Source organism: Emydura macquarii, unplaced genomic scaffold (assembly GCF_026122565.2).
Source record: "Emydura macquarii macquarii isolate MOO-44397 ecotype Brisbane River unplaced genomic scaffold, CSIRO-AGI_Emac_v2 contig_2365, whole genome shotgun sequence".
Lineage (NCBI taxonomy): Eukaryota > Metazoa > Chordata > Testudines > Chelidae > Emydura > Emydura macquarii.
Window position 1 is genome coordinate 3,319,853 of NW_027132502.1, and position 70,235 is coordinate 3,390,087.

At 51.0% G+C, this 70,235-nt stretch overlaps 2 protein-coding genes and 3 non-coding genes across 6 annotated transcripts; 1 reads left to right on the forward strand and 4 right to left on the reverse strand.

Annotated features, from left to right (window-relative positions):
- The first annotated feature begins 5,061 nt into the window (after window positions 1-5,061).
- Window positions 5,062-18,875, forward strand: B3GNT7 (UDP-GlcNAc:betaGal beta-1,3-N-acetylglucosaminyltransferase 7). Its single transcript, XM_067561120.1, has 2 exons — window positions 5,062-5,228; window positions 16,201-18,875. Exons 1-2 carry the CDS (start codon window positions 5,098-5,100, stop codon window positions 17,393-17,395), a joined length of 1,326 nt encoding a protein of 441 aa, XP_067417221.1. The 5' UTR covers window positions 5,062-5,097; the 3' UTR covers window positions 17,396-18,875.
- A 13,415-nt stretch (window positions 18,876-32,290) lies between these two features.
- Window positions 32,291-42,616, reverse strand: NCL (nucleolin). 2 transcript variants are annotated; one of them, XM_067561121.1, is made up of 15 exons: window positions 42,461-42,616; window positions 41,099-41,206; window positions 40,234-40,474; window positions 39,694-39,846; window positions 38,897-39,064; window positions 38,528-38,614; window positions 38,067-38,202; window positions 36,990-37,126; window positions 36,144-36,270; window positions 35,787-35,920; window positions 34,711-34,837; window positions 34,390-34,541; window positions 33,763-33,889; window positions 32,984-33,210; window positions 32,291-32,757 (listed from the first exon to the last, which is right to left on the reverse strand). In XM_067561121.1, exons 1-15 carry the CDS (start codon window positions 42,476-42,478, stop codon window positions 32,675-32,677), a joined length of 2,025 nt encoding a protein of 674 aa, XP_067417222.1. In that variant the 5' UTR covers window positions 42,479-42,616; the 3' UTR covers window positions 32,291-32,674. The 2 variants fall into 2 exon arrangements, with proteins under 2 accessions (XP_067417222.1, XP_067417223.1); XM_067561122.1 differs by lacking the exon at window positions 39,694-39,846.
- Window positions 33,445-33,583, reverse strand: LOC137161701 (small nucleolar RNA SNORA75). Its single transcript, XR_010922154.1, has one exon. It is a non-coding gene; the product is annotated as a small nucleolar RNA SNORA75 (small nucleolar RNA).
- LOC137161702 (small nucleolar RNA SNORD82) lies at window positions 38,282-38,349 on the reverse strand. The gene has a single exon (XR_010922155.1). It is a non-coding gene; the product is annotated as a small nucleolar RNA SNORD82 (small nucleolar RNA).
- Window positions 38,702-38,778, reverse strand: LOC137161703 (small nucleolar RNA SNORD20). The gene has a single exon (XR_010922156.1). It is a non-coding gene; the product is annotated as a small nucleolar RNA SNORD20 (small nucleolar RNA).
- Window positions 42,617-70,235: the final 27,619 nt, after the last annotated feature.

Here is a 70,235-nt window from a genome sequence, read left to right on the forward strand (position 1 = left end):
TGTGTGTGTGTGTGTGTCTGTCTGTCTGTCTGTCTCTCGAGGTGTGATCCTGAGAGCTGCTGGGTGCTGAGCACTTGCTAATCTGGCCTCTTTTGAAGAAGCTAGCCCAGATGCCATGAGAGCAGGGATTGTGTCTGGGGGGGAAGGGATGGGGGATATTGCCCCTGGCCAGCAAAGGAAATATCCCAGTTCCTGAAGGATTTCCTGTGGATTTGCCAGCCTGGTTTCATGTGAGGCAGCCAGGCCGTGGGGCTGGGGTGATGGGAATAGGGGGGCTTTCTGCCCATTTCTGGCTGTAGCCGTATGGGTCCCAGGCTATGAGAGAGACGAGGTGGGTGAGGGAACCGCGTTTATTGGGCCAGTTTCTGTGGGTGAGAGAGACGGGCTCCTGCTCACCGCAGAGCACTTCTTTCGGTGACTGAAAACCATCGCCCATTTCAAACTCCATGCCAGAGCCGGCCTTCCCAACGGTACCAAAGCAACCCCCGCTCCAGCTGCATTTTGGCTTGTTTTGTGGCCCACCATTATATACACGCGCCCTTCGCCCTGGCCACAGGACGGGTTTGGGGGGGGAGGGTGGCCAGGCCAAACCTGAGTGGTGCTGTGACCCCATGCACCAGGTCGCAATGCCTGGAGTGGGGAGCCAGGCCCACGGCAAAGGAGCTGCTGCTGCAGGAGGAGTGTGGGGTGGGCTCTCTCTGCCCCAGTGTGTGTGTGCCCCGTGACCCATTTAGACCCTCCCCATGACTAGGGTGACCATACGTCCCGTTTTGGCTGGGACAGTCCCTTTTGAAAGCCCAGTCCCAGCTGTCCTGGTTTTTTTTGGCAAAAGTTCCTCTGCACCCCACTTTGTCAAAAAAGTGGGGTGCAGAGGAACATGCGGGGAGGCGAGCAGCTTGAGCCAGCCCCACGCGGGGACTGAGGCTCGGCCCAGCCCTGTGTGGGGGGAGGGCCTCGGGCAAGCCCCAGGTGATGTCCCATTTTCCCTTTGGGAACTATGGTTACCCTACCCACGACCCACACGTTCTCAAGGGACAGGGCTTTAAAACCAGCCTTAAACGGACTCGGCAGCAGCGAGCTGCCTCCTGCTGGGAGAGACGCAGGGAGCGTCTGGGAACGGCTGAGCCGTGTGGAGGTTCTGAACCAAGAGGTCGCTCCAAAGGGGACCTTTGGGTAACGTCCCCTCTGCGGTCTTTCTCCTGGAAACAAAACAAAGGCACGGAATGAAAAGCCCCTGCCTTCGAATAGCGTGAAAAGTTCTGACACAGAACCACACGTGCAAGGACCAAATCCCCAAACAAGATACTCCATTGCACACGCGTCCGTCCCTGGGGAGAGGAGGAGCATGCACCTGGGACAGATGTTAGTCACGATGCTTAAAGCGTGACTGGACAGCTCTCAGGCCCAGCTCCTCGAAGGTATTTAGCCACCTAATTTCGATTGATTTCAGGTAAGAACCTGTCTAGAATTGAGCAATGAGTCCCAACCTTTTTGGCTGGGCCACAAATATCATTTTTACAAGCCTGGTGGGCCACCAGTCTATCAACTCAGAAAAAATGTGTTGACATACACACGACAGAGGACGACAAATCACTGCGTATTTAAAGTAAACATTTAGTGCAAAGAAAACTAAAATAAAGCTGTTCAAACCAGTTACAAGGTAAGTCCAGTTCACACAACCCTCATCTAATGCAAGGTCTGTGGCTGAAGACCAGAAGCTAACATGTGAATGTCGGGCGTCAGGTTAGGGGTTGCCAGTATCATCAGACCCCTCCAATTTGTGTCTGTGTGGCTGCCTCCTCGCTGATCTCCCGTCCCCCTGGCTGCAGCAGGGGAACCGCGCACATCCTGTAGCCCCATGTGCTTCACCTCGGTCCCGAGGCAGCGGCTCCCTTCTGCAGCCAGCGGAAGGTGGGCCACTTTGAAAGAGGCCACAGGTTGGGAACCACTGGAATAGGGGATGTTATTAGACACCCTTTCTATTAAACCACCTCTCTGGTCCCTTCTCGCCCGCATCTCCCTCACAAATACACAAACTCACATGAATTCAGTGAGACTTTCTTTTCTTTGCACGGCAAGCTTGAATGCAAATTGTGGAAGTGTAGAGAAGAAAAACAAGCCAGATCCTTTCTGTGTCTATTGGAGGTCGCTAACATCTGCGCTCTCAGGGCTTATCTACATTTACAGCTCCCCTCAGCGTTCGTTGGGATTCCACCTGCCTGAGAAGAAGTAGCTTCAACATAGAGTTGGCTGCACCAGGAGTTAGGTTGGGTTTGCCGGGCGGGGGCGAGGGGGTGGATTTTCCACACCCTTGCATAACATAGTTCTACCTACGTACATTTGCAGTGTAACCCGGGACTCAGTCGCTGAACGTGCACGCAGAGTTAAGGTCAAATGATCGTTCAGCACTATTTCCGTGTGTGTTATGTAGAGAGAAAACGGATTAGTTATACAAACAGAGAGAGAGAGCGGCGGTACACAGTAGCTATGGCACTGCTAGTGTAAAGTTAGTCTCACCTAGGAACGGTAGAGACGCTGGCACAGCTAAGGCAGCTGTGTAGATGACACAGTGGTTGAGCCCACGCTGCATCGGAGCCGCTGAGCATCCTGGGAAGAAAATGCCATAGAGCTTTTCCCGTACAGATAATAATATAAGAACATAAGAGCTGCCATACTGGGTCAGACTATGGTCCATCTAGCCCACTATCCTGTCTCTGACAGTGGCCAGAGCCCCCACATGGGGGTGGGGGGAAGGGTACACTTTACCAGGGCCCAGAGGCCCTGGGGGGCCCGGCCCAGACTGCAACCTCCATTGCCATGAGGAAAAAAATGTTCATGACTCATGAGATTGTATGTGTGGGACGAGGGATTGTGGGATGTGTGTGGGAGGGGGCCCGTGTTACAAGTTTGTACTGGGCCCGAAAACATTATGCTTGGCCCTGACAGTGGCCCATACCAGAGTTCAGGGGGAATGTACAGAACAGGGCAGTTTTGGTGCGATCCATCTTTGTCTTCCACTTCTGGCAGCCGGAGGTTTAGGTTTGCTCCAAGCATGGGGTTACATCACTGACCATCTTGGCTAACAGCTGTTGATGGACCTACCCTCCATTAACTCCCAGTTATTCTTTTGACCATCACTACATCCCATGGCAATGAGTTCCACAGGTTAGTTGTGCATTGTGTGAAAAAATTGTTTGTATTTAAGCCTCATTTCATCAGGTGACCCCTGTGGTTTGTATTGTGTAAAAGGATAAATAACACTTTCCTGGTCACATTTTTCACACCGTTCATGCTTTTATAGATCTCTATTGTATCTCTGCTCAGCCGTCTCTTTTCTAAGCTGAATGGCCCAGTCTTTCTAATCTTTCCTCACATGGAAACTGTTCCAGACCCCTCGTCAATTTTCTTGCCCTTTTCTGTACCTTTTCCAGTTCCGATATATCTTTGTATGAGATGGGGCGACCAGAACCACATGCACCATTCAAGGCGTGGGTGTACCATGGATTTCTAGAATGGCATTATGATATTTTCTGTCTTATTTTCTATCCCTTTCCCAACAGTTCCTACCATAACCTTTTTGACAGCTGCAGCACACTGAGTGGAAATTTCCAGAGAACTGTCCACGGTGACTCCAAAATCTCTTTCTTGGGAGGTACCAGCTAATTTAGAGCCCCTCGCTGTATGTTGAGTTGGGATTATTTTTTCCAGTGTGCATTACTTTGCATTGATCAGCATTGAATTTCACCTGCCGTTTTGTTGCCAGGTCGCCTTAGGCGTGCGCACGGGGGGGTGCAGGCACGCCCTAGTGCCAGGGCATCAAACATACGGCCCACGGCCACGAACCCTTTTCATCCTGCCCGCGTAACTTTTTCATCTCGCTGGGCCGCCGAAACAGTCGAGAGCGCGCGTTTTCTCAGCGGACACAGCGAGCTGCCGCCGAAAGAGTGGAGAGCGTGCGAGATTTTGCGGCGGAGAGCAGGACACGGCGAGAATTCTGCCGGCGGGTAATTCAAATGTGGCCCGCCGGAGGAATTATAGATGAAATGAAGATGAAAATTCCCTGGGGGCACACCCTAATGAAATGTGCTGTGCACGCCTATACCCAGTCCCTCCCGTTTTGTGAGGTTCCTCTGTAATTCAGGTTATGCTCTAGCTAGAGATAGGCTCAAGCCACAAAATTTGGCTCCTGATCTCAGCTGGGATTTCAAACATCTCCCGCAACTTCATGTGTGTTTGGCAGTAGGGTTTGGGTTGAGGGCCCGCTCTAGCTACAGGATTGTGACTATATTTAAGTACAGCGCTATGCTGCCTGTGGGAAAGTTATTGAAGAAGCCACCGAATTAGACCATGTGCACAATGGTGAAACTATATGGTGGCTGGACAGCATTTTAATGCTGCATCTATTTCTGATACAGTCTCCATGTCAGGATGTGTGTCTTTTCCCTCCCATGGAAACTGGTCACAGCGCTTCAGTGTAGACACTACCTGCACCAATGGGAGAGGTTCTCTTGTCCCCACGGGTAATCCACCTCCTCGAGGGCAGAAACTAGGGTCGACGGAAGAATTCCTGTGACGCTGTCTGCCCCAGGGGCTAGGCTGGTATAGCTACGTCTCTCGGGGGGTGGATTTCTCTCGCCCCTGAGAGAGGTAGCTATGTCAATATAAGTTCCCAGTGTAGAGCAGCCTGTAGATTGTAAGCTGTTTGGGGCAGGGGCCATCTTTGTGTTCTGTGTTTGTACAGCCCCTTGCACAGTGGGGTCTTGGTCCAAGAGGAGGGTCCCTAGGCGCTGCAGTGATACAGATAATTAATAATAATATGCAAATGTCCTGGGAAAAACCGCTTCCTCTCCCCATAACAGACAAAACGGTGCAGCGGGGGGAGTTCGTTCCCGGCCACTGAGCGATAGCCCTCCGTGGCCCGTCGCCCTTTGAGGTGGCCCTGCTGAGTGGTTGGCTACCACAGGTGGGTGGCAAAGCCAGTTGGGGGGGGAGGAGTCCTGCCGGCCCAGGAGCTGAAGAGTTAAATACCTGCAGCCCAGGCTCCACCTCGGTGGCCGGGGAGGAGAAAGGCGGCCCGGGCGGGGAGCCGGGGGCAGGATGAGCACAGAGGCGCTCAGTCCGTGCGTGCAGCCGGCTCGGAGCGCGGTCTGGCTCCAGGACCAGCAGGGGAAGCTCCGGGCACCGCCTCGCCGGAGACCCGCCGCCCAGATCCCCAGCATGTCCCCGTGGTGAGTGTTGGGGGGGGACGGGACAGACCAGCCGCCCCCCGCTTCTCCCCGCGGCCGGTGCTTTTCTGCTCCGCGGGGCAGAGCTGCCCTCGGCCGGGGCGGGGGGCAGCGGGAGGAAGACTGGCCCCGGGGGATCGCGCGGGTTTCTGCTGCCCCCCATCCGTGGCTGCAAAAGGGGGGGCGGGGGGGGGGGGTGACTTGCCAGGGGAGAAAATCCCCCCAGGTGGCTCGGACGCTGCGGCTGGGGCGTGTGCTGCTCCCCGGCCCAGCCTGTCCCGTCCAGCCGACCCGGCTCCTCTGCGCCTTGATCCGACCACTGAGCCACACTGCCCCTGCGCCCCGAGCCAGATCCTCCTGGAGCCGCCGGTTCTTCTCCCTTGGGGGAGCGGACCTTGGGCTGGGGGGGGAGGGGGGAGGTTTGCACCCATCGGTGCCCCCCTGGGTCACCCCCGCACCTCAGCCGCCGCTGGAAGTTTCCTTTCGCCGCAGGCGGACCCCGGCTGCTGGGTTTTTGTGGGGGTCGTGGGGGGGGGGGGGAACCAGTGTCCGGATCCAGCCGGCCCCCACCTGGCTTCCAGCGGCTCTTGTCCGTGCATTAGAGCGAACAGCACGGAGGTTACATCGTCCCCTCTGGAAGGGGTGGGGTGGGGGGGACCTACCCCCCCCCCCCGCCTTCCCCACATCAGCCCAGGACTCCTTTGCTGGAGATTTTTTTTCTCTCCTTCCTTGCAAACTGTCCCGGCATTCGTGTGGAAACAGCTCAGCCCCTCTGGGGACTGGGGCCACTCTTCAGAGCATGACAGGGAGCGGAGATGGGGGGTGTGTGTGTTGGGGGGGGGAGTGGAATGGGATCAACCCACCCCTCAACAGTGGCAATCAAGCTATTCTAGCAGTTCAGTCCGTGGCGTATGGCAGAGGCCAGGCCAGGCCAGGTCAGGGACCCCCCCCCCCCGACTTGGTTTATTATTCATTATTTAAACCTTTATGCCATTAGACATTGTACTTGTTACTGACGGATCATCTTTGCCGTCGAGGTGCTTGTCTGAAAGCGATTCCCACCCTGGCTTCTAGAGAGAGGCAAGGGAATGAAATAAACTCACCTGCTGTGCCTGAAGCCAGTGGGACTAGAACGTCTAGTCTAGAACCTTCCAGATCAGGGTCTAGATCCGATCCCGTAAGCTTTCCAGGCCCCAGGTATGACTGGCTGTAAGATCCCTGGGTTCTCAGTGACCGAGCCAGCTTAATAACTGAATCTAAATGAGGAATTAAAAAGAGAGAGAGACATTCCAGTCCAATCAAAGGGGGGTTTTCATGGGAATTGAAAGCCTGCCTGTTTCTCCAGAGACTTTGGATTTACTGATGGACTCACCAGGGGCCTTCCATCTCCCACAGTGCCAGGATCCAGAAGGGGAACGGTTTGTTCTTAACTAGGTAATTAGATTTATAACGGCTTGGACCAGCTTCATAGATGGCATGATTTCCCCCAGGGGAAGCCAGTGTGACTTACGACAAGCTGTGCTGGGGGAGACCGAAGAAGAGGCAAGTGAGAGCTGAGTTTGGCCAACTTAACATACACCTTCCTGGGGAATTGTCTGATCTCAGGCGGGTTTCCTACTGGTGTAACTCCATTGATTTCAATGAAGCTACTCCTGATTTACAGCTGCGTGAGCCAGAACAGAATCAAGCCTCAGGTCGCAGCTTTTCCCACCCTCCGTGTGTGAGTTTCACTTGCACAGATTCTTACGTAGACTCTGTGGGCCAGATTCCAAGCGGGTGCCTAGCTGGGGTATAGGCTACACACTAGTGAGCAGGGCAGAATTTAAGGAGTGTACTTCGATGTCAGTTACAGCCAGTAGAAGTTACACAAAATGAACTGAGTCACTGGCGGCAGTTATCCAGTAACCTCCCTTTGGAGCTATTGTTTCCTTATTACATACCTTTGTGCCCCTCATAAAAGCATTTGGGGTGATCTCTGCAGGGAAAGGAAGGACTTTGGCATTCAGGGGTGGGGGAGAGATGGAGAATCTGGATCCTGGGTTTCCTTTGGACCATTGACACACAGTCCAGGGATGTGCAAATCCAAGGTTTATTTCAGGCACAGTTCCAGTTGCTACTGATTATTTCTACAGTGCTGTGGGGTGCATGGAAGGCGCTCCTAGTCTAAGGGGCTGGGGCCTAATGCTGCCGTCCCTGCTCAGTCTAATTTCCCATCCACTTCACTGAGGGTTTTGCCTGATACATATAAACTCAGTGGGGCAGACTCGTCACAGCTGGTGAGAATTGCCATCGCTATGGCAGTTTATACCAGGTGAGGATCTGCCCCCAGTTGGTCTGTTTCGCCTCTCTCCTACGTGAGTTTCACATGGTTCTAACGCCTTTGACTCAGTGGAGTGAGTTAGAGAACTGGGCTGTCTGGGAACCAGTGCAGAGCTGATGTATATGGTGCGTTAGGCTAGACTGCCTTAGCCCTTTTGTGTGCTAGGAAGTGCCACTGGTTGATTAAGGTGTGACTCAAAACCGGTTCAATTAAACAGGCACAAGCTTATTTTGGTTTAGCTTAAATGGATTGGGAACAGGTTTGCACTCGGAATCAGGGGTTTGCTCCAGTTTAACTAACCCCACTGTGTGTTAAATCAGAATGAAAGCGATTAAACCGGAACAACTCTCCCATGTAGACAAGGACTTAAACTTGCTAAGTGCCTGTCATGTGTAGGGTGGGGGAGTCTGCTTTGATATCACTGACAAGCTGTGAAAGGTGGGCGTTAAAGCAGGACTTGATCTCAGCCCTTCTGGAATCCTTCCATTCCTTACTTTTCTTGCTGCACTCCTCTTTGTACCGCACAGAAGTGAATTACACCAGGGAGCCAAATTCAGACACGCTAGAAGGAGCTGTGATTCAGCTCAGCATGCTGCTAATACTGGGAAGTGGGTCTGAGTGTGGAAGAGGCTGTGTTGGAGAAGTGTCCCTGGGATAATTACATCTGTTTCACATCCAACTAGTTGCATCGTTGCCCACCTCCTACTGAATTAAACCAAACTGGTTTCAGTGTGGCTCAAACCAGTTCAAGTACATCTACATTAGACTTTGTGCACCAGTGCAGCCAGAACAGTCTCAAACTGATGCAATTAACTGATGCATCATTTCTAACTGAGAGTCCCTGAGATGGTGTCACGTACACCTGGGGGGGCTGCCGTGAGGTGTGTTTGATACCAGTTCAGGCTCGGTTACACTCCCTTACACTGATGTGCTTCTGAATTGGACCCAGTCTCTGTCTGTTACACACAGGTTCAAAACAAATGAATTCCACAGTAGCTCGCTGGTAGGGACCAAGTTTTCATTATTATTTTATTAAACATCTCCTGGCCGAGCGGAGAAGATGCCAGCAACATTATACTTCAGTTAGTAAAGAGTAATTGAGCAGAAATGAGCTCAGTAATCACATGATGTTCTGGTCCTTCCCTGCTGTTTGTTACTTCTGTGTGTGGGTCGATGCTCCGAGGGTGACCAGAGGTCTCAATTTTATAGGGACCGTCCCAATATTTGGGACTTTTTCTTATATAGGGGCCTATTACCCCCCACTCTGTCCCTATTTTTCACATTTCCTCTCTGGTCACCCGACTCCTAAAAGAAGCTAACGGATGCTTGGGGCAGGGACTTGGTTGGGTGTAGTCAAAATAACGAATGACCGTAACGCTGGAGCTGGGACAAGCTGACGGGCTGCGTGAGCGCTGTTCTCGAACACAACACAGCAGGCAGCGTGTGGAGGCTGTGATGTCCAGGCTGTGGGAGAGAAAGGCAGACAAGGGACCAGTAAAATGATCTGAGTTGCCTGGGCTGATGAAAGCACTGATGCTTTTGGGGGTAAGACTGTGGCTGCATTTCCGCTGGAGATGTAATTTCCAGGTCAGGCAGGTGTCTGGGAGCTAGCTTTGATTGAACTAGCGTACTAAAGAGAGCGTAGCCAGCGAACTGTTCCAAGCATGTACCTAGGGTCTTGGATGGGATTGTAGCTGGGCCGTTAGCCCATTCTGCCGCCCGCACTGCCATGGCTATGCTGCTATTTGTAGCACACTGGCTCAACCAAGTTAGTAAAGCCTGAGCCACGGCTACTACAGATGCCCGCACGTGCAGGCTGGGTATTGTATCCCCTCTCCCTTTTTCCACAGAGATCAGTTGTTCCTGCCCCCTTGTTTCCTATTACCCCAGAAGTATGACTGACCGGCAGTGGCCCCTGGCTCCTGGAATTCTGTTGTAGTGTTCATGGAGGCTGGGGCTGAAATGCAAGTCACAGAAGCAGCATTGTCACAGTTTGTAACGATGATTTATCATGTTTATTACAATAGTATCTAGGGGCCAACTGGGAAGGTGCTAGATGCTGTACGAACATGGAATAAGAAACAGCTGCTGCCACCCAGAGCTTTACAATTGCAACAGACAAGGCAGACCCAGCGTAGAGGAAAGGGACAGAACGTACAAGTAGAAGGAACAATGCGCTGGTTGCAAATGTCTCGTCAGTGCTGTTATTCTTTTTTGCTTTTGCTTTGTTGTTTCAATCCTTGCAGTGGGGCTCTGTTAAGGGGGAGCAGGGGGTTAGCTAGATGGAAAGACAAAGGAAGGATCCTCTTTCTAGGAAGCCCTGGGATGATTATACATAACTGATTACAATTATTCAAGCCATAGAGCGGATAGCACGAATAGCTGGGACTACACTCCGGAATTACGGCTCAGAGGGCAAAAGGTTAACTAACAGACTAATGTAGCTACCCTGGATTTAGGATTGCTCCTGTGTATGGAACATGAGGGTTTTACATGAAATAAAACAACAGCCCTGGAGCATATGGCAATGGAAGAGTTACAGGAAGGCAGATAAATATTCAAATACAGTGACAGCTCATCCAGTCTCAGATAAGTGTATGCATGTACAATATCCCATGGAATATCTATCCCCATCCCCATAACTGTTCATATCCATACTCTTAGCTGTATCACTACTTGGGAATAACCTGAGTTTAGGTAACTTTTTTTTCTCTGGGAATGTCTTTGTTTTTATAAATGATGTGGGATTAATGCAGAGATCAGAGGTCTCTGGATTCCCAAAGCTCACCTTGTCCTGCGGAGATCATGCTTTCTATAATGTCCTTTGACTCTGTTTGCCCGATAGAGATTTGACAATGCCCCGTCTTGCTCTGCGGATGTTAGATGTGATCTTGCAGAGTTCCCGGTTTTCTTTTGCTTCCTCTTTCCCATAATAAACTTTAGGAAATGCCTGTCAAGCCAGATGGATTTGATAAAGGACCTGTCACTATATCAAACAATAAAGCCAGATTTTGTAAATAATTCTTCTTTTAAAATGAAATAGCACTGAACTGTGTGCAAAATCTGAAGATTTACAATCAAGCTGTTTTTAACGAGCAAAAACCCCAAAGCCTGTCATTTAGAACCATCTATAGCTTCTTCTTTGTATCGAACTGTTAATAATGTAAAAAACACCCATGTAGAAGCTCTGACCATCCTCACAGTAATGATGATACAATCATCACACCGCAGCATTCAGTGTTAATTACAGGCAGAGCTGGTGGTGTCGCCTACAGTTGAGGCGTCCTGATGCTCTGCATTACAATTTTCAAACCAATCCACTTTGCTAGTCCGCAGCATTGGGCGCTCAAATGGAATCAAGAGTTTGCCGTGTTGCCCACACTCGTGATTTCATCCCAAATCTTGTGATATTTGATACTTTAATGAAAGCCCCAGCCCTTGGAGAGAAGCGATGACACGAGAATCGCAGCTTTCGTTAAAAAGGTCCATTTCTAGCCCCTGCTTGGGAAGAAAAGTTTGAAACTGGGACCTGAGTCCCCTGAAAAGCTCAAACCAGAAGGCAAAGAAAAAGTACCCAAAATGGCTTAAAAATCATGAGATTTTTTTTATTTAAAAAAAAAAAAGCCAATCTTGTGATTTTTGGGAAGCCTGACGTGATTTTTTGTATGCAGTGATATTAGAGAGACAAAAGCTTTTGGGCGCTGGGGAGAGAGACAAGCTTTTCTTCAGACGCTTTTCTTCAGGTCCGGGAAAGGTGCTCCGAGCATCCCAGCTAATACAAGATGGAACAGATTGTTCAGCATAGGTAGTTAGCTCATGTTCTAAGGGACGGTTCCAGGTGAAGTGTCCTGTTAACACCTCTGCAGCTGCAGGACAAAAAAAGGGGAGAGGCAGTGGGTTGCGGATTGTGGTAATAAGCCATGAAATCTCTGTTCAGTCCATGATTTTGAGTGTGTAGGTGAGTTGTGAATTTAAGCACTCAGGCTCCTCTTCTGAAGGCGCCGTGTGGGGTTTCCTTTGAGGATGAGAGCTGAGAGGTCCGACACAGAGCGATTGCTTTGGGAAAAGGGTTCACCCCCCCGGGCGATAGGGTGGTATCGTTTTCCTGTATGAGTTCACTGGCGAGCAGTGTGATTGTCAGGTTTCACACCACATAGTTGTTGTTGGGGCATTTGGCGCACTCGATGAGGGACACCACATGTTGTGCGCGGCATATGTCGGACCCCTGGATCTTGAAAGGCGTGTTCTGGGGCGTGTTGTTCATCGCAGCAGTGGAGAAATGCCTGCGGATTTGGCATCTGTTCTTCCGGCAGGGTCTGGGGCTCATTTGTTGTGTCCTGGTGGGTGGGGAGCTTGCTGCTGAGTGTGGAAAGGATGGGGGGGATTGTTTGAAGGCCAGAGTTGGGGGTTCAGGGAAACTTTCTTGGGCAGCAGATCTTGCAATCTTTGAACACGTGGAGTTGGCGATACTGAATTTACCTCAGCCAGCCAATATTTACATATAAAATAGCCCCTGCACTAGACCCTTCATCCTTCCCCTCCCAACCCTGTCAGAAATCACTGGACCAGTCACCTTGACATTTTCCAGAAGAATTTTCTTGCACCCTGAAATAATCGCAGAAATGCTTTTCCTGCGCAAAGGTTTATATGGGGACACGAATCAGAACCTGCTGTGGGTTAGCAAACCCGCAGCCACAGCTTCTGAGCCAGCCTGCTTGTCATCTTCACTACAGAGCTACCACTGAGTGGGCTCCAGACTCCAGCCCAGGGGACTCTTCTCAGTTTGTTTGTAACGTGGTAACTTTTGAAGGGCGCATCTGATCCCTTCCAAAATTTCCAGGCATGTTCTAGGCCTCCATGGCCAGAGTCCTTTTGATTTGGGGGAAAATCAGAAAAACAAAAGGGGGGAAAATGTGAGCCACGTGAAGGCCCTGGCATCTGATCAGCACAGGGAAGAGGTAAAGCGGGCACAACCACCCCTGCAGGGAGAAGAGAATGGGGGATCCTGGCATGGGGGGGGGGGGAAGGAACGGAGGGCACCCAAAAGCACTGGTGCGTGGAAGGGGTTTTGGAGGACTGCGGTATAGAGGAGGATGGAAGGGGGGGCATGCAGGACCCCTGGCAGGGGTGGGACTTGTCCCTGACTTGGGGGGGATGGGAGAGTGGGATGCAGGGAGGGATGCAGGGATGGGTGCATGTGCTTGGCCCATACCAGCTACGAAGTGTGCGACTCTAGTATTTCATCGAGGAACCGTTTCAGGAGATACAGCTGCTAATTGTTTTGCTTCATCACGATTTCCTGCGAACCTGGATTGGCACCTGAGTTTCCGAGGAGATTTAACTCTGTGCAGAATTGCCGGTGGGGTCACAATGAGCTGCTTCGGCACCCCAAAGGCCTGCGAACCAAGCCAGCATTTCCAGTCGGCGCTCGCTTTTAAAACCATCTCTTCCCCGGAAAGAATTCGATCAATTTTCTCCAAACTCTGCTGCAACGTTCTCCTGCACCTCCAGTGGTGACCAGCCTGTTCTCAAGGCAAACCCATTCTGCCAAGCGAAATTCTGGGATGAAACTCCGGCTTGCATGGTGGCACCCTTTGCTACAGGGGAAGGGGGTTGTGCAAGAGTGACGGGGAACTGGAAGCAGATCGATACACGCTGAGGCTATTGTGTTCCTCCTGCAGAACTGCTGCAGCACCCCAGAGATGCAATATTTGACTAGCACATGGCGATGCAAGAGCCCTGAAGGTGAAGACAGGGCAGGGCAGGGATCTGAAGGAGTTGGGGAGAGCTGTGTCAGATTGACAGGCTGGGAAGGGGATCCGAACAGTAGCATTTGATAGGAAAAGGAGGAGGCAGTGATGTGGGTGCTGTGGGGCCCGCAGACTCGAGGCAGGCGGTGACGAAGCACTTGGATGAGACTTTTTGCATCCACGTGGCCAAGGGAAAATCAGATTTTGGGAGTGTGGTGGAGGAAGGAGCACCCAGATTGGGCCGTGGTCTGGATGTGTGGGGCAGGAGAGGGAGAGGGGACAAAGGTGGCCCGAGCGTGACGAGCCTGCATGACGGAAGACGGTGGGTTCCAGGGCACCAGAGAATGGAGGGAGCAGAGTGGCTTTGGGAGGGACGACCAGGCGCTCCTCCGTTTTAGCTACATCAAACTTCGAGTGAAGGCAAGGAGAGATGTGCAGGCTACAAGGGAGGGCTGAATGAAGGCAAGTCAGGGTGCAGAGGTAAATCTGGGGAGGGGTCAGTGCGGGAACGGCAGAGGAAGCCCCATGAATGGACCAGACCATCCGAGGAGAGGGTGCAGAGACGTGGCCTGGGACAGAGCCTCGTCGGGACCCGCACAGAAAGCACAAGCGGAGGAGCTGCCGAAGGAGAGGCCGGTGCAGGGACCCGAGGAGGAGGAGGAGAACCCGAGACGCTGGTATCTGAAAGGCCAGCAGAAGAAGAGATTTCGAGTCTGCCGGAGACCGAGTGAGGGCAGCCCCAGTGGGAGGGGAGGGGGGGATGCTGGATTTAGAGAGTGGAGATCCAGGGTGGCGCTGGAGAAGTTCCTGAGGCAGCAGCTGTAGAGGGGGTGTTAGATGAACCTAGCGCTGACAGGGAGAAGGGAGATGGGGCAGCGGTCGGGAGGCTGGGGGTGGGGGGGAGTGGGCGTGGAAGTCTAGATAGGCTTCGGTGGTGAGCAGGAGGCTGATGAGGGTGAGAAGTCGAGGGGAAAGGAACGGGAGAGACGTCAGTGGCCCTGAGGGGCAGGAAAAGGGGGGCCAGATGGAGAGCAGGTGAGAAACCTCAGTGTGGGGTGAGGGGAAGGCGTTCGATGGGGGGGATCTCGTTGATCTTCTTTTGGGAAGAATCAGCCCGCGCTGGGTCCGGGGGGAGTGGGACTGTGGGCTGCAGAACGGGGGCTTGTGTCATCTGGACGAGGTTACAGGCCGTATCGGACATGCTCTCGGTGGGGAAATGCTTTCCCTCTGCCCAGGGGATTCCATCAGCACAGCCCGCTGCCTCTTTGTCCAGCTCGGTGAAATCAACCGCCCCGATGCTACGTCCCTTCCCTGCCCCCCATCCACCAGGCGAGCGGGCGTGGCTGGCAGCTCTGCTCAGCAGACAAGCCGCCTGCTGTTTGGAGAAGGCGACGGCGTCCTGCTCAGCTGGGGAGAAGCCCTGAAATGCGGGGGGCAATGGGGCAGGAGGAAAGGGGGGCCGATTTGAGGGCAGGGCTGAAGCGGGTTTGGGAGCAATGGAGCAGCGCAAATCAGAGCAGTCGAGTCCTGTCCTCAGTACTAAGTGCTCTGGGACTGCAGCCCCTGGGAAGCAGGGATGGCGGGCCAGGAAAGGAGGTTCCTTTTTGCCCATCCAGGGGGTAGCAAACTTTCCAGCGTCCTGCAATTAGGCAAATCCAAATGGAATCAGCTATTGCCCGCCTCCCTCCGCCCCAGGGACAGGAGAGAAGATGTCCCTCTCTGAGTAATCACGGGGCATATTCTACCCACTGGCTCTGGGGCACGTATCAGATGGCTGGTAGCTCACCCCGTTTCTGACTGTGTCTAGTGATGAGTGGGTAGCAGATGGCTGGCCGGCCGCCGATGGCAGGGTGTGTGGATTTACTGGTGACTCTCCGCGTCTGACCGTTGTTGTGTCTTGGAGAAACGACAATGAGCCAAGGGAGGATTTACAATTCAGAGTTTTGAGAAGGCTGACCTTGAAGTGTCTGAAGACTGAGAAATAACGGCCCCAAAAGTTTGAAAACCAATGTTTGGTGAGAGCCGTTCAAATAATGAAATAGGACGTCTTCCTAGCCTCCTTATGGATGTGAAAGAAAACCATGTGTCCCTACAGCTGGACAGAAAACCCACTTTTTCCCAGGAAAAGTTTTGGTTCACATGGTTGAAAAGTTGCACTTTTTTCCCCAAAGGGAGTTTAGAACTGTTTCAAACCCGACTCATTTGTCTGAATTAGCATTTGAATATGAAATGACCATTTTCATTTCATTTCAGCTTAAAATCTGGGGGGAGGGTGGCCTTGGTTCTTTTTCTTTTCTTGAAAAGAACCTAAACAACATTTTAAATGGGAATGGACCTTTCGAACTGACATTTCCGCATGAAATTTGCTTTTTTTCTACACCGAAAATCTGAAACTAAACGACATTTTGAGGCGATTGGAAATTAACATTTATTTTTACGTTTATGGTGGAAAAATAGAAAATTTTCATTGGAATTGACATTGCAAGGAAAAAAAATTTGGTTTTGATGAAACTCTGTTGTTCTCAACAGAACTTTCTGCCCTCACTGTTGTAATGATTGTCATTTTGTCTCTGATATTTACATGGGGAGGCATTGTAAACCTGTTAAAACTTAAATAGATAAATAGATAAAAATCTTCAATTGGCTTTACACGTACCCTTGACTGTGGCTGTCTTCCCCACCCAACACCCCTCCTATTTTACCTATCTCTCTGTTTCTCTCTGTCTCTCTCTCTCTCTCTCTTGGCTTCCTTCTCGTATGTAATAAGCGTTGTCTGGCATTTGCATTGGAACCAGTATCTCTCTGATCATAAGAATAAAAGATTCTCACACACAGGGGTCTGACCCCTGAGATTCCAGCCTGGGTGACAGCTCCTTTGTCTTAACCATACATTTTGTCTCTTTAGGAAGAAGACGATCTACAGAAGCATCTGCCTGTCCTTTGTACTGGTGATCATGGTGACCGTTCTGCAGAGGGGGATGACGCCAAGCCATTTCATGCAGGGCCAGCAGCAGAAAGAACTCTCTCAGGAGCCCGTGAAAGCTCAGAAGAGAGATGGCATCTTCTCTAAGCCCGGCAACTTCTGGAAGAGCAAGAAGGAGAAAGCCCATATGGAGGTGGAGGGAGTCATCGAGAGACAGGTGAAATCCTGGGACGTCACCACTACCAACTGCACGGCCAACCAGAACATCAGCAAGATGGACTGGTTCAAGGGGCTGGAGGCCAACTTCCGGCAGTTCCTGCTTTACCGGCACTGCAGGTATTTCCCCATGCTGATCAACCACCCGGAGAAATGCAGCGGCGATGTCCACCTGCTGATTGTGGTCAAGTCCATCATCACGCAGCACGACCGGCGGGAGGCCATCCGAAGGACCTGGGGCCAGGAGAAGGAGGTGGACAGGAAGAAGATCAAGACGCTCTTCCTGCTGGGCACGGCCTCCAAAGAGGAGGAGAGGGCCAACTACCAAAAGCTGCTGGATTATGAGAACCACATCTACCAGGATATCCTGCAGTGGGATTTCCTGGACAGCTTCTTCAACCTCACCCTCAAGGAGGTCCATTTCCTGAAGTGGCTCAACATCTACTGCGACAACGTTCGCTACATCTTCAAGGGCGATGATGATGTCTTCGTCAGCCCCAGCAACATCCTGGAGTTCCTGGACAACCCGAAGGAGGGAGACCTCTTTGTAGGGGACGTCCTCTACAAGGCCAGGCCAATCCGGAGGAAAGAGAACAAGTACTACATCCCCAGCGCCCTCTATAACAAGAGCAACTACCCGCCCTACGCGGGCGGCGGGGGTTTCCTCATGGACGGGCCCCTGGCCATAAAGCTCCACAAGGCCTCGGAGACTTTGGAGCTCTACCCCATTGACGACGTCTTCCTGGGGATGTGCCTGGAGGTCCTCAAGGTGGCGCCAACCAGACACGAGGGCTTTAAGACCTTCGGCATCGTGAAGAACAAGAACAGCAAGATGAACAAGGAGCCCTGTTTCTTCCGCAGCATGATGGTGGTTCACAAACTGCTCCCCACGGAGCTGCTCCAAATGTGGAACCTGGTCCACGGTAACTTAACCTGCTCCAGAAAGCTCAACGTCCTTTAGCGCGGCCGCCCCCCGAGGAGCTGCAGCGGGAAAGGCTGGAGCAGTGAGAGCCTGGGCCTGGAGGGGAAAGAACCTCGAATCAGCCGAAGGCAACTAACTCTGCGGAGGCTACTCCAGAGCCGTCCCTTGCAGTGATAAGAGGAGAGGGGCTGCGTTGGGGGGCGGGGGGGATGTTTCTGCTGGGGTATTTTTGTACTGTATTGTGTGTGTGTTTTATCTCCAGCGGGATTGGGGATCGTTGAAAAAGAAAAAGGCGAATGAGAGAAAAGGGGAAGCGTGAGAGAGAAGGGGGGTCATCTTGGGGAAACACCCCTGGGACTGCTCGGCCCCTCTGCCTGAGACTGGGGGAGGGCGGGGGGAATGAGGCACAGACGTTTGCTGCCACTGAGTGAACGACCGAGAAATCTCCTCTTCCCGGGTTTCTCTGCTGAAGCCCGGCTGTCAGAAGGCCTGGGGTGGGCGGGCGCAGGTGGGGTGTCTGTGGGCCTGCGTGGGGGTCCGTCACCAGCACCTGGTGGGCAGGGGTCTGGCAAAGGGGCCAGGATGGGCCTTCGTCTGGGCAGGTGAAGCAAACGAGCATAGCTCAGGGCCGTGAGGCAGGATGTAACCTGTGCGTTCAGCCGCCAAGGCGACCACCCAGAGCAGGTTCCCTCAAGGAGCAATCCTGCCCATCTCTTGAACGGCTCGACCAGCTGCCGGCCTCCCGGGCACTCACGCTGCTGCCCCAGATCTATCGGCTACAGCACCCCCCCCGCCACTGGCCTCATCTGCCCCCGCCTGGCTCCTCAATTGCCTCAGGCCCGTCCCTTCCAAAGCCAGCACCGGGGGGGCGCCCCCTTGTCTCTCCAGCCCAGAGACACGTCCTGTAGTCGTCTGCCAGGGATTCTTTCCTCCCCCCGACTAAGCCGACGTCCCACCCCATCTGCGCCGTGCCACCGGCAGGCTGGTCAGCTCGCTTTGACCTTTCAGCGCCCCGTGGCCACTGCTCCCTGTGACCGGCCCTGGTCCACCCACCAGCTGTGTGGGGCTAGCTCCAGAGGGGAGCTTTATTTAGCAGCAGGGCCCAAAACCGTGGCCCGGGGGACACTGTGAGGGCTCTGCCAGCGGCCTGACAACGGCACCGCGGCCATGGATGGGTCAGGCCCAGCAGCAGCCGTCTAGCCACGGCAACAGGTGCTAAGTTTCTCTGCCCCCCGTGGGCAGGACACGGGCTAGCGCCAGCGCCGTTGCTTTGCCACCCCCACCCCTGCTCTGACTTGCTGGGGATGGGGCGAGAGGGAAGGGGGCATTCACGGTGTTGACGTTAGAAGGAAAAGAGAGTCAGCGTGAGGGTCCACCCCAGAGCCCCCTCCTGCCCCAGGAAAGCCGGACTTCGAAAGGGCCCTGGGCTCCATTTGCTAATCTAGCAGGCATCATGGCCTGGGGAAAAGCAATAGACAAGGAGGCCGCTACCCCTGGGCCCATGCACTCACACACTTTACACGGGCAAAGACACGGCTCCGGCCGTGCAGACGCAGCCATGTCCCCACGCAGACCCGTGGCGACACGCACACGGGTGCCGATGTGTGCAGTCACCCGGGCTCAGGCCCGCTTCACAGGTGTGTACGCACCCAGACACGCGGTAACACACACACACACAGGCATGTCCCTGCGCGTGAGTCTCGTCGCACAGCACGCAGCCGCCCCGGCACGAAGGTACACGCCGTGACGTGTGCCGGGACGCTGCTGGGCGTGGACGCAGGCGCATACGTGCCTCGCACACGCATGGAGAGACACCCCGGCTTGCCCTGGTGCCAGCCATTGAAAGGAAAGTTATTCCGACTACCTCAAAGGCCCCTTCCTGTGCAGCGCCTTTCGAATGGGTTCTGGACCGGTGCCAGTCTCGTTGACTCCCCAGTCTGTACGTTCCCCAGGTTAGAAAACAAACCTCACGCCAGGTCTCGCCACTTACTCTTGGCTGGCCCCCGCCTTCTCGCACGCTGTGCACGTTTGAAAGGTGGCAGGGGCGGGAGGGGCAGTGCTGATCAGTTCGGATCTAGACCGCCAGGCAGACGGACTGCTAGGAGGCAGGTCCAGGAAAGCGTGTGTTTTACTTAGTTACTGTGAACTTTTATTTAAGGGGGGAGGGGATCAAAATGGACAAACGCCCCCCCCCAAACAAAGCGATGCACCTTCCACTCCCATGCGGCTCCTGTCCCGTGTGCCAACACACCCTACTTCCAAGGGCAATGGCGGGCGCGCGGTGTCGCCCAGGGCAGATCCCACCCTCTCTGTATCTGCCTGCAGACCTAGACGCCGCCATCAGCGAGCGCTCTTTATGAATGAACGTACACACGTGCACGCTCGATGCAGACGGCTGTGTGATGTACGTCTGGGTCCAGTACCTCTCTGTCTGTTTATGGTTTATACAGTAGACATCTGTATCTCATGTGCATGTGTACAGAGAGCATTGACTGTATGTAACCATTGCAAGGTTGCTTTTTGCCCTGGTGGGAGCTGTACAGACAAATCTAGTAGGATTTTAGTTTCTAAATAAAAGGGTTTTTTTAAAAATCACCTGGAGTAATTCTTTAGCAGCTGGGGCTTCAGCAAGCTCAGCCACAGACGGTGGGCGTTTGTGATCTGTCTCACTAGAAAGATTATTTGTCTACCCAGCAGTTGGGGAGAAGGTGAGTGCAGCACGCATAGGCACACACCCAGCTCGTGTTGATCTCACCGCCATGGGTACCAAAAGCACGGGTGGTACACGCCCTCCTGGAATTGTGGGTAATTACTTGGCTGCCTTGCTAGCCCGTTCTAAACCCTGAGCTGCTGCAGCTGCGGTGCTAGTGGTCCCCAAGCCAGCTGGAGCAAAGCTAGCTGGCGTACGTCTACACATGATTGCTCTTCCCAGCTTTGCTACTGTTTAACTGGGTGACCTTGGTCAAGTCACTTCCCCTTGCTGTGTCTCCATTTTCTTATGTGGGGAAAAGATCACGCTACTGCCTTGCCTCCCAGCATCGATATGTATGTGCTGCATTGGAAACGGCCTAGCGTTGATTCAGAACTTAACACGGTTTAAAAAGGGATCGGAGATTTATATGGCTGCCAACAAGGCCCCAGCAGAAGCAATTCGATCCTTACGGAAGTGGAAGAGGGACTTTCCTGTGGGTTTGCCCCTAAACTGAAACCAGTCCAAGAGCACCAGAGTCCAGAGCAGCTGGGCACCAGCTAAGTGGGGAGAGCAGGACATTTTTCTCAGCCACAGAGCTCAAAGGGGAAGGAAGGAGCTCGGACCATAGTGGGTCATACTCAGGGAGGGAAGTTAAGGCCGGGACAGAGAATGGCACATTTCAGAGAGCTGGAGACACCACCAAAGGAAGCAGCATTGTGACTGATGGAGATTGTGGGCTACCAGGGCAGCAAAGCCACCATGATGCTGAGCAGAGGAGATACTTAGGATCTCCCCCATCAATAGGTGCTGCGGGCAGGGGGACATGGTTTCTATTCTATACAGCAGGGTTGGCCAGACTTACTGATCCTCTGAGCTGCATACATCAATCTTGAGCAGTTTGAGAGCCAAGGCGACCTGCCAGGCCTTGGGGACTTCAGCCCTGTGGCGAGGTGGTGTGGCTCAGGGCTTCTGCCCCATGGAGCATGCCTGCCAAAGCCCCAAATCCCAGCAGGCACCTCCCACAAGGCAGAATGCTCGGGACCCCCCCCCCCACCGCCCGGCCGAAGCCCCTAGCCCCACCACCCCACTGTGGGGCAGAAGCCCTGAGCCCTGGCAGGTGCCGCCCTACTGGGCAGAGCCCTCCCACCCGAGTCTGGTAGCTGGCGTGTGGGGTGTAGATGGCTCTGCGAGCCGCACTTTAACAGTAACAGAGTCACAGTTTGGCCGCCCTGTGATCCAGGGTGTAGTTTGGTTCATTTCCTCTTAGCACTTCCATTATAAAAATGGTTCCCGCCCTCCTGGCCCCAACCTAACCCTCCAGTGGCCAAAAACCACCCGGCCCACATGGCACCAGCCGTGGCTGTAGACGGAGAGTCTTTGCTACACAGCAGTGTGCCCGGCCATGGTCAGGCCTGCCATCTCCTGGCCAGCCGTGAAATCACCGCAGGCACGAACCCAGTGAAAGCTTTACAGGGGAGCACGCCTGCTGCTGGCGGCCGGTTTCAGGGCCGGGTCCAGAGGCAACAAGGCGACTGCCGTCGATTTGGGAGCGGTGAAGGCTTGCTCTGCAAGCGACTCTCACGCCAGCCTGGCTCACGGCTCGCTCCAGCCAGCACCGCCCCACTCTGTAGCAATGCCCTGGCATCAACTCGTTCGTCCGCCTGCGCCACAATCGCCAGCGACCTTCTGGCAGGCGGCGCTTGACCTGCTCTGCTAGCGTCTCGCTGCTGGAAACCGGCAAAACACACACACACACACACGCGATTCTAAGGGCCTGGCCTATTGTCACTGCCCCATACACGAGTTCATCACCATCCCCTGCTGCTCAGCCCTGGCTTGTTGCACTGCGGGCCACGCTGGCACAGGGTGTGCTAGGAAGCGACGTGGGTTTCCTTTTACAAAAAGGGAACACGAAGACAAAAGACAAATAAGAATGTTCCTTTGACGTCAGCTTTGCCTCCAGCCGCTGTTATTTGAGCCCGCTCCTGTGATTGTAACCCGGGGAGCTAAGCCGCAAGGCTTGTCTGGGGCCGTTGCAATGGGACAGGGCTGGGTAGCTAGTGTGGCCCTGGGGGTGCACGTCAGCCCAGGCCTGTGGGAAAGGAACTTTGGGATGTCACCGTTCGTGGCGGCTAGTTGTCCCGTCCCATTGTCCCCGTCGTCCCCCCCCCCGGCGCCCAACCCTGCCCAGGCCCATGCGGTGGCGCGAGGCCCCCCCCCCCCCCCCCCCCCCCCCCCCCATAGCCCACCTAAGTCCCACACCCCGGCTCCCCCCAGCCCGGGAGCGCCGACCTGAGCCAGGCTGGTGAGCACGGCAGCCTTCCCTGGCCTTATGGCCCCACCACCCATGGGTGTCATTCTGGTTTCCGAGGGTCACACAGCCCCGTCACGTGGCACCCTCAGCCAAACGGGGTCCTGGGGCCCTCGGCTGTAGAGGTGCTGGGTGCAGCGCACCCGGGAGGCGCCGTGCAGGGAGTCAGGGGCCCTGCACTTGCTCTGGTTCTTGCAGGGATAATGAGCGAGCTTTGTTCTGCAGCGCTGCCACCGGCACCTTTCCCCTGCGCTTGCTCCAACAAAAGGGCCATTCCGCAGCAAACAAAGGGGACAAGGCCATGCTGCACATGGCTCTCCGCGGGCTGCGTGCCGCTCAGCGCCGCCTGCATCACAGCCCCCATTATTTGCCAAGCGGCCCAGCCCAGGCCTCGCTGGGTGAGTCCCCGTGGTGGGAGGGAAACGCTCAGCATGACGCGCCCAACCGGGTTTCACAGGGGCTCTGGGCTGAAGCACATCGGGTGGGGCGTGCTGCGAGGGGTGGAGGGGGGCAAACGGCACCTTTAAGAGGGGAAATGATTGGATTTTGGGGGGGGGGGGGTTGATCTGGTGGTTTCAAGCAGAAATGAAGGAAAACCTGTTTTCGCCTTGACATGGCCTTTTTCAGGGGGTGGCAAACTGGAGAAAGGGGTTACAAAGGCTCCCAGTTAACCCCTGAGCAGGTACTGGGGGTGCAGCGAATTACACGCCAACCGGGCCGTGGCACACCCCCTACCCCATGCACAGCAGCTGGAAAGCACTTTAGGCCCCACTGGCCATTCAACCCTTGGCCAAGACCACGTCCAGGGGAGCCAGCTGGTGCCCAGGTGGCTCTGGTGCCATAGGATGGAGACCTGCTGCCCACGAGCCAGACTGAGCCCCACCCCCTCATGTCTCACAAGCCAATCAGCCCTCACCTAGCAGTAACAGGCAGAACCACTTCGAACCCAAAACCTAGCCAGGCAAAGAAAGCCCTTGGCTCAGTCCCCAGTGCCAGCCTGTCTGGCGGCCATGCGCTCCCGGACGGCTGTTTCTTTGCTTCCAAGGCCTGGCTTGTTTGCCATCGCTGTCCCCGCCTCACGCCTCTCATGCTTGCGGGGTGTGGTGTGCAAGTTCCCCAGGGGGACGGGGACACACACACCCCCACACACACACACACACACACACACACACACACACACACACACACACACACACACACACACACACACACACACACACACACACACACACACACCCCCCCCCCCGCGCCCAGGTTGCTCTCTAAGTCCGGAGGAAATGCAGCCCGGCTGAGGGTCAGCCCACTCCGGATGCCATGTGAACAACTCACAGCTGCTCCTCCCTCGCACCCGGCTCTTCCACCCAAGTGGCAGATGGGAGCCTGAGACAGGCGCAGTGCCAGGTCATGCCTGCTGCCCAGGGGTCAGAGCTCTGAGTGCAGCCCAAGAATCTCATGGGAAACCCCTTCTGGAACAGCAGCGGCCAGCTGCCTCCATCCAACCATGGCGTGGCAGGAAAGAGCTCTTGGCCGTTCCTAGGGGCCATGGAGAGCCCTGATCTCCTGGCAGACAGGGTTTGGGCCTGGTTTCCTGCCGGCTCCTCAGCGAAGCAGGGCACAGCTGGAGGCAGCCCGTCGGATCACAGCAGCAGGGTGTCCTGTCCCTAACCCAAGTGTCTGCCCAAGGAACCAGCCTCCCAGCCAGGAACACAGACATCTGCTCCCCGCAGAGCCAGGCGCCCACACCCTAAAACCTGCACATCCCCTCCCTAGCCCAAATGGGATCTCTGCCCTGCCTGCACCCCGGGGACAGAGAGGAAGAGGTTGAGATTAGCTTCAATAATGCCAGAGATGTTTGACGACCCCCAGCTTAGTTTTACGGCTCAGCTAAAAAAGCGCACCGCTGGCAGCCGTGCAGCCTCTCGCGTCTCCCCGGGGCAGCAGCTCAGCGATGGTAACTGACGGTTCTGCCAAGCAGGAGGCTACGATTCCCATTGAGCTCCCGAGGCAGATCCCCTTCCTCCCGGCCAGGTAGGAGGAGGGGGCAGAACCGCCATGAAAAGACCCCTGACCCGGGAAAGGACAGGGCACTTCTGGGATGCAGCCAGCCGCTGCAGGGAAGAGAGAAACAGGAAGAAACCTAGAGGGACCTGCATTGAGTAGGTTGCAGCAGAAGCCCAGGCATCGCCGCAGAGCAGGGTCTGATGTCAGACATGCAACTGGGCCCAGGGCTGTGTGGGATTTACGGGGTCCAGCAGCAGCAAAGGCAGAGGGGCCCCAGTGTGAGAGAGAGACACATGCACCATTAACTGATCCTGGCCTGGAAACCTGCTATTTGCTTGACTAAAGACTGGCCTGGAGTAGGCACCGCAAGCTCTGGGTGTGACGTGCCCTGGCTCTTAACTGGACTGGGCAATCAACACGCATTGCGGCTCTCTGAGCTGTACCCGTTGTACCGAGGCTATTGCACCCTTCCCTGCCAGGCCTGGGGAAACACTCTGTCACTGGAGCCACGTGTCTGCATGGTCTGCCAGCCTTCAGTGCGTGCTTCTGTCACAGTAGCCCTGGCTTAGGACTGGTATCTTGAAGGGTCGGTGGGCCAAAGTGCCGAGCACTCTGCTAATTAGATCACGCACCGATGAAGGCAGTGGCAGCTCCGGCTCCCAGCAGTACAAAGGTCACTGCAGCACGCACACGCGTGCACACGCACACGCACACCCCCCAAGTAGAGGGCATCATTGGTTTTGCACATTCTGGATTTTGCTCTGTGGTTGCTTTTGGCCGTATGCAGAAGCAGCAGATCCTGGTCTCTCGCCCGGCTCAGGCATCAGGCGAAGTGCTGGTCCCGGGCCCACTGCAGAATCTTTATTACTGGGGCTCACACCTGAGCTGCAAAGCCAGCCTGACTGGCCTGGCCTAGGGCAAGGAAGCAGCGCTGAAGGTGGCTAACTGAAGCGGCTTAATCCTTGGCATTGGGCACACGCAACCCGGCTCACCAGTAACCGGCTGCTTATTCATGCCAAAGGCCCAGTTGCCTCGCTGTCTATGGCCCTTTTTAACGGGCTACCCTCACAACGCCCCCTACGAGGCAGGGCTCTGCTGTTGTTCCTTTTACAACCAGGGACCGGCGACACGGCCTACGGCCTGGCTCTGCAAAGGGATTTAGGCACTTCAAGCCCATAGATTTCAATAGGACCATGAATTTCCACTTAGGAAAACCGTGAAGCAGTGTCTCTACTGCAGGGGCTTCAGCTCCCTGCTGTGCTATCGGCCAGCGCAGACTCAGCAGGCTAGCGAGGTACGGCTGCTCTTTGGCTTCGTTTGAGAGCCTCACTCCTGAAAGCCGTTTCCTGCCTGTAAAGAAAACCCAGGCAGCTGGGACCGGTCAGTGACCGGTCAGTGGTGTGTGTGTGTGTGTGTGTGTGTGTGTGTGTGTCCTTGGAAGGCAGCGACGGGGCAGGTCTTTAAAAATGCAGTTCTCCCCGTCCCCTCCGCTGACTTCAGCCTGCACTGCCCACACCACAGGGCGCTACCAGAGACAGCAGGTGTTAGAAAGCAGCAGAAAGGAGCAAGAACGAGTCCAGCCTTAAATGCCGCTGATGTCTTAGTGTGTCCAGGGCTGCGATGGAATCTAAGTCACCACCGGCTTTCTCCTCACGCGCCGGCTCCGACAAGTTACGGGCTCAGTGCAGAAATTAGTGGGTGAGGTTTGCTGGCCTGTGTTATGCTGGAGGCCCATACTGGGCCCTTCTGTCCCTAAAAATCTACGAACCAAAACCTCGGCCTTGTGGCTTAAATGGGTAGCGGCATCAGGCATGACCTTGTCGGGCCCCACGAGTGTGCATTGTTCGTTCAATTACAGTAGCACACGGGGGCGGCCCCAGCTGAGAGCCAGGCCCCACCAGGCCAGGTGTCGCAGACACGGTGCGAGCCAGTACCTGGCCCAAAGGCGACCCCATTTTACTAATGAAGAAGGGAGGCCCAGCGACCCCACTGGGAGCATAAAACGACTTGCTTGGCCATAACAACAGCTGTCACACGGGTTAGCGATAACAAACGGGCTGTCCTTGGGGTGGATTGGGGAGATGGAACCCTTTACTGACTGCTCGTTCCACCGCAATGCTGCGAGTGTGTGTGTGTGTGTGTGTGTTACTTTACAATCCTTTTATTCATAACAGTCTGTACATGTATACATGTCCAGCAACACCCCCCCAAAGCCCCTTATTTGGTTACAGTGACACCTACAAAATGAATATGAACAACTACATGATGAATACAATTATACCCGCCCCCTGTTCGTTGGTTACAGAATTACCTTACAGAGGTCAGGAGCATTACCGTAAATACAGTGTGCAAGGGAGGGAAAGTAGACAATGCTTTCTTCCCACCAAAGGCCTTGCGCAGAAGGGGAGAGAGTTATTTTGTTAGCCTCATCCCCTGCACAGACGGCCAGGAAGGGAGAGACCAGACTCCAGCTAGAATTCATACCAATTAGCAGAAACAAGGTTTGTCCGTGCCATGCCCCTGTTCCCTGTAACTTAGCCCTGACCATTTCTCCAGCTTTTAACTCTTTACTCTCCTACAACACGGTCTGAAGGGCCAAGGCTGTTAATAAACTGGTCCACAACTGCGCAGCAAGTCTACGGTGGGGCCCAGTCCTTATCCACACACCTGGTTTCCTCCCTGAGCGCCGCTTCCCCGAGAGGCAGCAGCCTCCACACAGTCCCACGCTCCACCCCGCAGCGTGGCTGGCTGCTGGTTTAGCCCTCTCCTCCAGGCTGGCCTCCACACCTAGTCTGGGACTCTTGTTTAAACATGTGGAGCTAAAACAATGTCGCTGTGGATGGAGCCCCTCATCCGTTTGCAAGATGAGGGTGTTGGTTTTTTTTAAAAGCATCAGCTCCCAGAGTCAGATAATTACCTGAGCATTTCAGTTTTCATTTAATCAAAATAATAAGCTGCCATGCTGCGTGATTGCCCAGAAAAGCAGGAAAATATGGCCCTCCCCATAACGGCTCAAACACCAAAAGGCAAAGAAAAGGGATGGATCACTCGATGATGGCCTGTTCTGTTCATTCCCTCTGAAGCATCTGGTCCTGGCCACTGTCAGAAGACAGGAGACCAGGAAGATGGACCATTGAGCTAATCCAGGCTGGCCGTTCTTACGGTCTTAAACAGAACCCAAAATTCATTTAAAAAAAAAAATCTCATGATTTCAGAGACGATCTGGCGATTTTAAGGGAGACTGACATGATTTCTGAGTCACTGAGGTTAGCAAGCCTGGTGTTTTTAAACCCCTTTCCACCTCCCCCAAAAACACAGCAGGATTTCTCGCTAGCATTTCAGAGAGTCCAGCAAGGCTACAAATGCGCCAGCCAGTCGCTTGCTCCGACTCGGCGTTCCCTGCCTCTCGAGCTGCAGCCTCTCTCCCCCAACGCCCAGCAATAGGCTCCCGTCGAGGTCTGAAAACCTGTAAATCACAGGTGCCAAAAAAAAAAAAAAAAACCAACAAAAAAACCCTCACCAGCTTTTCCCTGCCTTGCTCGATGCAAATGCTGCCATCGAGTGGTCTTGCTGCGAATCGCAGCAGAGCCTGTTCGACCATTTGCTGGCTTGCCTGGAAGCAGCCACCCATCTTCTAAAATGGCTGAAGCCCAAATTAAACTATAATTCACCAAATCCTCCCCGCAGCCGGGAGGAACACTGGCTGAACGACTTGAAAATAATTGTTAAGGCTGTCAGGCCGCCTGTGTTTTCTAGTCTCAGCTTTCCTTCTGGGACTAGGAGCGTTTACCACCTGGCTGCTTTTCTTTTGTGAACCGCTCTGTGCGTCGGTGAGGTAGAGGCCAGGAAAAGAAGGCAACACTTCATAATTCCCCTCTGGGCGTTGGAAAGGAACGACGCGGTGTGGGGCAGGTTTTGCCTTAGGCTGTGTTTTCACAGCACCTGTGAGCTCAATTTTAATTGGGGCCTATGGGGCACCACTGTAATACAAGCAGCTAAACGAAGGAGAGGGGGGACTTTCCCGTCACCTTGTGCAGCTCCTGACGTATGAGGTACAAGAGCCCATAGCTCTAATGAGCAGGGATCTCGGCCTCAGCAACTCAGAATAAAATGCAGGCTAACTCCCAGCGTTGCACCCCTCACTCCCAAAGGCATTACCTCCCCAGGCAAGAAAGGGTACGACAGATTTAAGGAATAGGCTTATGTGGCTTTGGGGAACTCGTTTCACCTCTGTCGCCGCAAGTTTCTTCATTTGTAAATGGGGGCTAAGACGCTGTCGTGAGCTTCGCTTCTTTGGCGTGTGCGAGCCGCTGCCGGAAGGAGCTCCCTGGAGCCAGGTACTTACAGCGTAAGCGTGAAGTATGGAAACAAAGCTGCCACAGCAACGCTGCTCCTCTGGTGCATTTCAGCAGTGACAACAGGGCAAAGCGGTACTACAAAGTGTTCAATACAACGTCTTTATGGGGGGACGACACATACTTTTAGTCCAGAGCTGCCATCAGCCTGTGCTAACGGTCACACCTGAGACGCGGTTTGAGTGAAGAGACATCTGAGCGACACCCAGAGAATTATCTAACAGCTCACCCCACGGCACCACGGGCACACACCACACTGCAGACTGGATATATAAGACGCTCTCCTGGAGCATGTAAAACCACACCCTCTAAAAGTTAGAGATCACATCAAGCCACAGTTGAAAAACCCCAAGTCACATGCTCAAAATGTGTAGGTTTGGAATTTCTCCTGTGCTTTTATTGGTTTTACACTTTGGAGCTTAGTTTCTAGGGAAGTGTCTACCACCACTGCCCCTTTGCAGTCTGCCGAAATTTAGCAGCCACTGCCTTGCCCCCGGCTGTAGGGATCCATGTGTTACAGTCACTCTTCTCATAAAGGGGAGAGAGGTATTCGGCCTTGACAGCTGCAAGGCTGGAGAGACAGGCTGGTATCTGTTCCCAGTTCCAAGATGCACCATTTGTGCAGAGGCACAGTCGTCATAGTTTGTATGATAAGTACACTAAGTAGACGAACGTTAGGCACTAGTGTTTGGAAAGGCCCGTTGCTCCAACAGCTTGGCTTCTGCACAACCCCTGGCCTCTGTAAGCTGCCAACCCTATCACGCAGGGCAAGATCTTTTGGGGCAGGTCTACACTAGAAATTTACAATCGATGCAGCTGCACTGGTGTAGTGCATCTGGTGACAACACTCTAAAGTGACAGGAAAGAGCTCTCCTGTCAGCTTAATAATGCAGCCTCCACGAGAGGGGGTAGCTATGGCAGGCGGTAGCTGGCTCCATGGGGGGTTAGGGTCAGTATAACTACATGGGGCTCAGGGGTGTGGATTTTTCAGTAAGTCTGTAATGTAGACCTGCCCTGTAAGCTAGTGGATCACCACCCCACAGAATGTGTTTCCCATTACTCAAAGGACTTAATTTTTTTAAAGCCTGGAACTTTCCCATCTTGTATAAAAAGGATCACAGGGCTTCCAAGGAGAAGGAATGTTGCATGGGTGCAAGTTAAGAGTTATGGTCTCCAGTATCCAAGAATAGCTTGTGCTCTATACACTCAACTGAAGACAGCAGGGAAGAACCTATAACATGCTTGCAAGCTCTGTATGTCACCCTATCCGCAGAGCCCTGGTTTAAAGCCACCTGCCAAGATGTCATAGGAAATGCTATTGCGCAGCTGCAGAGGCTTTAGTGTTCTCAGGTACTGACACACGAAGTAGGGAACCACTTCTAGGCCAGCAAGCCGAAGATTTCACACACCAAAAAAGCCTTCTCCTATTTTAGCTCAATATTTTTACAGTAGTAACTTATACAATTCATTTTAATACTTAAAAAAGCCTCCTCTATTAAACAGCAGTTAGGCATCATCAACACTGGAGCTCATGGGGATTTTGCTCCTGGCTCCTCCAAAGTCTTCCATCTTTAGCGACATAGGGCCTGCTTCTCATCAGGGCCAGTGGCTGTAGCGGTTTCCCTTCTGTGAACTAACACCACTTCCCGGCATCATGGGGCATAAAGTAAGTTCACTAACAGCCATGAAGATTCTCAGATATTAGTGATGAGCCCCACAAAGAGGGCGCTATGTACAGAAATGTTCATTTACCTGCAAGCTCTCATAGCATGAAGATACCATGTAGCAGAAGCCACCTTTTAAAATCTTGGATTGTGTAGAATAAAGCAGTGTGCTACACGCTGTGGTATGTGACATTCTACCTCACTTACAAGATACAGAATCTATGCTGCAGTTACAGACTGTAGCGTTCTCTGAAATAGATTTCTACCCCTTCTAGTTTCCCTTTCAGGGGGAATCAAGAGCTGATGTTCACACTACTTTAAAGAAGAGGGGTAAGGAAATACTATACCTATGTTTTTTTTAAAAAAAGAATCACTACTCTACAAAGTAATTTATAACATTGCTAGGAGGCAGAGGTTAGTTTTACACATGGGAGAAATTTCACACAGGCTAAGTGATGGCTACAGCTGTAATTGCAGCAGAGGAGGAAAACCAGACTCTGGTGCTCATGTGCTTACACCACTGGAATATGATGCTTTTTAGTGTTCACGTGTCAGACTTCCTGTCACCTTGGGTAAGATCCTCAAGTGCCATGCCTACAGCCCATTTCCAAGATGAGGATTCCCTTCTTCAAGCCTGTCTTTATTCTAAGCAGATGTTTGGAATGGGTGTATTTACTCTTTCCTTTGTCCAGTACAAGGGGTCTCCACACTGTCATACCACAAAGTTACATCCATCATTTCACCACTGTCTGGTGTCAGGTAGAGGGAGCTCAGTTCTATGAGTTTGGCATTGTAATGAACGTAAAAGACGACTTGTTATACACAACATCTAGAGAAGGGAAGAAATTCATGACAGATGTGTAGTAAGTGTTCCATTAAACTGCTAGGGCAGGAATTAGACTTCCTAACAAAAGTGGCAAGCTCACATTTTTTGCAGCTCTGTTACATTTGCAAAAAGCATCTTTCAGAAAACCTCTAAAATTCTTCTCGCTGTATGTTTTGCTACATTCCATTAGACAATCATCTTAATACTACAGGACATGTACAATCTGAACTGTCTGATTTGTGTAACTGATTTGCTCTGTCTAGCTGGCCAAGTTTTACTTAGTGAAGTGTTTGAAATAATGGAGATTCAACTAGTCATGGGAGGAGCAGAGACAGGTTCTCTCTCCTTTCCTCCATGCAGGAAGTTCCAATTCCCAGTGCACTGGGCTTCATTCTCCATATACTAAGTCATGTAGCAACTAAACAGATTTAGGCATTTAAAGGCATTATTGTTAGAGCTAAAACAAGAAAGCTGGCTATTGTTTTAGAAAGACAAAAGCTCCATCACTGGACATTCTTTATATTTAAGTTTTGGTCCCAACCAAGAAAGGCAGAAATTTTCATTAATGAGTTTTGATTCTATAAACTCTGAATATGGCATATGGGGGATAGAGCTACAGCAAATTTTTCCATCGTATCTTCTTGGTTAGGCATTTCCCTCCATCCCCTTTCACAGGCAGTACAGTTTTTAAGTCTCAGACTTCTCCATCCTCCTATCTTCACAGTGTTCCTATATACTGAGCTACTGGCCTTTCCAAACTGCAACTTCAAGTGACAGAGGCTTGCAAGCACAGGAATGGGATTTGGAACAGCTGTTCTATGGAGAGTTAGAGTGGGCACTCTTTGAACAAGAAGTGGCACAGCCGAGATCTTAGACAAACTGGTACTGCTACGCATAAAGAGGTTTCAAATGTCCATCTAGAGCCTTGTGCGGGACTATTTTTCAATCCCACTCCAGCTATTATGGCAGTAGGTCTTGTGGGAGCCCAGTCCCACTGCAGGACTCTAACCTAGAGCTTGCTTTCTTTCCAGTCCTAGACTGCTAACTCATCAGCACTTGATGAAGAAAGGCAGGAAGACATGCGCACCAGTTCAGGCCCTTTAATCTGTCTGAGACAGGGTGCCGAAGCACAAAAAATGATAAAACATTCTGCATTTTTACAGCAAAAAACCTACAGAAATTTATAGGGAAAAAAATATTTTTGTACATGGGGTAAAACGTTAGAAATTCAAGACAACTCACAGACAAGGGGCAACTCCCACATCTAGCACTCATTTCTTTAAAAAGTTCGTTTGAATAGCCAGGCGGTTGGCTCTCTCTTTGAAATGATAGTTACTTTTCCCAAGTGGCTCACAGTACTGCTTTGCATCTTGGAATGTCCTCAGAAGGCTCCGTGTCAATATAAGATGGCAGAATAAAAACCCCAGAGTCCTTTCAGATAGCAGGGGGAAGGAAGGAAAAGGAAACGCTTAGTCATCAAATTTTATCTTCTTCCCTTGTGGCTTGTGTTCTCCTCCTCCTCCTCTGCCTCCCCGGAAGCCACCTCCTCTACCTGGAAAGAAATTGAAGCGATTAAGGAACCAAAATTGTATTTATAGACTTGGAAGTTAGTATCCCCCCAGAATGAGCTTGGAAGGTTACAGCATGTGGAAGGGAAAGCAGACCTCTCTGATGTGGTCCATTAGAATATTGAAAGTGTGTGCCTTTCTTGGGATTAGTCAGGCAATATTTTAAATAAGTCAATAACATGCTAAGTTTTGGTTATACTTTCTTCATACCTCCAAATCCTCTGCCGCCACCCCGTCCGCCGAATCCACCTCTGCCACCCCGTCCTCCTCTTCCTCCACGTCCGCCAAATCCACCACCAAATCCACCACCGCGCTGACCATCACCCTTGGGCTTGGCATAGTCAAGGGTCACTTTGTTTCCATCAATCTCTCCATCCTCCATGGCTTCTTTGGCTGCTTTGGCATCTTCTGGGCAGCTGAAGTCCACAAACCCAAACCTATACAAAGTGGTGAAAGAAACAGTTCACCTTCCAGTGAGGTGAGCCATGCAGAGCAGTTCCACCCTTCACCAGAATACCATGCATGCTGAAGAGCTACACTGTAATGTGTGCATTGTTAATATTCACCAACTGGTAGTTTGAGACCACAAGATCTACAATGTGATGTTTCATTACCATCCTGTCATGAGTGCTACAAGACCACACATAGCTTGTTACAGAAGAACACGTATCCAGTGTCCCACAGCCGTGGCTAATCACCCATTTAAAGCCAAAAAGGTGAATATGCCAGTGCTGAGCACTTAATATTCTTCTCGTGCGAATCCATAGGCTGCCACTGGTTTTACGGCAGAAAGGAGCTCATTGAGAAGGATGTTACACTGTTACTGCTTACCGGTGCAACAGAATATTCATGATTATAAGCCTGTTTCCTCTTAGCAACTAGCTGCTAATGTTATTAATACCAATTCGAAGTCAGTTAGGATTTCAATCGATTAATCAAGACATCTTCCAACAGGAAGTGAGTTATACCACCTCCAGATTAGAGCTTACCCTTTCGATGAGCCAGTGTCTCTGTCCATGACTATTCTGGCATTGACAGAGCCCTCAAACGACTCTCTCAACGTCTCCTCTGTGGTGTCCTCAGAAAGGCCTTTGACAAACAGCGTTTTGGTTTGCTCTAAAGAAAGAATCCATTTTCAGATCAAACCACTTTTGTAAAGTTTCTGCCTTAAGTAAGATTTGTGAGCTAGGTTCCAAGCCAAGTGTACATCAAGCCCTTTTACGTTAAAAAAGGAGAGGTTAGCCTGTTGAACACTGTGGATGACTCTGAGCTGTCACATAAAAACCCAATATCCATATCAACATTCTAAGGTTGCTTTCCTGGGACACAACTACAAAAATAGAAAGGCCAAAAATATTTAAGTGAGTGATAGAGAAAGAGCTAAGAGATTTCTTTCAAGATTTTAAAAGGAAAAAAAAAAAAAAAAAAATCACATCCACCTCTTAAACCTCATTCTTGCTGCTCTTCACTGTTCCTAGCATCTGAGAAGCAAGTTGTTCCACACCATTTGTCCACATTAAAATGATTTTTGGAGAACAGATTTAAGTTTCCATGAATTATGGCTGAAACAAAGTATCAACACCACTGAAGGTCAGGATAAGGCATAGGGCACTTACGATTAAATCCTCCTCTGGTGTTACCACTTCCTTTCTGTCCAGCTGGTGCACTGAATTCCAGTCTGATTGTTCTGCCTTCAATTTCTGTGTTGTTACAGGAATTCAAAGCTTCTTTAGCATCTTCAGCTGTGGAAAATTCTATGAACGCATATCTAGGTGGAGAGAAAAATCCAAATCAGACTGGAGACTTGTTCTCACCTGGGTCCTAAATAGCATGGAATACGTCTGCCATTCTGAATAATTAAAACACAATGATCAAGACAGCATTAAGTGCATTTACTCAGGGGAGGTAGGTGGGAATACAAGTCCATTCTTACACACCCTTTAGGCTTGCCCTGGTTATTTTGTGGCATCCTGATAGCAGAGGCTTTTTCAAATAATTCTTGAAGAGATTCTTCTGTTGCATTGTATGAGAGGTTGTTCACAATTAGGGTCTTTGACTCCCCACCTATCAGGAAGGAAAAAGAACTTAGAACTGTGCATTTACAGACAGACTTTTCAGCACTAATCAAAAGAGCAAAGGGGAATGGGGTGTTTTCAGGGTTATGTATCTGTACCCACCAGGGTTATCTTCCTCAGTCACCATGCACAAGGAAGACTCCCAAGCATGAGGTATCAGCATTTAGTGTATTGCACATCAGGGTCATTGATACCTGGGACTAGCTGGGTTGTTCAGAACTAGCGAATCTCTGTACAACTTAAAAGAATGCTGAGAAACTCCAGAAGGGTTTAAGAATTGTTTAAATGCTTATTTGTGCAAGGTGCTCAATGGACAACTGTGGAAACAAATCCTCTGTTCCAACAATGTTCACCAATGAACACCACACTCGCTCTCTCTCTCCAGGTCAAGGTCTGAAATGATGGAACTTGTCCCACTAACAGGCAAGTTTAGCCACTGTGATTTTTTACCACTATATAACGTGGCATGAAGTGTTTGGGACTGACAGTAGAATGAGAAGAAGGAAAATACACAAGATTCCACCCATATTATCCAAAGATATCCTGTGAACTGCTATGATCTGCTTGTGCTAGGAGCACAGCGTACCTGGCCCCTGCCCTGGTAAAGTTAGCCAAGACATAGGGTTATCAAGATTAAAATTTTGTCACACCCCCAGTACCAATGGAAGCAGGGAACGCTGGGGACACTCCCTGTCGGGGCAGGAAGCTTTTGTGAACCCTCCCCCCACCCCCAGCTGCTGGCTGTGGCTCAAAGCTCCAAGACCCCCCATCCTCTGCCCACAGGGGCAGGGAGTTGCCAGGCCCCCCAGCAGCTAACAGCTCTTCGCCCCCGCAGCTAAAGCAGAAAATGTCACGGAGGTCGCAGGAAGTCTGAGATTCTGTGACATAATCTAGCTATCATGTACTGGTTATTATACATTACAGTGCTGTATAATTACCTTTTTGTGTCTCTTGATGGCTCTTCTCTCCTGTGTAGTCTAAGATGATGGCACGACCCTCAATTTCAGTGCCCTGCTTCTCCTCTAGTGCCTTGTCTGCCTCAGCTTCTGTTTTAAACTCTACATAGGCAATCCTAGAATGATGAAGAAAGCAGATGAACACAGTTTCTTTGGGTAATATTGAATAGGCACAGAAAGCTAAAACCCACATGGTGCTTTTAGCACAAGTAGCATTTTAATTTCACTTTTATAAATAGATCTTGAAGACAGCAAGACACCAGTCCATATCAAAGAGGCAACACATGCCTGAGGAAATAGGAAATAAAATGACGGCCACAAATTATCACAACTACATACCCTTTACTGTTCCCATCCTTGCCAGCCACTAGCCTGATTTCTAGGGCATCTTCAAATACTTCTCTCAGTTCATCTTGAGTTATACGGTAAGGCAGATTCTTCACAAAGAGTGTTCTGGCATCTCTCTCTACAAAAAGAGGAACAATTTAAGATTTCCTAGTACACAGTACTGCAGTGAACAAACGGTTGGCTTGATTCTTTTCAGGATCTAGGCTGCCAGCTCCAGTAAAGCCAAATCACCAGGATACATGTAAAGTTGATATTTTATATTTGTGCCAGGAACAGTTATAATTTTATACATTAAGGGCTAAATCTAGGTCCAAAAGGTAGAAACATCTCTTCCACCTACAGGTTTGCTGCTAGTATGAACCTGTGCCCTCAAATACAACCTATATCATCTGAATTTTATCTCCATACCAGAGACATAAATGAAATAAGGTTTTTTGAAGTAAGAGTACAGTCTGCTTGAGATTTTCAAACCCAGCAAGGGGATTTAGATACATCTCCCATTTTAATTAATGCATGAGATCCAAATCCCATAGACGGCTTTGAAAATCTCAACTCCTATAACAAGGTTTGATGGAAGTGGTGAACTATTACAACCAGAACTTGTTACATCAACTTACATTAGATTAATTTATTGTTAATAAGAAACCACTGAAGTACTTATAACAAAGGTGCCCTTTCTTCTTAAGATACAACAAAAATACAATTAAAAAAAGCCATTAACTATTTCTGCAGGTTTTTCCAGTCACGGATCAGGACAGCCCAGACTGGCTTGCTGATCACGACAAGATGTATAACCTGGAAATCTAGCAGATAAAGGACAAAAGTTATTTTTCATACCTTTCTTTGTTTCTTTAATGATTTCTTTACTCCTTGCTTTCTCCAGTTTGATTTCCAAACCCATGAATTTCTTCCCATTAAATTCAAGGGATTTATCCAGGTCCTCAGCTGATGAGAAGTCTACATAACCAAACCGCCTGAAACAAGAAAGACTTCAATGTGTACGTTGAACCTTGGAGTAGTGTCAAGAGCACACACGGTGGAAGTCTGGTCAGTAAGAACAGGTCTATACTGCATTGTATACCTGGGTCTGTACAACCTGCGCTTGTGGACTTGGTATTTCCAAGCCCATGGTTGAGTGTCCACACAGCATTGTAAACCTGAGCTTATATTGCTAGACTTGAGTCCACCCTGCTAAAGCATCCACCCTGCACTGCACAGACCACCTGACTTGGGTCTGCAGCTTGAGCTGCATCCATACTGCAAAACAAGAAGGGCTTGGACCAGAGTCACAGAGGAACCCCCTCTTAGGGCCGAGGTCCTGCATACTTGCTGATCGGAGTCAAGACTCTGTGTGTGTGTGTGTGTGTGTGTGGATGGGAAGGGAGCTTGGGCTCAAATCTGAATTAGGACCCAGGCTTGAAAGCCACCTTCAAAAAGACATAATGATTGAAACAGCTTTACAGTGGAAGCTATCAATAGATAAACATTACATAACTAATGCTAGTCAGAAGAGCTGTGCTCCTAGACAAGGAATCTAGCACGTTGTTTGTCCCAAGACAGTCAAAAGATAGCTCTGTAGAACGCATGATAGCTTAGACTCAGCTGCCCAAACAAGGGCTATATGTAAATATATCTATATTTGTATATATTGTAAAATGAAGACTGCAGCCTTCCTGTTTAGTACAGACATGCTGCCTGAATCAACTACAGGTCCTGGGAGTAAGTGCTTCACCTTATTCAGAGTAGCATAAGGCTCCACTTTGTCCAACAGTTCCACATATTATCTAGTGACCGCTTAAACATTATGAAAAAAACCTTATTTTTAGTTTGTTCCCTTATGCCTGCTAACTGTGTCAGTAATTTACAGGTTGCTACGAAGAGAAAGGGGCAGCAGAATTATAGTGAAGAGCTTACTTGGAACCACCAATTCTGACTTGCAGAACTGGAAGGTCCTTTTTGCCAAAGAATTCTTTGATGGCAGTCTTCAGTTCTTCATAGTCCTTGCTGGGGTTCAAATTTCCCATGAAGAGGGAGAAAGCTGAAGCAGTTTCTTTAAGAAAAAAATGTAAGTTCAATTAGGCAAATTAAAGGATGGTCAAATTGGAGACATCTCACTGTAAAGGACTACAGCACATCAGTTTATATAAGAGTCACATCAGACTTCAGTATTAAGTCCCTAGTATTCATCATTTATGCTGGCAGCAACATACAAAAGCCAAAGACTCAAATCCCTTAGTGCAAGTTCCCCAGCCAGTACCTTCCCACATTAGATGTAAAAATTTTGAACATTCTCTCTGGCTCACTCACTGCAATAAGCAGAGTCTTGACTTCAGCTGCAGTACGAACACATTTCAGGATGCCCCATGCTAACTCACCTTCAGTTTTCTTTTTCTTGACTTCCGGGACATTTTTTTGCTTGGGCATTTCTTTCTTTCGTTTTCCAGGTACTTCCTTCACAGGTTCTGTGGTACAGGAAAAGACATCAGAAGGATCTTAGAATAAAATCAAGTTAAACACCGGGTTACAAATCCCCCCTTCCCTCCCAAATGCTGGATCAGTACTTGACTATCTTGAGAAACTTCATTGATTTTCATCACATCATTGTAGTGAGTGTTCATCAGTTCCAGCTTTGGAAGATAGGATTGGACAAAGAATTCTAGACAAGTTTTATTGTTGCTTTAGGTAACAGTTCTGTATATTACTACACGGCAGGGATTTATGCAAGAATAGAACATTCAACTCACCTTCATCTTCGTCTTCCTCATCATCGTCCTCTTCGTCTTCCTCATCATCGTCCTCTTCGTCTTCCTCATCATCGTCAGAGTCTGCCTTTGCTTTCACTGGCACAGCTTTCACAGGAGCAGCTTTTTTTCCTTTTGCTGGGGTTGTGTCCATGGCCCCATCATCAGAGTCTGAAAGATCGAAACAGATCTTTCTTGGGAACGATTCAATTCCTGTGCAACTGAGCAAGGAATTTCCACCCTCATTTCCCCTCTGGTAAAATGGGCCATGCCTCTTACAAAAGGAAATGGACAAGACAAAAGAAGGGTAAGCTCTTTGAGGCAGAGACTCAACCTGTGTTTTACAATGCTTAATGCAACTGGATCCAGAAAGTGGTTGAGGTCTCTTATCTTATGTCTACACTGCAATAAAACTCCCACGATTGGCCCAAGTCAACTGTCATGGACTGGCTGTGGGTGTTTTATTGCAGTGTAGACAAATCCTAAAGTGCTACTCTACTATTATTAGCATTAGTTGTGTCCAATAAATACTAACAAAGCTCCACAGAAAGCAGCAATTGGAAATAATTGTTAAACTCCAATATACAAATAAAGCTAAAGAGTAAGCATCAGTGGCCTTATAAAATCAGGTCTGCGTAAGTGGAACAAGCAAGCAAAGAGGTTTCAATCATACAAACAGCTCAGCATGTTATTAGTGCTGTGGCAGCCTCCGTGGGTTCAAGCCAAATCAAAACCTGTGCATTTTTTAAGTATCAAAACTATATAATAAAGCCTTCCCATAACCAGTGTGGTTTACACACCATCCTCTTCCTCTTCTTCATCATCGTCGTCATCCTCATCATCATCCTCTTCCTCATCAGATACTTGTTTTGCAGGTACCACTACAGGCTTTGCTGCTACAGGCTTCTTGGCTGCAGGCTTCACAGGTATCGCTACTTCCTCCTCAGATTCATCTGTAAAAACAGTTTCTCACTCACTAATCTGCATACTATCAATGAGCATTTATACTGTTAATTTAGGTTTGTTCATGTAATGTACTGTATGAGATGTTGGTAAAGAAAGCTGTGAAAACAAGGAATTAAGCCTTAGCTTGAACCATGCACAATGGAGAACCCACGCAAGCTTCCTCTGAACAGCTCTGCCACTTTAACTTAGTTCTAGTGACCTATCAACCTCTCACTTTTGCTATACAAACCTGATGCCTCACTTGATTAAAACTTACCAGTTGTGCTGAACTGCACACTGGTTTGTGATATGGAAAAATATTTAGGTTAAGGAGATGTAACCAATTTGTTCTAAGATGGCAAAGCATTTAACAGAAAAGTGAAATTTTGACTTGCCAGAGTCATCTTCATCTTCCTCGCTCTCCTCCTCCTCTTCTTCTTCTTCCTCCCTGTCTTCTTTCTTTGCATTTTTTCCATTTTTAGCCCCCTTGGCAGGAGTGGCAACCGCCTTCTTGGCGGGAGTGGCAACCACCTTCTTGGCGGGAGTGGCAACCACCTTCTTGGCGGGAGTGGCAACCACCTTCTTGGCGGGAGTAACTGCTGCTTTTGGTGTTACCACTTTCTTCTGAGGAACCACCTTATAGAACAGACACAAATCAAAGAAGTATATCCAACTCCTAAATTAGATTAAAATTATTATTCCTTTAAAACACGTTTATTTCAGACTGTCAAACATTCAGCAAGTGATGTCGCTACCAACCCCACCACAAGTATTCATCAAACTAGACCCTGGGTTTCAGTACCTAGAAAGACTGCAAGGACCAAATTGTAAAGTCACGTTGGCAGCTCACTCAGAACCAAAGGACTGTCCCTCATTTACATATACAATATATACCTCCCTGCTACATACGAAGTTGTGGCACCTCTAAGTCTATTTTAGCCCCCTCTGCCTCCATGTCTTGGACATCTGGAGGTGGTGGTGTTACCAAGTATAAAGAGATGCCAACCTTAAGAATTTATGGTAAGAACTGGGTATCAGTAGATGTCCTTTCTGACAGAATTACTTCGTTTCTGATGAAAGCCCCACAGAAAACTTTACAGTGCCACATCTAAAGGTTTAAGTCAGTTAGCTACTTGCTAACGCAGGCTCATCATCGCTCTATTTATTTCATTCACCAAAGGCTTTCGGGTTGTGTTGCCCAAGTGAATAAATTTATTCCCAAAGTGGGAGTAAAACAGAATCAAGTTGTAAAATGATCACCTCTTCCTCACTACTGTCCTCTTCCTCTGAGGAGTCTTCCTCACTATCTTCTACCTCCTTTGGGACAGGAGGAGCCATTTTTTTCTGTTTGGCTTGATTCTTCGGATTCTGAAAGAGGAAACGTGAAATATGAACATACATTAACGTTCACCTATTTAATCTTCCAATTTAGTAAGTTATTTCTGCAAAAGAAGGTAAAAGACGCTGAAGCCATAAAACATTAAGCCAAACTGTTTTAATCTTTTAGCATAATTGCTTCCAAATTGTGCTTGCACACAGGATTATTACAACTGCGTGCTGCCACTACTTTCTTATCAATTTTGGAAATCGGGTGTCCATGATGTCACCCTGCATCATGCCTTCAGCAGCGACCAACACGTGCTTTTCGGAAGATGGGAAGTGCCTGCTAATGAACCTGACAGACAAGGTGAGCGATGTAATCACTTTTACTGGACCAACTTCTGTGGGTGCAGGGAAACAAGCTTTCCAGCCACCTGGTCAGTTTGTCATGGGCGGGCCTTTAATAAAAAGCAGCCACAGAGAGAAGAGGAGCGCGCCTCTCCCGGCGCAAGTCACGCCTAAAAGCCATTTGCCGCCCTGCCTCCCGCCCAGACAGATCCACGCCGATCCGCACCGTGCCCGTCGGGCCCGCAGGGCGGCTGCTCCCCGCGACGTTGGATCGCGCGGCCGGGCCACGGCCCGCACGCGGAAGGCCGGGGCGCTCGAGCGCTTCCCTTGCCCCCGCCGGGAAGGAGCGACAAAGGGCCTTGATTTGAACCATGCGGGACAGGCAGGGCCGCGCCGCGTGCTCGCTGCCGCGGCTCCGGAGGCACCACGTGGCCGCCCCCCCACCCCCACCACGCCGCGCGCACGCAGCCTGAGGCCTTCCCATCCGGCAGCGCGAGCCCCGCCGGCTCCGCCCCCCTCCCCTCTCGCGCGCGCCGACGACCGTTTAGCTTCCGCCGCGAGCCCCTGAAGGGGAGCCTAGAAACCCCCCCCCCCCCTCAACGGCCAGAAAAGGCCCGGGGCTTAGAAACGGCCACGAGCCCTGCGGCCAGGAGCCCGAAGGCGGCAAACGGCCTTGGCGGCGGGGACGGGAGAGGCCGCACGCAACCTGCTGCGGGGGAGGGGCGGGGAGAGGTAGAAATGCTTCCCCTCAGGGAACCGTTGGGGGGGGAGGGGAGACGAGAAATCGACCCCCCCCCGGCGCCGCGACCCGAGGGGTCTGGCAGCTGCTCCCCCCCCCCTCAGAGACGGGGCCTGGTAGGGTCCGCTGCGGCGGGTCCTCCGTTCCCCAGGGCCTGGCCGGGGCGTGCGCCCGCCTCGCCCTCCCCCGGGCTTAGGGCTCCCCGCAGGCCTCACCTTGGCGATCTTCACCATGATGGCGGCGGGGCGCTACGGGCCGGCGGGGCGGGTGGCTCGGTCGGGTCCGTGTGCGGCAGCAGCGAGAACAGCGACTCGACTCTGCCTCGGCCTGTGTGAAGTGAAAGAGAGCCCCGCCCCGCTCCATCCGCCCGCAAACCCTGCGCCCCGCCCCCACCCTCTCCGCCCCGCCAGGCCAATCGCCACACGCGCCGCCCGCCTCCGAGTGCGGAATATGCACCAATCCGCGCGGCGCGCTCTCCCTGGCCAATCGCAGCGCGTGTTACAGCGAGAGGTCGTGCCCGCTGGGGAGGAGGGGTAATGTAACCAATCGGCGGCTGCGCTCCGATGGGGCTCGGGTGGCAGGGGGCTGGTGAAGGAGCGGCGCAGCCGGGACAGCACGTGGCTCGAGGAAAACCACGTGCACAGCCTGAGCCTGGTCCTGGGCTCCTGGGACCACCCCCTCCCGTGCTGCTGGGGAGCCAGGGGGCACGTTACTCCTGGGGCTAGGGAGCCAGCAATCCTCAGCCCTGGGGGTGGGGCAGGGGATCAGGCCAGCCCTGGGGGACTGGCAATGGGGTCACCCAGCCTGCGGGCTAGGAGTGCTCTAGGGGGAAATGGGGGAGTTATGCTAGGGGGACTTGGGCTGGTGATGGACTGGAGCCCGTGCTTTCTTCTATGATCTCCTTTATCCTGCTGCCCATCTCCATGGTGTCTGCGTTCCTTACACATAAAATGAATAGTGAAGTCCCTAGTAGAGTTTGTAGAGCCTCCCGCATGTCTCTCTTTTCAGGGTAACAACTTTGCTTTGGACAAGGTATTTTTTCTCCTTTCTTTTGGTTTGTGGGGGTTAGAGAATAGAAGGGGTTTGTTTTCCCTCTTCTTTTCACCTGTCTTTTCCAGTCTCCATCAATATCTCTTTTCCTGCCATCTCTACCCATCATGATCCTTTGTATTCTGTTTCTATCTCCTCATTTCACTTGCTCTTAGGTGGGACATGTCTACACTGCAAGTGAAGGTGTGGTTGTAGCACAGCTAGGCATATCTGTGCTAGTTTTAATCTAGGTCGGGTAACAATAGAGTAGCTGGAATGGCACGGGTTAGCAACCAGACTGCATGCCCAGTTACCCTGGTTAGGCTATCTGTGGTGAAGCCCGTGCCACCATGTCTGCATTACTCTCTGTGCCTACTCATGCTACAATCACACCTTCGCTTGCAGTGTAGATGTACCTGTGGAGCACAGGCCAGAGTGTGGGTTCTGCTCACTTCCAATGGCAAGTGAATTGAGACGGTCCTGAGTTTAGATAGCACAAAATGTAGGTGCTGTAGAAATACCATATATATGACAGATTCAATTAGACACAGTAAATTATCTTTGCTGTTGTTGGACCCTATTTTGTACAAACATCCAAAATTTCGGATCCCAACCCGTACGAATCCAATACATTTTAATGGACAATACTATCATTATTAATCATGTTTATTATGGTAGTGTCTAGGGACCAACCAAGATCCAGACCTAATTATGCTAGGCATTGTTCAAACACAAAGTAAGAGGCAATCCCTGCCTTAAAGAGCTTACTCTGTAAAATGTTATCCTCAGTAACACTAAGATATGTCTAAGCTAACAATGTTGGGAATCATTAGGAAATGGCTAGATAATAAGACAGAAAATATATTGCCACTTCATAAATCCGTGGTATGCTCACATCATGAATACTGCGTGCAAATCTGGCTGCTCCATCTCAAAAAAGATAAATTGGAATTGGAAAAGGTACAGAAAAGGGCAACAAAAATGATTAGGGGTATGGAGCAGCTTCCATATGATGACAGATGAGAACACTGGGACTTTTCAGCTTGGAAAAGAGATGACTAAGGGGGGGAATGTGATAGAGGTCTATAAAATCATGACTGATGTGGAGAAAGCAAATAAGGAAGTGTTATTTACTCCATCTCATAACACAAGAACTAGGTGTCATCAAATGAAATAGGCAGCAGGTTTAAAACGAACAAAAGAAAGTATTTCTTCACACAACACACAGTCATGTGCAACTCCTTGCCAGAGGATGTTCTGAAGGCCAAGACTATATAACAAGGTTCAAAAAAGAACTAGATTAAGTTCTTGGAGGCTAGGTCCATCAGTGGGTATTAGCCAGGATGGGCAGGGATGCAAAACCATGCTCTGAAGTAACCCAAGCCTCTGTTTTCCAGAAGCTGGGAATGGGCGACAGGATGGATCACTTGGTGATGACCTGTTCTCTTCATTTCCTCTGAAGCACCTGCCATTGGCCACTGTTGGAAGACAGGATAGTTGACTAGATGGACCATTGATCTGACCCAGGATGGCCGTTCTTATGTCTATATTTTTAGCTGGGGTGTAATTCCCAGCTCAAGGAGACCAACCCATGCTAGCTGTCTTTTAGCTTGCGTGCTAAACGTAGAAGTGTATCTGTGGCAGTGGGAGGAAGTAACTGCCCTGAGTACAATCCCATCGGAGTCTGTAGGTACGTCTAGCCCCTCCCACCACTTGTGGTGTAGTGGCTGCACTTCTACGTTTAGCACACTAGCTTGAACAGAGCTAGTGCAGGAATGTCTCCTCATACTGGAAATTACACCCCCACCTTGAAGTGTAGCCACCCTTAAAACACCTGCTGTCAGTAGCTCCTATAACATCATTTGCTGTGAAATAGTGACATCACAACCCTCTCGGACGTGTTAGTCACTGACTAATCGGAGTCTGTTTGGCATTAATTCCCCTCCCACTCTTTACTGGAAGTCTGCAATGTAACAACTTTAACCAAGCTAATGTAAGTAGAGACTGTGATAGAGAAGGCAAGGCTATTTGCATCTGCTTGCCATGTAGACATCAGTTAAATCAGCAAGGGGCTGGAGCTTAAGTTGCTGTCACAGGGGTTTTTCCATAAGGGGGCATCAGAGCCTCCATTTTTAATGTAAAAATAATGAAAACAGGTTTTTTGACAGGAGTAGATCTTCATAAACTCAGAGTTGCAGGAGCTGACCAGAAAAGCTTTGCAAATCAAATTAGTATGTGATCATAGTTAACATCCCCTTGAGATGAAAGGGGAAGTAGTTAACACTTTTTTTCCCTTTGCTACTATTATTTTATTCTTTCTGGGGACTCAAAGGGTGGTGGAAAAGGACAAAATTGGGACTTGTAATTCAATGTAGGCTTGTCTTTACTTGGAAACTAAATTACATTTCACTATGTTTTTTAACTATTATGGTGGTAGCAGGATGCCGGCCAGGTCTGATGCATCCCTGCAGACAAGGACAAGTTATGGTCAGCATCATGTTAACACATGGTGGGTAAACTCAGATGCCAGGAGACTTTACTCACTACTCGCTGACACAATGCTGTATATAATTTGCCCTTGTCCATGCTAACTAGTCACCATCAATCAGCTAGATCAGTGATACTCAGTGGCTCTTTAATGTGTCTCCTATGGCTTTTTGCAGCACATGATATTAAAACACTGTGTGATTTAATTATTAACCAATCAGGAGGCTTTTACTATGTTATTAACCAATTGTAGTTGATAAAATAATAATATTTGGTCAGCCATTTTGCTGTGAGAATAATATGTATATATATAGTAAATGAAATAATGAATTCACACTACTGTGGCTCTTTTGGGTAACGCTGATCACTAATTTGGCTCCTGAATCACTGAGGTCTGAGTATCACTGAGCTAGATAGTTGCAGAAGTGGAGAAAGGCAAACCTGGATTTGCATACAGTAGGTTTCATGTGTCTGAATGAGCGTATCATCCAGTCCATACTCACTGATTTCACCCTTTAGCCCTGGGCAATCAAGGATTCAGATGACAACACTGCTTGGCTGGGTGGTACACAGGGAAGTCCTGGCAACAGCTTGTGCTTATGCGCATAGGCCCATCTACCTAAGAAAAACACATTGCTGCACCTGGATGCAAAGCTGGACATTTTAGCATCGTCTGTTAACGTAGTTTGATCCCATCTCACTGCAAGGCTGAACAGTGTTTTAATCATACTGACCACTACCAAGATGTAACCAGATCCTACAACACAGTAGATTTCTATGGGGAGTTTGGACCTTTCTCTGTGTGTCTCTTAAAAACCTTCCATCCTTGTTCTAGTAGCACACTTTTTTGTAATACATTTACAGACCTTCTTGCTGGTCTTTATACTGCCGACTCAGCCCCCCACCAAGCTATATTTATGCTCCTAAAATTGCCCCCTCATCTTCCTCTTAGAGCCAACAAGTTCAATTGTATTTTACCAGTAATGTATATCTTTAAAAGTCCAGACAGCAAATACGATCAAAAGAATGTGTTCATTTCCCCCCCTTCCCTGTCTTATCAATATTTATCCTGCTCTCATCACTATATGTGATAATGCTGGAGATCATTCACGCACAAATCATCTGTAATAACTCATTTACTTTTCCCAACCCATGCTGTTTGTTTACTTTTCTGCACTTCACACATCTAGAGCAATGAAACCCGACTGGTTGGTTTCATTTGGCTTTCTAGTCTGTTTAATTTCCAGCCTTCAGTAGCTCGCCGGTGTCTATGTTCTCAGCGCTGCAGAGGATCATTTCAATCCTTCTCCCTAACTTTTGAAACTGAAACTGTTTTTCTTTCTTTAGAGAAAACATCTCTCCTGATACAGGTGTTGGAAACGCTGGAATCTTTGTCAGGTTCCCCATGGCTCCTCTTCACCATACTGAGATTTCTGGAGTAAGGGACCTGGGTGTCCTACGGTGCCATTCATTGTTCTTAAAATGGATGGCATCAGAGTGAAGCTCATTATGCTGCATCTTGTAATTGCCTTTACATTAGTGGGAGTTACGACCTGTGCTGCTGCCACCACTAAGAACTGGGCTGCTCTCAGAGGGGTTCATGGCATAGCTCTGTCAGCTAAGGGTGTGATTTTCTGCTGACACGGCTGTGCTGATAAAAGCTCTAGCATAAGTGCAGTGATACCAGCAAAAATGTCCTCTTGCCAGCTTATTTCACCCAAGGGACTGGTATAGGCTAGGACTTTTTACCGGTATAGACTGGGTCTCAAGTTGGAGGGTTTACTGGAATAGCTATACTGATAAGGTTACACTGACAAACTTTTTAAGTGTAGCTAAGCATGGGTCTTTTGATGTGGCCCTCCCAGAGGCAGCAGCAAAGAAGGAAAGGGACAGCTTGGCAGCCAGACAGCTTGACTTTGGCGGGACCGAATTGGTATATTTCTTACTTGATCAGTTATTCATGGGATGTTCTGCATGGGGGAGGGCAGTAGACTGTTCTCAGGTAGCAACAAATTGTCTTCCATCTCCATGCAGCCTTTTCATGAATCACAGCAATGAGATGCGGTGCGGTTTTGGAACGGAGTGCAGGACCCGAATGGAAGGAAGAAAGTTTTCATTGATTCCCCCAGTGTCACCGCATTAACCCTGTCATACTGCCTCACTGCTCAGGGGTCTGCGAGACCTCTGTGATGCTGCATCATAGAATCACAGAAAGTTAGGGTTGGAAGGGACCTCAGGAGATCATCTAGTTCAACCCCGTGCTCAGAGTAGGACCAACTCCGACTAAATCATCCCAGCCAAGGCTTTGTCAAGCCAGGCCTTAAAAACCACCTGTACTGCACTACCTGCATGGTACTGAATTACCCCTAGCGTTGCCCTCCTTTCATTGCACTGCTATGGTGCTGCAATACCGCTGTGGCATTGCATTACACTCCATGGCACAATGAATTAGCTTCGTGCTACTGCATTACTGCCTTCGAACGGTCATTGCTCTAGGTCTGCTGAATTTTATCCCTGTGGCATGGCAATAGCAATGCGGTGCACGCCATTGAACTGTCACCCTACCTGCACTGACTTAGCGCTGGAGCACTACGTAACACAGCTGCACCAAATTGCTACCCATGGTGCTTAATTACCTCCATAGCACTGCATCCATTCCCTGGGAAGAGAAGCTGTTGAGTCAGCCAAACAGCTGAGCTGTGGCGAGTCAGGAATTTCCCACGCATGGGCTCATGCTGGATTCTGCTTAAAACAGACCCAGACTTGTCTGAGGTGCCCAGCCACCACTGTTACACTTAGGAGGAGTTTGCCCAGAAGTTAATGCTCAAGGCAGAAGCCACGTGATGCCCAGATTCATTTCTAAACAATCTGGCCAAGGTTGATGCATGGGGTCTTTCTTTCCTTGCCTCCGCTCCCATAGGGCTGCCAGAGATGGGTTTCATGTATCTCAGGGGCAGCTGAATGTTTCGTACTTTAAAACATGCTATTTTCCCATGGCAGGTGCCATGTCCTGTAGCAAACTTTTCTTGGGAATCCTGCTGGAGTGGCAATAACTATCTGATTATAATAACAATAACCTCACAAACATCAGTCCACAGAACCCCCACCTACAGATGGCGGAAACTGAGGCACAGAACAGCAAAATGACTTGCCAAAGGCCACATAGAGAGGCAGTAGCAGTTTGTCTCAGTAGTTCCTGGCTTCCAATCTAGTGCTCAGTCCATTATGTTGCATTGTTTCTCCAGAATTAGAGACACATTTAATGCAATATGGACCATGTGTCAGATCCACATGAGGAGAGATTAAAAAGTCTGAGACTGTTTAGCTTGGAAAAGAGACGACTGAGAGAGGATACGATAGAGATCTATGAAATTGTGAATGGTGTGGAGAAAGTGGATAAGGAAATGTTACTTATTCCTGCACACAACACAAGAACTAGAGGTCATCTGATGAAATTAATAAGCAGCAGGTTTAAAACAAACAAAAAGGAATATTTCTTCACACCACATACAGTCAACCCGTGGAACTCCTTGCCAGGGGATGCTGTGAAGACCAAAACTATAACTGGGTTCAAAAAAGAATTCGATACATTCATGGAGAGTCCATCAAAGGCCATTAGCCAAGATAGTCAGGGATGCAACCCCATGCTGTGGATGACCATAAACCGCTGATTGCTGGAAGCTGGGACTGGATGACATGGGATGGATCACTCAATAATTGCCCTGTTCTGTTCATTCCCTTTGAGGCATATGACATAGGCCACTGTTGGAAGACAGGATACTGGGATAGGTGGACCATTGGTATGACCCAGTATGGCCATGGCTGTGTTTATGTTTTTATGACACTTGTGTCTGTCACATCATCTGCCAGGAAAATCTTATTTATATAAATACACACACACACACTAGTGACATATTTACTCTAGACAGGGATATAATTACTGCGGATCAGCACTGCTATATTTATTTACATCACAAAGCTTTTCTTTTTGTTCTGTTTGTACAGTGCCTGTCACAAGGGTCTCCCAGGCACTACTGCAATATAAATAAAGACCGATGCTCTGCACCAGTTTAAGACAGGAAGTGAAGAATACCACATGCAACTGAAATTTTAGGGTTGCAGGACAGAATTACCTGAGTCAGAACTTGGCTACTCCTGTGGGACTAGCAGTCTGATTCTTGGAGCAAATCTATTTTAGGTACTTACTTGGATTGGCCCCTATCACTGGAGTGTCTAAGCTCCCAGTCTGTAGTGTATTTATCGTCACACCGCCCCTGAGAGATAGGTTAGTGCTGTTATCCCCATTTTACAGATGGAGAACTGAGACCCAGAGAACCTAATTGACTTGCCAAATCACACAGGAAATCTGTGGCAGAGAAGGGAATTGAACTTGCATCTCCCAAGTCAGCATCCTAGCCACTGCTCCGTCCTTCCACCTCCAAAAAAAGAGTCAGCCAGTCTTTAACATCTATAAATGATAAGGAGCTTTTTCTGACATCTGATCTGAAAGATAGACACCTCCAGCAAGCACAGCGCCCCCTAGCACCATTCTCAGGCTTTGGTTCAAGTACCGAGCAATCTCCAGTCCAGATGTGGAGGCCAGGCCAGGTCAGGCCGATCAGAAAACTGAACTAAAATAACATGATTCTGTAGAACAAAACCACCTTCAGATGGGGGCATTCTGTGTCTACCTCAACACACTGATAAGGGCTGGCACTGGGTACAAATTAATGCCACCCACATGTGAAAAAAAAATCTTCACCCCCAAACTGTGTGTGTTTCGATGGCTGGGTTCTCCCCCTAGATGGCGACAAAGGGCTGCATTTTGTTTTTTCAGCGAGGGAACCTGACAGCCACTGAAAGGGGAAATTGTGCTCTCAGAACCGCCCGCCCTCGCTGTGATATTGTCTTCTCCATGTGTGCACCTGCAGAGTGTATCTGAGCAGCCAGACACTCCCCTCTGGTAAATCTCCCATCCCTAGTGCCTGGGAGGGTCTGAAACGGCAAGGATGACAGACGTCACAAAGTTCTGCATTTGATCAAAAAGCAGCCGGAGGTCCTAAAAGCACAGGGCCCGATCCTGAAAGCCATCATAAACACCATGCATTTGTACCGACACAGGCATCCTGCGCCCAGAGGCCTCTGGGGACCTATAACTAAAAGCTTACCATATATCCAGCAGGCCAAGAAATAAACCAACAGCAGAGCAGGTGGGGAAATGAAAGAGAAAAACTGCCGTAGCACGGCCCCTGACGCTCCAATAAATAAAACAACCTCTGCTCAGAGGACGTACAGCTTGCACAGAAACCAAAACATCTGCAGCCGTGCCTGGGTGGTGCGTTCCGGCATACCCGGGAGGGGTTAGAGCCGGGTCATGGACACACAAAGTAAAGTGCCCCACCTCCCATCCCTACGGGATTATGCTGCCCAGTAGATAGCGGTTCCAGTGCCTCTGACCTCAGGTGCCAGGATGGGACATAGGGATATAAAGGACTGCTTAGGAAGTCTGGGCCTATATTATTTATATGTGAATTGCAAAGCACAATAAAAATGGCTTGCATCTATCTACCCATCCATCCCCATACACCCCCTCTATTCATCCATCCATCTCCATATAGACCTGTCTATCTATCTATCCATCCATCCTTCCCCACATAGCCCTATTGCCCATCTATCCATCCATCCAACCCCATACAGACCCATCTCTCTCTCTCTCTATGACACACTCATTACCATGGTACCTGAACATCCTTTACTGTCCCTTAGGGTGACCAGATGTCTGATTTTATAGGAACAGTCCCGATATTCGAGGCTTTTTCTTATATAGGTGTCTATTACACCCCACTCCCTGTCCTGATTTCCCCCACTTGCTGTCTGGTCACCCTACTGCCCCTATCATTTTTACTGCTTGGTTTTAACAATAGAAAGATCATGTCTGACTTCCCTTCTTTTCCTGGACGGCCGTCACAGTTTTTGGCTGGCCTGAAAGGCAACATCCCAGCTGGAGGTGGGAGTTGCGGCTCTCCCAGCCCAACCCTCGTCGAAGCCTGGGCGAATTGCCTCCCCAAACGGAAGACTCATGCGCTGCCTATTAATTTCAACAGGTGACTCCTGCTTTTCATACTGTGGGAAAGAGTAAATAACACTTCTCTATTCCCTTTCTCCACACCGTGATTATATAGACCTCTATCATATTCCCACTTCATGGTCTCTTTTCTAAGAGGAATTGCCCTAATCTTTTTAATCTCTCATTTTATGGAAGCCGTTCCATACCCTTGATCATCTCTGTTGCCTTTTCTAGTTCCATTATATCTTTTTTGAGATGGGGCAACCAGACCTGTACACCGCATTCAAGGTGTGAGCATGCCATGGATTTATACAGTGGCAGTGTTACTTAGATTATGAATTCTTCAGGACAGGACAGACTTTTTGTTCTCTGTTTGTACAGGACCTAGTGCAATGGGGCTTGGTCCATGACTGGAGCTCCAGTAATACAAATAGTAACTACAACAAATAGTAACTGTGAGATGCTGTTGATAATGTGTAATCAGCAATGGTTCCAGCACACCAGCTGCTGGGCACATCACATTTGCCTAGCAGAAATCAACCTACCTATTGCAAATTGAATCTGGGCAGTAGCAGGACCCCAGTGTCAAAGGGAAAGACAGGTCAGTTAGACAGACGGGGGGAAACATAATAAAAGATTCAAACCCATTTGGATCCGGCATCTGTCAGAAAGCCAGGGAGCTGCAGGCCGAGATAATAATAAACCATCCTTTAGCGACATTCAGGCAGTGCTTAATTTGTAATGAAAGAGGTGCCAGGGCTCAAGCAATTGTTTACATTAATAATTTACGCAGCAAGCCCAGAGGTGCTGGGGCTATGAACTGCCAACCCTAGAGATGCCGGGGCTCAGCTCTGGTAAACCCTGGCACAAACTAAGCCCTACATTGAGGATTAATTCATTATTGTCTGTAAAGTGTCTGGAGATCCTCAGATTTAAGGGCATTATTATTACTATTCAAAGGACAGCGTAAATTTCCCAATGATGCACCTAATTCTGCAGCATTACCCCACAAGACAGCTTTCTTCCTGTCCCCTGGCTAGTGACGGGAAGGGGCAGGGCCTCCTCGGCCTATTCTGCCTACCGCCCAGGATTCCCGGTGAAGTGGGCCGTTAACACTCCTGCCGCCATAGAACAAAGGCGGGTTGGTGGGTTACAGATTGTTGTAACGCTCCATAAATCCGGCATCTTTACTGAGTCCAGCAAGGCAACGAGTTTAAGCTCCCAGGTTCGTCTTTTGAAAGGGGACCAAGCTCTCCATCCTCATCCTCCAAGGAAACCTGGACAGCACTGATCCTGGCCCCCTTGTGTGGCAGCTGCCCAGGGGAAAGGCGCCTTGTGTCCCCCACCTGCACAGCAGCTACGCTCACAGCAGCTCTGTTCGTATGTTGAGAGGGAGCTGATGTGGCTGGGATCTGGTGGTCGAATCCAGTGAAATATACGTTAAGCCCCAGCTGCTGGGCTAACGTTCTCCCTGATGGTATCGGAGTGAAGCCTGGCTCTGGAGAGATTGTCGTCTGCTCTTTGAATTTGCTTTGATGGCTGATGCCCTGCGTCAGGGAATTAGGGGAAACAAAGGCAACCCCAAGGTGGCCAGCAGCAGTCGCAGAGCTGGCACCCTCCAGCCCAGGGGCTGGCTCGGGAGTCGGTCCTATGACAGCTTGTCCATCCGTCTTTCGCGTTTCTCTTTCTGCAGTTTACTCAGCTCCTAATGGATGAGGAGGGACGTGCGTGGAACCTGATCACTGAACATGTTGCCTTTCTCCTGCCTCACCGGGAGCAGAATGGGCACCTGGGCTGGGACTCAGGCTTGCCGCAGAGGTGGTGGGGGCTGTTTCTCAGGGTTGCGGGTCTTTTGGCAGCTGGGGATGGGATATGGGGGGATAAACTGATGGGACCAGGCAGGTGAATTGCCAATGGTCCATCTAACCCACCTCAGCTAGACTAAAAATATAGACATAAGAATGGCCATCCTGGATCAGACCAAGGGTCCATCTAGTCCACTATCCTGTCTTCCAACAGTGGCCAATGCCAGGTGCTTCAGAGGAAATGAACAGAACAGGTCATCAGCAAGTGAGCCATCCCGTCGGCCATTCCCAACTTCTGGCAAACAGAGGCTAGGGACACTTCAGAGCATGGGTTTGCATCCCTGCCCATCCTGGCTAATACCCACTGACGGACGTATCCTCCATGAACTTATCTAGTTCTTTTTTGAATCCTGTTATAATCTTGGCCTTCACAACATCCTCTGGCAAGGAGTTCCACGGGTTGACTATGCGTTGTGTGAAGAAATACTTCCTTTTGTTCGTTTTAAACCTGCTGCCTATTAATTTCATTTGGTGACCCCTAGTTCTTGTGTTATGAGACAGAGTAAATAACACTTCCTTATTTACGTTTTCCACACCAGTCATGATTTTATAGACCTCTCTCATATCCCCCTTTAGTTGTCTCTTTTCCAAGCCAAAAAGTCCCAGTCTTATTAATCTCTCCTCATATGGAAGCTGTTCCATACTGCTGATCATATTTGTTGCCCTTTTTTGTACCTTTTCCAATTCCAATATGTCTTTTTTGAGATGGGGTGTCCAGATCTGCACGCAGTATTCACGATGTGTGCATACCATGGATTTATAAAGAGGCAATACAATATTTTCTGTCTTATTATCTTTCCATTTCCTAATGATGCCCAACACTCTGTTAGCTTTTTTGACTGCCGCTGCACATTGAGTGGATGTTTTCAGAGAATTTTCCACAATGACTCCACGATCTCTTCCTTGAGTGGTAACAGCTAATTTAGACCCCATCATTTTGTATGTATAGTTGGGATTATGTTTTCCAGTGTGCATTACTTTGCATTTATCAACACTGAATTTCATCTGCCGTTTTGTTGTCCAGTCTCCCAGTTTTGTGAGATCCCTTTGTAACAATTCGCAGTCTGCTTTGGACTGAACTATCTGAGTAGTTTTGTACCATCTATAAATGTCGCCATCTCACTGTTTACTCCTTTTTCCAGATCATTTCTGAATATGCTGAACAGCACTGGGCCGGGTTGAGCCTTGGGGGCCTGTGGCAGTTGGCCAGGCGGGTAAAGGCCCTGACTAACGTTCAGAGAAGCGATGGAAACCATTGTCACCTTCTCACTCCCATGTGTTTTCAGGTCAGATCTGCTCCCTGACCCACAAGAGGCATTTTTTTCTGCTAGCCCGGTTCCAGAGACAGGAGGAAGAACTAGTGGAGTCTGTTCTCCCTGGTGCACCAGCAGCAGAATTGTCTGCTAAGTTCTGATTGCAGAGACACATGGTAGGAAGAGGGAGCTGGCCGTGCCGGAGGCAAGTTTGATCTGACTCTGTCGGGATGGAATTTACGCAGGAGCCCACTCTGTTGTTCTCAGAGTCACTTCTCTGAGCATAATGGCAGGACAGCTGTGATACCAGCTGAGGGTATGCAGGAAATGACAGGCCAGGGACATTACACCGGGGGAGGGAGAATGTTCTTTTGACTCAACCTGCTTCCAACCTGGAAACTCCCCATTTACAACAGCTGCTAGTTCCTCATCTCAAGTCACAAACCCTCTGCTATGTGACACCACAATTAGCACCCTGTCAGCCAATTAGTATGTCACAAAGAGGCTTCAGAGAACGCACATGGCACCAAAAAAATGAAAGAGCCAGCATCTCGGAGAACCTTAGCAATCAGAGACAGAGGAGAGCCCACAGGGTCAGGGGGGTGAGCAGATGCAGCTCGGAAGAGATGCTCAGAACAGCATGGAATTGACGGGTCTGTTGGGGAAGGAGGAGGATTGGTATGGAACTGATGGCATGGAGGAAAGGACAGTAAGGAATTGACGGGTCCTTGAGAGTGTAGGCCTGGGACTTAACTCACCCCATACTAAACTAGCTGTGACCAGCGTTGGGTGAAACTCAGGATTTCACCACCGAAATTAAGAAAAAAAATGCTCTGCTGCTGCTAAGGCATCCCCCCCGCCCCTGCGAAATGCCCCTAACAAGAAGTATCACACCAAGGATGGTAGAGTAGACACATCCGGGCGCTGGGAAGTTTAGGGCGATACAGAAAGACCCAGCAAAGGGTAAGACAGATACCATAAGCCCTGAGCAGTGAATTTTTGCTGACCAGCTGCAAAAACAAAGAAGGTCGTAAAAAAGTTACAATTTGGGCATGAGAGAGAAAAATGTAAAAAAATTAAAAATAAACAAACTTGAGCAGGGAGGAGGAAACATAGGTGCCAGTGCGTGATTGGTTAAATGTTATTACCGAGGGGTATTGAATGGTGGGATAGGTGGAGTAAAGTTGAAGGAGGCAGCACGTTTCGTCTGTGTCGTGTAAATGGACAACAGTGCTCTTTGGGAACCATCGCCGGACAGCAGCTCAACCGCAAGCTGCCAGGACTCTGACCCCTCTGCACGAGCGTCACCGGCACCCCCAGACGAGTGGATCCTGATGGCCAGCTGGAGCGGGGAGCATAACAGATCGGCTTGGCATCTGTATCCTGTGTGTGCTGCTCAGAAATAGATGTTTAGCGCACAGCTGCGTAAGGCTCTTTCGCTGGGAGAAGGTTCTGCAGACCTGTAGAGCCCCGAGGGTACAGGCAGGTACGTACATTGACTAGGTTTCTCCGGGAGTCCCGTGGGCAAAGGTAGGTGCCTTACACCTTGAGCCCTCAGCAGGGTACAGGTGGGGGTGCCCTGAATGTTTGCAGGTAACGGGGATCAGTATGGAACTGAAGGGTCAGTTGTGGGGAGGAGGGAGGCACAGAGGGCTCATCCTTTGCGGGAGCATATTTTACCCAGGGAATATCATGTGTATGTCCAGATGTAGGGGCAAGTATTTGAGGGAGCCCTTAGTTCCAATTCTGGGAGCCCCTCCCTTCACCCTGCCTCAGCTTAACCCACGTCAGCCCAGCGCGCGCCACTTTAAGAGCCCAAAACGCTCATGAACAATATCCCCCGCGTCTGCCAGCGCAGCCCACCCTGCCCGTGCCCGTCTCTGCGACTGCAGGCTCCTTGGGGCAGGGAGTGCCCGCAGCAAATAATAAGCACTAATTAGCCACACTCAGTGCACGTCACTTATGTCACAGCCTGTGACCAGCCTCTCCTGCCCCGGCCCATCGCCAATCCCCGGCACCTTGCAACACCTTTCGTTACCCCACGGGCCTAACGCTGTGGTGCTTTTGCCCCTCTTGCCTTTGGCCAGCTGACGTGCAAGGAAGAGGCATGCTGCTGAACTGAAGAGAAACGAAAACGTGCCGGGAACTCAGAATGCACCTGCCAGGAGATTTCAGCGAGACGAGGCATTCAGCAGATGTGCATCGGTGGTCTGGCCTAGCGGTGCTGCTCAGCGCCTCCCCCACTCGTGTCGTGAAGGGCTGGCCGGGTCCTGCCCCCCTCCTCAGGCCGGGGGGGTGAGGCCGCCCCATCCAAGCCGGTGCGGGGCTGCAGCAGGAAAGACGGGAGCAGCGTGCGGGGAGGAGGGAGGCGGCAGCAGAACCAAGCCTGCAACCAAGTCGTGAGGCCTGGGGGGGGGCGGCAAAAATGTAGGCTTGGCCCCCGGGCGCCAGAGACCTCCATACGCCGTTGGGTGTGGGGGGGACAGGAGAGGAGAGGAGGGAAGGCAGAGGGGATGGAGACTCATGCTATAGTTTCTGCCGCCGCAGAAGCTGAGCCGGACACAGCTGATATAAGGATCTGGGTCCCTCTTGTCTCCGGAGCTGGGTAGAGCTGGCCCTCGCCAATATCTAAGTGCCGCTCCTAGGACCTGGCGTGCAGAGGCTGGGGATTGCAGCTGGCCCCTGGCACGCTGGGCAGCACACAGCAGATCAGCGCCTGGCAAGCCGATCGCACTCCACAGCCCAGACGGGAAAGGCGGAAGGAGCCGAAGCTTCTCTTCCACTGTCGGGGCCGCATCCGTCTCAAACAAATGCACCGGCAACTCCCGGACAAAGAAACAGCCCAAGGGGCTGCAGGGATGATGGGCTACGGAGTGCGGCTAGGAAAGAGGCACAGGATCTGCTAGTCCCACCCACCGTGCAATGGACCCAAGACTCCCATGTGGGGAGAGCCTGGGGCAGAGATCCTAGCACTTCTCTGTGTCATGTCACACCCGTGAGTCCTCTCGACCACCACGGGTCCGGGTCCAGGCCCAAGTTGCCAGTGACTGAAAAATTGTTCCCACCTGATGGCTGTTGTGCGGAGCCTGCATGGAACAAGCTTGCTGGGTCTCACGTCCACTCCCTGCAGAGGGCGTCCACCAAGAAAACTGGCCGGTATAACTGGTGCCAGCCAGCAGCGGCTCGGGCAAATACAGCAAGGGGCCAAGGAATGCCGGGACGTGGAATCTCAACTCCCCGCGCAACCATAGGGCCCGTTTATGTTGGTCTGGAATTTAAGGAAGTCCCATATACATGACGGTTGCAATCAAGGAAGGCGATCCACTCAGCGCGGCCGGCCCCTGATCCAGAGACTCCACCATTCCGACCTGTGATGTTGATGGGACATTTGCTAACCTCAGCATGGCTATTACGGGCCGGATCCAATGGCCACTGAACTCAGCGGCAAAGCTTCCCTTCAGATCAGTGGGGGAGGATCAGAGCCTCCGGGTCTGACCCCAGGGGCTGTGAATCAGCCCAGCTCTATTGTCTACCAGGGAGCTAACTGGGTTTCCATCCTCCAGGGATCTGGCCCAACAGCCTTACATAAGGTGCAGTGCAGTTTTCCTTCCAGGCGACTGAAGAGCGAGGGTTGATTGATCCGCAGGCAGGCGCCGCGGCCCCCAGCGCGTGGCCAGGCATGGGCTGCTGAGCAAGGGAGCGGCCTGAAGAGCAGATCGAAGGAGCAAGGGTGCGTGGAAGAAAGGGCAGCGGGGAGGGTAGCGTCGCTTTTCCCGCTTCCAAGCAATGAGCTGCAGATGTCTGCGTCCTCCTCCGCTCAGCACCTGGACGGAGGTGGGGGTGTGTGAAGAGCTGACGCAAAGAACTGTCAGAGGAAACCCTTCTCAGTGCCCCGCTTTATCGGCCTGGCAAGACCACGGGCACCGTATCTGTTAACTAACTCCTGCCAGGACAAGAGAGCGCCCTGGGAAGCGGGGGCAGCCCAGAGGAGAGAGGGATTTCCCATTGCTGCCCTCACTGCTAACGATGGCATCTCAGCGGCCTGCGGGGGGGCAGAGGTGCTGGCTAACCTGGGCATAGGGGTGACACGGGCACTGTCTTCCAGGTGCCAAGCGGAGGAGGACACACATACACACATATCTGCTGGTGGCCTGGGAGGTACAGGAGGCCAGGTTGGCTGATCTGGTCCCTTCTGGACTGAAACCCTCTGACTGCGACTCCCAGGGGCTTTGCATCAGGTCCCAGGTCGCGCTGAGTGAGCGCAGGAATTTGGCCCCGGGGATGTTTCACTTCCCCCAAAGCTGCCATGGCCCAGCCCAGGGGGCCAGGTGGGCCACGCAGAACTGCTTTTCCTGTAGAGCCAGGGCCCTTTGCTGGAGTCCCAGACTTCACCCCCCGAGCCGCTGTCTTCCCGCCGCATGGAGGCGTGAACGGGGTGCCAGCATCTGTGTGAGATCCCTGCTGACTTCCTGCCTGCCCTCCATCTCCCCCTCAGCCCCCTGAGCGCCTCAGAGCTCTTCAGCCGAGCGCGGCACGCTTCTTTCCCACGGGATGCCTTCGAACCCTTCCCCACGCTCTGCTCTCAGCCGCGGCAGATCTAACAGGCCTGCGGGGGGGCCTGGCTTGGTCCCATAGGCCGTGTCAGGTCAGGCTGACTCCTGTGCTCAGGGCTGCCTCGCCGGGAGCTCAATTTGTGAACATCTTTTTTTAAAGCGCTGTCAGTTTACGCCCTACTTCCCCAGTGATCCCTTGCGCACCTCACGCCCCGCAGCAGTCTGCCTCTGCCCGTCAGCCCTGCACTGCGGCACCGGAAGGGCTGGCAGGTGCTGCATGATAGGACTAGGGGGCGTCTGCCGATTTGCATGGAGGGAGCCCAGAGCTGCCATACCAAGGGGGCTGCAGAGGGGGCATTGGCAGAGCTGTGGGGTGGGAGGAGTCCAGGTCTGGGTTAGCAGGGGGCTATAGGCTAGGTGGAGAAGGGGCAGCCTGGGGCTGGATAGCAGGGGCCTGTGGGTTAGGACTGAGGGGCATTGGTGAAACTAGGCTGGAGGGGAGCCCGGGCCTGGGATAGGTCAGGATGCTGTGTGTCAGGATCGACGTTTGCTGGGGTTCTGGTGAAACAGCATCCATTGCACCCCCCTGCAGTGTGCCCACTGCTAACCAGCTTTACGAGATTCTTGATTCCATCCCGGCCTTCCTTCTGCCTGAAGTCAAAGCAATAAGAAAGCCGTGGTTAACCCATGCTCCGAATCACACGCTCTGCTGTCCCTCAGGAATTCAATTACTGCACTTTGGTCACTTCCCTGGTAATCAGCACCCCTCCAGGACCTGCTATTTTAACAGTAGATGAGCTTCCTATTTTGGCACAAGCGTGTGCTTTCCTGCTTTTTCCCCAAGGCTGTTAGTAATGATCAGTTCTGGTAGCCTGCTCTCTGCAGTCTCTGTTGGCGAAGGCTGCAGCGTCCTCCCTAGTATCTCAAAGCTTTCCAGAGGGCTGTCGCGCAGCACACAACTCTGCAGCTCTGTATTTAGACTCTCCCAGAAAACACACTGTATTCCAATCCCATTTTGCTTTGGTTACCCTGCCTGGGTCCAGTTCCCCTCTCACACTGGTGCAGAAGCGACTCCGTCACAGCCAGTGTGATTACTCTGCAGTCAAATCAGCGAGAGAAAGGAGAAGAGAGATTGAAAAGATTGGGATTGTTCCCTTAGCAAGGAGACGGATAAGAGGGGACTTGATAAAAGGGCGTGAAATAATGACAGGGGTAGAGAAAGGAGATTGGGAGTTTCTTTTCTCCCTGGCTCCCAACACAAGAACACCGGGCCATACAATGAAATGCGAAGGTTGGAACCTCAAAGCTGACAAAAGGAAATATTTTATCACACAACGTGTAATTAGCCTGTGGAACGCCCTGCCCCAGGAAGCCACTGAGGCCAAAAACTCATTAAGATGCAAAAAAGGGACTGGACTTTTATATGGATATTAAAAATATCTGGAGTTTATATCAACGACAGCTACATTTTGGAAGGGATATGAAACCTTGTGCTTCAGGGCTTAAGCCAATCTCTATTAGAGCTCAGGCTACGACCTATGTGCGGGGCAGATTACCCCACATCTGCTACTGTGTGGTCCGTACACCTTCCTCTGAAGCATCTGGTATTGGCCACTGTCAGAGACAGGACACTGGGCTGGCTGGACCTTGTATCTGCCCCACACTGACAATTCCTATGAGAGAGAATCTGCCCACAGATCTGTGGGCTGTCAGCTCAGTGCATTCCCTGCTGGGGAAAGGTACCAGATCAACAGCTCTGGAGCCTGCAGTTTTCAACATACCCACAGAGCAGATACAGGCAGCAACAGAACAAGCTTTCTCTGTAGCACTCCAGGCCTAGAAGCCATCCAGCTGTGCCTGTAACTAACCCATGCAGCTGCATGATCTTACTATTGTCTCTCTGCTGAGCGGGAGCCGGCGCTGGGATCTTGAAGGTCGGCTTCCCACTGGAGGAGAAATCAGTGGCACAGAGTCCGGGGATACTCTGAGTGCAGTGTGTTTGTTTGTTTGTTTGTTTGTTTCCACTCCAGACGCTGGTCCTGGAACAGAGAGAGTCACAAACAGCATGCAGACAAAGTCCTCTGTCACAGCCAAACACAGTGCCCCGGTCCCAGGGAGCGACCGTGTCTCAACCTCAAGAGTCGACTAGTCAGAGGTATTAAGACAGAGAGAAAACTCCTACGCTGCTTGCCACCGTTCCCTCGCAAATACAGCCGCATCTGCATTGCATTACAAAGCTGCAGCATTTCTACCAAGACTGCGCAGTGAACCCTGCTCACATGCCCCGAGGAAACAACTTGTAAAACTGTGTGTATCAGGGCCAGCTGGCACCTCCCACCATAATCACGTCAGCCTCATTTCCCTTACCCGTCATCGCTCTTGTGGAGTTACAGCCGCTAGTTGAGATGGTCTTACGTTAAACTATTCAGGGCAGGGACCAAGCCTTCTTTGTGTTTGTGCAGCACCTGGCACAATGAGGCCCCGATCCTGACTGGGGCTGTTGGATGCTACCGCGATAGACATAGAGGACACGGAGGGAGCTTTCCAAAGGCACAGATAGGAGTTAGGCACTTCCCTTGGGAGTTGGGCACTTCCTTGCCCTTTGTGCCTTAAAAGCGCTCTACACAATAAACAATAATCCCTGGTAAATCTGCCCCAGGAGGACTGTCTTTAGGGGAGAGCAGGCTTCAGGCCCAGTCCCTGACTTCTGGTGAGAGCCAGCGCCAGTGGTGACAAGTGTTTTGGAGGGAGGGACGTGGACACTTTTGCACTAATGAGAGGACTCACCGCCAACCCCTTTCGCACACCTGGGAGATAGCGACCCCTTTGGGCAGCTGCCAGGCAGGGCCCAGATTCAAGCCAGAGACATGGCAGCGAAAGACTCTGCCGTCTGCACCCCACACCCAGCCTCGCGTGGTTAACACAGGAGCTGGCTGCAGGCTCTGTGCCTTTGGAGGCGGACTGAAGGGCTTTCCTGGCGGGCGGAGAGGGCTCCTCAGCTGGATATGTTCCCTTGGAAAGAAGATCCAGGGCTTTGACCAAGCCGACCCTCCTCCCACTCTCTGTCCTTACCTTGGCCAGCAGCGCTCTCGAGAGGGGCTGGTCACCGCTCATGGAAGGGGCCCATTGCCAGAAGCTGGGACCGGATGACAGGGAGCAGATCACTCTAAATTGCCCTGTTCTGTTCGTTCCGGCCGCTGTCGGAAGACAAGATACTGGGCTAGATGGACCATTGGACTGACCCAGTCTGGCCATTCTGATGGTGCTGGCGCTACGGCTGAGATGCCTCTTTTCTGGAATTCCTCCTTTCAGCGACTGCACAAGGTGAAATGACTCCGGGGTGGCCAGAATATTTGGACGACACCCTGGCTTCTCCCAGGACACGGGGAGAGTGCTATGGGCATAGAGGGAGCTTCCCTCTCATTGAAGTCCAACCCCGGGCAGTCCCTCGCGACAGCAACGCCCGATGGGGCAACCTTCCGCCATTGCCTTTCCCGTGGGTTTGGGATCGGTTTTGGGGACCCTCCAGTGTTACTTTGCTACAAAAAACCCACTTATTATTCAAGCTGCCGGTGCTGGATTCCAACGCCCCTTTATGCTCGTCCCCGCCAGACAAGTGTTTCACGTAGAGCAAAATGTCTGGGAAACAGAGCATGTTTTGTTTAAGCCAAATCCTCCTTTTGCAAGGCATGAAATACCAACAGATTTTAATTTCGAGCAGCGTCGCCTTTCGTCGCAAGAATTCCACCCCCTCCTGTTTGCGTTGCTAATGCTTATGGGCTGCAATTCGATCATTTCCATTTCATAACAGCAATACCGACGCCGATCCAACGGAGCATTCAAACACATGCTTAACTTTCAGAATAGGCTTAGGTCCCATTGAAGCCACTTGGCGCTTCTGTCCTTTGCTGAATACAGGCTGTGACCTGACACAGAGCATCGTGTCTGGGGGGAAACTAGGTCTCACTCCTGCCTTCTGCTGGGTGCAGTATGTCAGCACCATTCACTGGGAAGAAACCAGCGATGCATAGGGTGATGGTTGCAAGCTTATAACCAAAGCTTATGGGAGATGTTTAACTGGGAGTCAGGTGTTAGTCTGGTGTCAGCAGCTTGCTGCAGACCCAAGTACTTTTGGCTAGCAACAGTGAGAACGGGAGCGCAGCATTGCCCACGTTAACTCAGCCTGCCCGGCAAACTGGACAGGGCAGGCAACGGGAGATTTGGCTTCTTCATTGCAAATTGAATCGCGTCTTCTTGCGATTTGTTGTGGCTGGCCTGGGCCCAGCCAGCTGGCTGCTTGGCTTTTGGCTTCACAGCAGTGCAGATCTTATTAGCGGGCCGTGTTTTAGGGCTGGTGGAGAATGATACAGTCAATTGATTTCATTTTGTTGTTTAGTTACCAGAAGCCTTTTCTGAAACAATTGCACCACTTCAAAATATTGCATGCTTCCAGGCCAGCTCGTTGGGCCTGCACGTTGGCGTGAGAGCGATGCTGTCTTTGTGGTACGTGGGTCCTACTGTATGTGTGTTACAATCTTCCCAAGTCAACCCAATGCAGAATATGCCTGCCGGGGCCCATGCAGCCACTGTGTGAGGTTAAAGGGATACTGTTAGGTTTAAAAATATCTATTGTATTCTTGTAGCACCTAAAAGTCCCCGTGGAGATCAGGACCCCATTGTGCCAGGTGCTGCAGACAGTGGGAGATGGTGTGGAGAGAAGAGTAAAATTGTTTTCTCCATTGAGGCAAAGAGGGATTAAGTGACTTGCCCAAGTCAGAGTGCGAGTCAGTAGCAGAGCTAGGAACCAAAGCCAGATCTCCTGAGTCCCAGCCCAGGGCCTGACCCCTATAAGACCATCCTTGAAGTCGCTCACTGACTCGGCTCTTCTCTATCCCTTCACGTATCTGCGTGTTACAGCATTAGCTGCACATTATTACGATTGAAAGAATTTCTTTTTAAATTGAATGTACTTTCCCAGCTCTGCTGTTGTTTACTGGCTTTCCTCAATTCACTCAACGTGAGCAGGTCAAGAACCCAGACTAGTCATTTCTAGAGAGAGAGGGTAGGTGTGATAATATCTTTTATTGCACCAACTTCTATGGGTGGAAGGGTACAAGCTTCCAGGTTCCACAGAGCTCTTCTTCCTTCCCCAGACCACAAGAAGTTGGTCCAATAAAAGATACGGCTTCACCTCCCTTGTCTCTCTCATGTGTCGGGGCCAGCAGAGCTACCACAGCACCGCAAACAAGGATAGCCGTTTCGGGTCGGTTTCACTTCCTGGTTTTCATGCCGGAAGCCCCGGTTTGCAGCGCGAGTTGCAAACCCCGCCGGGAGATGGTTAGGTCTGAGCAAAAAAAAAAAAAAAATTGTTCTCACTGAAATGGAAAAAAAAATCAATCAAAAGAAAACTTTTACGTTAATATCCACGTTGTAAAAAAATCCCCGAGCACTGACTTAAATTACCCAGCTGTGTCCCATTAACCAGAGACAAGCAGGTTATTGAGCCATTTGGAGCCTGACAGAGAGAAGGAAGAACATTGCTTGCTAGGAAAAAAAAGTGTTTTCTGGACTCCCCCACCACCCCCATCCTCACACGAGCCATCAGCTCCCCTCCTGGGAGCATGAGAATTGCTTTGGAAGGTTAGAACAGAGCAGCGTTTATACCAGGCCCATAATGCTGATTTTTAATTGTACTGCAAACAAACAACCTGATTTTCTCACCCAACTGGGCAATTAAATACTTAATGCCTTTGATGATAAAACCTCTATGGCCCACTGGCCCAACTGCCGTGCTTTATTAAGCTGTTAAAGCGTGGCGAGAAAGGGGCTCCACTCCTTCCCGAGGAAGGGCAGGGATCATTTCTGTCTGTAGCAAAAAAATGATTAGGAAAGAAATGAGGAACTGAATAACAGCTCTGGCTAGCTGGAGGATGTAAAACCCCACATGGGAGAGGGACGGTCGGGGAGACCCACAGGGTATCACTAGATCTAAAGGGCTGAAACTGAGCAAAGGGGTCATTGAGCCAGGATGTCAGGGAGGCGGTGATCGATCGGACTGTGGAGTAGGGAGAGCAGGAGTCCCAGGGCTTTGAGACTATTAAAAGTGGCCAGGGCAATACACTGCATGGACCCTAGGTGAGCTAGAGGGGCAGGAAGCCTGTAGTAGGCATACCTCCCTTTGGGGCACTGCTCCTGTCTCAACAACCTCTGCTGCCCTGGGCCACGGAGCGCCAAGTTGCAGTCCTGCTTCTGCATGCCACACCCTACGCTGAGCAGGGATCCTCCCTTTTAGGGACTGACCCATCCCCAGGCCCCACAAGCCTCCCAGGTGTGCTGGGCTGTGCCTGACCTTGCCCAGATTTGCTCTTTAACTCCTTCCTGTGTGTGTGTGGGGGGGGGGGGGGGGGGGCGCCCCCCCAGGACGGCTCTGCCCCACCACAGGGCCCTAACAAGTCTTCACTGCCTCTACCCTCTGCGACCTCCGCCTGAAAGGTTTTAGGTCGGGGAACAGCCAGGAGGAGAGGAGTTTCCATTTTCTAGGCAGATCTCCTTGTGGCTGGAGTCCTGGATCAGAGGGATGGGAAGCAGTGCCAGGGAGGGGCTGTTATCGTTGGCCATGGAGCAGCCTCGGGCAGAGCGAAATGCCGTGCCACTCTCTGTTGCTGCCCAGGGAGCAGGGGTGGTGGGCGCCTCTGCAGGTGTCAAGTGCAGGAAATCCACTGATCCGCTCCGATATTCCTGGGGTCCGAGGCTGGGACAGAGCCGCCGGGCCTACCCAGAGATCCTACTTAGCTACCCTCCGCCCCCTAGTGAATCCCCCAAGCCCATAAAACAGCTCATCGGGTCCAGATGGCATAATCAAGGCTCCTATGGCTGGAAAGGTGCCACCCCCTGGTGCTGCTGGAGCCATGGAGAGCTGGATGAGATGGGGCAGGGCAGGGCTATGTCCCCTTCCCTGCCCCAGTTGAGTGACTCCTAAGGGGATGCTGGGGTCAATATAAAGGATCAATCCCCAGTCCTTTCACCTGTGTGTCCCTGTCCCCACCCCCCGGCTGCTCCAGGAGTCTAAGTGATGGTTGGAGATCTCTTCCCCTAGAGCTTGCTCTACCTTCAGGATTCCCCCAGTGTCCCCAGACGACGATCCAAGGCTTCCCAGTACCAGTCCCTTTCCTGGCCTCCCTTCCTTCCACACCTCCCAGACCACTGCTATCAAACGCCAACCAATGAATGTGGTGCCAGCCGAGGAAGAAAGAAAAACGAGCCAACCCCCAGATGGAGAAATAAACGGAGGGAACCTGCACGTCCAGGTGCCACAAACGCCTGATTAAAGCTGCCGGGGTCAGGCTGGAGCACGAGCCATTTCCGCGATGATCCTTGCCTCTCACAGCCCCCATCACACTCTGATGCATCCTCTCCTCCCTTGGCTGGGAGATGCCCATCAGTAATAATGCCTGCAGAGTGGCATTCCTGAACAGGGCTCGTTAATTTCCCTGCCTCCTTTCTGGGCAGACCTAATAAATAAACACACAAAGCCACAGCCCTCCTGTCCCTTTCCAAACTTCCAGGAAGTCATCAAATGAAAGAGGCTTTCCAGGGGTGGGCACTGCTTGCCTGGGGGCTTTCCCCTTTGCTTAGCACTCAGCCCAGTCAAGGGGTAGGTACAAGGGGCAGGCTCCCCGGCTAGAGAAGAGTGAGCATTTTAAGACAGAGTTTGAAGGTGGATAATGAGGTGGCTTTGCAGATGTTTATGGGGAGCTCCTCCCAAGTGCAAGGGGCAGCCTGAGAGAAAGCACAAATTTTCAAGCAAACAAACCCCTTTAACAAGTGGGCCATGGAGGGTGGGATTATGGGCCCATCAGAGGTGGGAGTCGACCACTTGCTAATGAACAAGAGATGATGGGTCATGAAGGGCCTTGAAAGTGAAGACCAGCAGCTTCTGTTTGGTGCAACAGAGGAGGGGGAGCCACTGGAGGGATGGAAAGAGAGGGCTGACACGGTCAAAGCGACAAGCGAGGAAATTGATCTTTGCAGAGCATTCTGAATGGATGTAAGCGGGCAAGACTGCATTTGTCAAGGCCAGGTTGAAAGGACATTGCAGTAATTGAGATGGGAGATATGAGAGCCTGGATGAGCGTTCTAGCTGCGTGGCTGGATAGGAAAGGCTGTATCATAGAGATGTTGTGCAGAAAAAATTGGTAAGACTTAGAAATAGCCTGGCGTGGCGTTCCCCTCTGCAATCTGGACTGGTGAATCGCTGTGTCACCCCAAATCCCTCACTCCTGGAGCCCATCTCACTCTGCCTCACTGTGTGAACCCCCACTCCTGGGCAGATCACACACAGCCTCCAGCAAGCAAGTTGCTTCCAACTCAGTGAGTGAGTGCATCTAGCCAGCCACTCAGGGGATCATGCACTGGTCTGACCCCAGCTACCACCCCCAGTTCCAGATGCAACCCTGGGAACTGGCGTCTTACGATGTTCAGTGCTGCCCACTGCAGACTGCAAGCTCATTGGTTCGTCGATTTATCAAGGGAATTGCTATGCACCAATCTTGTCACTTCAAATAGAGTCTCTAACACACCTTAAACCACCTGCACTGCTTTAGATAAACCAAACAAACACATTTATTAAGCACAGAAAGATTGTAAGTGATTATGAATCAGGGGAAAACAAATCAGATTTGATCAAGATAAACAAAAGCCAAACGCATTCTAAACTAAGCTTAACACTTTCAGCAACCTTACATATTCAGATGATTCTCACCACAGGCTGGCTGGTCTGCTTCCAGCCAGGCCCTCCCCCTGTGATCAGCGTTTCAATTGCTTGGTGGTGTTTGCAGATGGAGGTGGAAGAGAGAGAGAACAGCAAAATGTCTCTCCTTTTAAAAATGTTCCTTCCCACCCCCCGTCATGGTCAGGTGACAAACAATGTCCTTGTATGGCTTCCTCCATATCTGAGTCAGTGAGCATCCCCTTATTGATGCTTAGGCTAGTCCATTATTCCTGGAAGAGCTGGTATGTTTTATGCATGCCTTAGTGAGGCATGAACTGCCCCTCTGCTCTTGGAGGGTTTTGCCTGAATCTGCTTCCAGCTATGAAACACACCTTTGGGAACATTACACAGCGAAGCCTCATAACCATACATATGACATTGCAACAAACACCTTGCTATAACAATAAGGTTCAGTATGCCATGAGCATGCCGAAAACACCTTACATGACATGCTTTGCATTAAACAATACACAATTACACTATAAGGGTGAACATGAATGGTACACAATTACACCATAAGGATATACATGGGGTGCAGTGTGTCACCCCTGGAGGTGGGGATCGTCCCAGGCTGACACCCAGGTTACAGACCTGAGCACCAGGCAGAATGGTGGTGCTGACCACAGTGATTCAGAAAGGAGAGAGACAGAAAAGTTAAAACGAGGCAAAGCACTAGAAAATGTGCTGTTGGGAAAAATCCCTCGTTCCCTGGGTTGGGGAGGGACTGGATGGTTTAACGGGTTTGCAGCTTTAATATCTATGCTGACAGCCATGAAATACAGCTTCTTACTGCAAGCTCCATCCTCGTTTCTCCTCCATCCGGGGCAACAAAGTTCCCCAAACCACGGTGGCTCCCATTTGCCGACGCTCACTCTGGCCCTTAATTCCTGTTAAGCAACACCCCCGTGACCAAGGGTGACGCCCGTCCCACTCTCAGTGTCCCCTTTAATTATACCAACACCTCATTGTAATTACCCCTTATCCTTTAAGTGCATGCACGCTCTGTGGCTGGGTGTGCCTGGTTCTCACTCTGTTGGACAGCCTCCCCACCGCTACTTGTCCATTTCCTGCAATCACTGGCAAGTGCCTTTGGTCTTCTCAGGGTGACGGGAGACTGAGTCTGGCTGATATTTATCACACAGGGCTGCAATTTGCTCATGAGAGCTTGATCTGCGATACGGTGCTCTTTTGTGACAAGGGCACCTGTCCACCTAGGGGACCTGAACTGAGACCCCACCAATTCACCTGAGAGGTGCCAAGTGGGTACAGCACTGGGCTAGCAATCAGGAGATCTGCAGTCTGGTCTAGGCTCTGCCTTCACTTGCTGGGCAACCGTAGGCAAGCCACTGCTCTCCTCTGCGCTTCCCTTTCCCCTCCCCTCCTTTGTTTGTCTTGTCCATTCAGACTGTCAGCTCTTCAGGGCAGGGACTATCTGTAACCAGGTGTATGCACAGCACCTAGCACAATGGGTTGGCGCCATGGGCTGGGACACGGACAATCTGGCCTGCTGGTCTGGGCAGTCGGAGCCAGGCACAGGAACCAGGAGCTGAGCCAAGGGTCAGAACTGGAGTCAGGAACCAAGAGGAGGGCTAGCGCTCAGCTGGGGACAAGGCAGGGTCAAGAGAGATCACAGCCACTAGCCAAGCGCTACTGCTGGGCTTCAGATCAGCCCGGGCAACGCCGCTCAGCCCCTCAGGCGAGCTGGCCAATTAAGGGTTTCAGCTGAGGTTAGCTAGCTGATCGCAGGCCCTTTTCCCTGACAGATAGGGCCTCCGGGTAGAGCCGTGCAATTCCGCGGACACGGAGGCGGATATCCGTGGACCATTTCTCATGGATCGCGGTCAGATGGTCAGAGAGATTGGGACCACTGTGACTTCTGGGGCAGGGCTGGAGCAGCTGCCAGCCAGGGGTGCAGGGAACAGCTGATCAGATGTCAGGTGGGAGGGGCAGCTGGGAGGGCTCATCC

What these genes read in the sequence shown, in the direction of transcription:
- B3GNT7 (XM_067561120.1), top strand. Translation starts at nt 5,098, where the DNA reads ATGAGCACAGAGGCGCTCAGTCCGTGCGTGCAGCCGGCTCGGAGCGCG. An exon ending in ATCCCCAGCATGTCCCCGTG is followed by an intron (nt 5,229 to 16,200) that starts GTGAGTGTTGGG and finishes TTGTCTCTTTAG; the next exon opens with GAAGAAGACGATCTACAGAA.
- NCL (XM_067561121.1), bottom strand. An exon ending in CATTAAAGAAACAAAGAAAG is followed by an intron (nt 36,271 to 36,989) that starts GTATGAAAAATA and finishes CTCTTTTTGTAG; the next exon opens with AGAGAGATGCCAGAACACTC. An exon ending in AAGGATGGGAACAGTAAAGG is followed by an intron (nt 35,921 to 36,143) that starts GTATGTAGTTGT and finishes TCATCATTCTAG; the next exon opens with GATTGCCTATGTAGAGTTTA.